At 40.8% G+C, this 69,250-nt stretch overlaps 7 protein-coding genes across 11 annotated transcripts in view; 2 read left to right on the top strand and 5 right to left on the bottom strand.

The window, feature by feature from the left end:
• Positions 1-426, top strand: part of LOC105930011 (lipoxygenase homology domain-containing protein 1) — a 39,842-nt gene extending 39,416 nt beyond the window's left edge. Inside the window, exon 42 of the mRNA XM_036140345.1 lies at positions 1-426. This exon is cut by the window's left edge and continues 431 nt beyond it. Within this exon, the coding sequence (XP_035996238.1) occupies positions 1-50 (50 nt within the window). The 3' untranslated portion in view covers positions 51-426.
• Positions 427-1,821: 1,395 nt separating this feature from the next.
• On the bottom strand, positions 1,822-23,525 carry rnf165a (ring finger protein 165a). Its single transcript, XM_036140344.1, is given in 9 exon segments — positions 1,822-7,279; positions 8,995-9,095; positions 9,213-9,308; positions 9,517-9,621; positions 11,800-11,926; positions 12,076-12,201; positions 12,281-12,584; positions 23,190-23,495; positions 23,498-23,525. Coding segments are annotated over 9 exon segments (1,311 nt in total). The 3' UTR covers positions 1,822-7,161.
• A 3,175-nt stretch (positions 23,526-26,700) lies between these two features.
• On the bottom strand, positions 26,701-39,605 carry c8h18orf25 (chromosome 8 C18orf25 homolog). 3 transcript variants are annotated; one of them, XM_012867958.3, is made up of 5 exons: positions 39,403-39,605; positions 37,454-38,345; positions 31,439-31,609; positions 30,848-30,959; positions 26,701-30,725 (listed from the first exon to the last, which is right to left on the bottom strand). In XM_012867958.3, exons 2-5 carry the CDS (start codon positions 38,268-38,270, stop codon positions 30,536-30,538), a joined length of 1,290 nt encoding a protein of 429 aa, XP_012723412.2. In that variant the 5' UTR covers positions 38,271-38,345; positions 39,403-39,605; the 3' UTR covers positions 26,701-30,535. The 3 variants fall into 3 exon arrangements, with proteins under 3 accessions (XP_012723412.2, XP_012723414.2, XP_035996236.1); XM_012867960.3 differs by lacking the exon at positions 31,439-31,609; XM_036140343.1 differs by lacking the exons at positions 26,701-30,725; positions 30,848-30,959; positions 31,439-31,609 and adding an exon at positions 31,857-35,447.
• A 1,251-nt stretch (positions 39,606-40,856) lies between these two features.
• On the bottom strand, positions 40,857-47,083 carry LOC105929996 (homeodomain-interacting protein kinase 2). 2 transcript variants are annotated; one of them, XM_012867956.3, is made up of 9 exons: positions 46,998-47,083; positions 46,692-46,904; positions 46,418-46,600; positions 46,115-46,293; positions 45,840-45,963; positions 43,472-43,582; positions 43,152-43,235; positions 42,748-43,067; positions 40,857-41,331 (listed from the first exon to the last, which is right to left on the bottom strand). In XM_012867956.3, exons 2-9 carry the CDS (start codon positions 46,881-46,883, stop codon positions 41,106-41,108), a joined length of 1,419 nt encoding a protein of 472 aa, XP_012723410.2. In that variant the 5' UTR covers positions 46,884-46,904; positions 46,998-47,083; the 3' UTR covers positions 40,857-41,105. The 2 variants fall into 2 exon arrangements, with proteins under 2 accessions (XP_012723410.2, XP_021174892.2); XM_021319217.2 differs by having other exon boundaries at positions 46,692-46,924; positions 46,998-47,054.
• Positions 47,084-48,499: 1,416 nt separating this feature from the next.
• atp5fa1 (ATP synthase F1 subunit alpha) lies at positions 48,500-53,648 on the top strand. Its single transcript, XM_012867995.3, has 11 exons — positions 48,500-48,637; positions 50,756-50,831; positions 50,930-51,099; positions 51,273-51,446; positions 51,569-51,735; positions 52,102-52,402; positions 52,501-52,725; positions 52,804-52,911; positions 52,983-53,127; positions 53,209-53,359; positions 53,447-53,648. The coding sequence occupies exons 1-11, from the start codon at positions 48,578-48,580 to the stop codon at positions 53,523-53,525; spliced, it is 1,656 nt and encodes a 551-aa protein (XP_012723449.2). The 5' UTR covers positions 48,500-48,577; the 3' UTR covers positions 53,526-53,648.
• Positions 53,649-55,891: 2,243 nt separating this feature from the next.
• Positions 55,892-60,533, bottom strand: hwa (huluwa). 2 transcript variants are annotated; one of them, XM_021319214.2, is made up of 3 exons: positions 59,600-60,533; positions 57,241-57,430; positions 55,892-57,064 (listed from the first exon to the last, which is right to left on the bottom strand). In XM_021319214.2, exons 1-3 carry the CDS (start codon positions 60,194-60,196, stop codon positions 56,898-56,900), a joined length of 954 nt encoding a protein of 317 aa, XP_021174889.2. In that variant the 5' UTR covers positions 60,197-60,533; the 3' UTR covers positions 55,892-56,897. The 2 variants fall into 2 exon arrangements, with proteins under 2 accessions (XP_021174889.2, XP_012723395.2); XM_012867941.3 differs by having other exon boundaries at positions 57,241-57,433; positions 59,600-60,531.
• Positions 60,534-62,939: 2,406 nt separating this feature from the next.
• On the bottom strand, positions 62,940-66,440 carry zgc:122979 (J domain-containing protein). The gene is made up of 4 exons (XM_012868015.3): positions 66,097-66,440; positions 65,335-65,593; positions 64,630-65,171; positions 62,940-63,858 (listed from the first exon to the last, which is right to left on the bottom strand). The coding sequence occupies exons 1-4, from the start codon at positions 66,202-66,204 to the stop codon at positions 63,625-63,627; spliced, it is 1,143 nt and encodes a 380-aa protein (XP_012723469.2). The 5' UTR covers positions 66,205-66,440; the 3' UTR covers positions 62,940-63,624.
• Between the last annotated feature and the right edge of the window lie 2,810 nt (positions 66,441-69,250).

Here is a 69,250-nt window from a genome sequence, read left to right as displayed (position 1 = left end):
CCAAGAGGGCGGACGGTCAGATTGCCAGGGTGCTCTACCCCAAATACTAACAATTAAACCATTTCTGGAAGGGCCAAAAGCAGAAGGACTTACCTTATATTTCAAATGACCAAATCTATTCATATTCGGGTAACATTTATATCTCAGGAACGGAGACTATTTGCATTTATAGATTTTATTAAATTGTAGCTTTGGGTAAGTAAAAGTAATGTTTTGTTTATTATCAGGGAAAATAGAAATGTGCCATTTTATAAATTACTGGTGTGAGGAATGTTTGTTTTTATAAATATATGTTTTATAAAACATTAAATTGTTTTGTAATCAACTTAAAGACTTGTTCCACTTTGTCCAGAGCTCTCGTGGATTCATAAGTCCCAGCTGCAGAAATGTTCTATTACTGCAAATCAATAAAGCCTGTTGTCATGAGATCCTCTCCTGGTGAAGAACAAATACTGGGCAGGAGTATTTTAGCACTTTATAGGCAAATTACTTTGATGGTTTTGTTTGTTTTGCTATGTATGATGTAATTCTTCAACCTGTTTGTAGGATGGATAGCCAGTCAATTTATAAAGCAGAAATCTAAACATTTACAGCAGATATTCTGTACTGGTCAGGCTTTGAACATGAACATTAAGTAGGGGATGGATGATTTTAAGGACTGATTAAAGAAACAGATGGACAGAAAAATGGATGGAAAAGGGGAAAAAAGTCTGAAAATTTTTTTGTGCAATCTATTTTCTATTTCTATACTTAAAAATATTTAATCTCTTAAAACCCAATAATCTCAGTTCACCATAGGCTTTTACACACCTAAACAAAGGCTGAAAGAGACCAGTTTCTCCTCAAACATATATGTTTTAGCAACCGTGAACCTCATTTACATATTATCTGTGAGGAGAAAGAAATGGATAATTTTCAGGTATAAAAAGCTTTTGTTTACACAAACATTCTTGAGTCTTAAGCGGTCAATGGCAGACGTTTCCATAATGTGTAGTAACCCCGTGTTTGAGTGAATCTGTCCAGATCACAGCTCTGTAGTCAACTTGCCTAGCACTGAATGGCACCAGGCAGCCACGGTTAGACACGAGCAGCTGGAACATTAAACTCCTGATGTAGTTAGATCTTCCATCAACACCTTAAAGCATTTAGGAGCACATTAAAGGTCAAGTAGCAGTTTCATCTTCAGCCACGTGGACACAGTGTTGAGAATGAGAATATTTACATGTCGATGCCAAATACATTACTGTAGAAATAAAAGTGACTCAAAATAGAAGCTGTTTTTTTATATTTCCTTTAACCCAACAAGATTCTGATATTTATTTTAGCTTTGGTGGTTCAAGAGGAATTCCAAGAGAAAGAACATCACACTAAACATACGTTTCAATTTAATCCAGTTTATTACAAAAAGAGCACATAAAAAAGGATAATATACAAGCCATGAAATGAAATTAGAAACAATATTTAAAAAAAAAACTAACAGTTTGGGCTTAGCAATGCAAACCTCAAAATCATAATGTCATTATTAGTACTAATAATAAATAAAGTACAAAAACATTTACCTCTAATATGCTCACTCATTTCATCACCAGCACACTCGTCACCGTTGATGCGCTATTGCTTTAATATTAATGATAAATACTTCTATTTTCAGATAAAATGTCCTATACCGGAAACACTGCGCAGTCACAGCTAAACAGCAGATTTTCACACGAGGATGGCGGCAGCCCTTTCACTGGCACATTTTGGCTTATTTTCTCTTCGCGTTTGTTCTTCAGATTCAAGCAGCAAAAAAATGAAAAAAAAAAAACAAAAGTCTACGTCTTTTTTTTTTTCCTTCATATTCTTTTTATATATTTCGACAATATGTTATTAAACCATTGCGACTGTACTGGAACCTGAGAAAACATGCATTTTTTAGAAAAAAGTTTGTGCTTTGTAATCCATGTCTTTTCGCTTAGGCTGTGAGAAGAAAGAGAGCCGACTGACGGAAAGTGAAAAGAAACGGGAATGAGAGGAGTAAAAACGGACAGAAATGGAAAGCATTCGCTAGAGAAGTAAAAAGAAAAAAAAACATCTACCAAACCCAAACGTGAAAAATACCCCTTCATGGTCCAAAGAGGGTTTTTTTTCCAAGTAACGCTTCATGACTTCAACTGTTTTATTCTAATTTTTTAAAGAAAGCATTTAGATTTATTTCCTATTCTTAGACGTGGAGTTCTTTGGAGAGGTTATGAGGGATCAAGCTATGGCAACGTTTTAAAAAGTTACCGTTTCAGGATCACTAGTCTTCTTAACGAGATATTAGAAAAGGTGCCTAAGTGTGCAGGTTTTTTTCCTGCTGCTGTTTCGAGCTTACAATAATGCAGAGATACTGCTTCCACTAGCTCCACACTGCCATGCAGCTGGCTGAAAGAAGAATTGCGCACCTTCCTCTGGCTTATGAAGATGTATCTGTGTCTTTTAAAATATTTCTGTCTGCGAAAAGTCTAGTTACTCATGATGCGCCAAATAATGGAGCGCTGCCTGTCACTCATTTATATTATGGTTTTGGTAGCAAACCGTGAACAGCATGCCTTTCCTCTCCGTAATTTAAATGGTCAAGTCATGAATCCAAGGCGTTACTGTCAAGTTTAAAGCAAAATTCAATTAAATTCAATACAGTGAACTAGATTTTGCCTTAAAGTTGAAAGTCACGCCTTGGACTCATGACTTAGCCATTTAAATTGCCGCAAACAGAGCATAACAGAACCAAGCAGATAGAAATAAGATGGCAAAAGCCAGCTATCAAATTCCAGGAGATGCCCTAACCCATGTGATATGACTTCATAATCTATATATTATTAAAGACTTTATCTTAAAACAAGCTTGAAAATTGAGAACTACTTCATTTTGGTACCGTGAATTTGTTCCAGAATGTTGAGTTGCTGGAAAATAAAGGTGAACAGGTACAATATTGACAAAGATGTTGCTGCTCAGAACCTCTCCATAGAACCCCGCGTCAATAACATTTGAACCATCTCTCTGTAAGTAGAAGGGCTTTCATACTTGTCAGCTTCATTCCTTCAAATATTCATGCAACTGATAAGGCAGGGTGGCTTCATGGGTTGATTGTTGTTAGTGGTTTCAGTGTCATGGAAATTATCTCAGAACACCTAAAGCGAGGCACTTGTTATGCTTGTGTCTTCAAGGTCCGTTGAAGACTGCTTAAATCAAAGACAGATATAAAAGTGGCAAAAAGGATCATGCTTCAATAAGATGTCAAGAGACTGCACTGCAAGAAGCAGAACATACTAAATAAAAGCCAGTTAATTCATAAAAGCGACTTTTTTTTTTTTTTTTTTGCCAGTGAGAGGGTTCCGAAATATCAAACGAGTGCAAAACCAACAAAAAACAAACTTAAAAAACTAAAATTATAAATCACAAACTAAAGATCACGTCATTGCAGTTCGTCCACATCACAGCATGGGAGATCAGAGAGATTGCATTGAATGGAATGTAACTAGGATCCACAGCACCACATGGGAGACAGACAGAGAGCAGGCTCAGTAGCTCAGTCTGGGACCGTAAACATCGCATAGCCAGCTTGTGGAGATCAAACAGCAGGGCTATTTTTTTTTTATTATTATTATTATTTCTTATTCTTTCATATATAGCTTTAGTGTTCAAAAAGTACCACTGCATGCAAAGCATTCCCATTTCAAACAATGCAAAAATGAGGTAATCGTTTTTTTTCATATTATTTTTTTGTTATTTCTAAATAAATAAATTATGATTCATCCACTCTCTCTCTCTCTCTCTCTCTCTCTCTCAAAAAGAAAAAAAAAAAACTCTATAAAATTAAATACATCCCCACAATATCTACAATTAGTAATAAATTATGATTGTTAAATACTTAAGGCATTTCAGCTGACAACACCCTGTGTAAACTATGAAAACTTCATCACGGATGTCTCCACTACAGCAGGAGGCAGTGTCACCGCTCGCAGTGCACAGGACGGGGAACTGAAAGGTCTGGTCCTCCGCTATCACAGTGCATAGGACGGTGCGGGTCCTGAAGGGGATCTTTAACACATGGCTCTGTGGGACTGAAGTGAAACCGGGATGCTGTTGCATCGCCTTCGTGTCTGTGTGCACTGCAAGAAGTGAGAGCTGCCTTCGTCGCCTCACGCCCCACATGTTCTAGGAGTACAGCATGGCAACCGGCAAAGCGACCACAAAGAGAGGCCTGTCACAGATAGACACGGGATCGGCGCGTGAAAAGAAAACTCCTCTCCCTCTCTGGACATGAATCTATATCTAATGCAACTCCAAGGAAAACAGCTTGTTGCTATAACTATGTGTGCTTGCTCTTCGTAGGCAATAAGGTAAACGTCGCGAGAATCCTGCTGTCAACATCGAAGGGGACAGGACGAACACAAGCTACGAGTCAGGGGAGCAGCCGCTGACTGGTTTTTTTAATTTATTTTTATTTTTTTTATTATTTCGTTGATGTTGAGAAGATAGTCGGAGCTCAGATTAACTAAGGCATGCGCAGGAATCTTCGCACCCCTTTTAGTTAAGGTAACACTGCCCAAGCTGACAGCTGAACTCAAAATGAAACATGCATTGTTTAGCACGCGCTGTTTCGCCGTTTGATCCGTTCCACCTGAAAATGCCGGTTGAAGAACAACCGAAGCCTTCCACCTACCTCTGCAGTGCATGATAGGCATGGGCCAGTTAAATAGTTTAGAAACTGCAAAAAAAAAAAAAAAAAAAAAAAAAGAAGTGATCCTACAGTCCAAAGTCCTTTAAATGAGAGACCCAGGAGGGAGTGATGATGAGCAGAACGAAGCGCTGCCCCCCTCCCCTATCATTCGCTGCACACTGCTGGTCAGCTGGCTGACAGAAGACAACCAGCTTTTCCCCACGCTTACAAGAAAGACAAACTAAGCTGAAATATTTCAGGTTACAGTCATGGCTTGGAAACGAAAGGAGTGCCATTGATCCCTCTGATAATATAACTCTGTTTATAAAACTACAGTTCTAAAGCTAAGAGTAGCATGGCTATGGCTGACAACCCCAGCAGGTAGCTTAATTAGGCAGGTAATAACAGTTTGTTATCCACTATGTTCCTGGCGCAGTTGCTGTAGGATTGGCTGTGACTGCAACTTCTGAGTAAATTGTTTTGGTAGCTAATTGTCTGCAGCAAGCTTTGCCTTTGAAGTTACTGGTTTTCAAGTCAGCTAAATGTACTTTTTTTTTTTTTGATAATCATACCCTGACATATCCATAAGTTTAGCTAATGGCTTCAGCAAGTGATTGGTAGTTCTGTTTTCACCTTCTACTAACAGACAAGGAATCAAAACGGTCCATCCAGGAACTCATTAGTGTACATACAGATTGCCTTTTTAAATAGCCAACTATACAAATACTACGCTCACATCAGATCTACAAGCTGTTTCTTTTATTTCCCTTTTCATCTTTAGCAATCGACAAAGCAGCTACGTAACGTAGGGTGCGTAATCATAGTGCATTTCTTTAAGTCGTTCATTCACTATTTGAAAGACGAAAGAGCTTGAATGATTAGACCATCCAATCAAGGGTGTAAAAGTTAATATTCCTACATGCTTTCGTTTTATTATATAAACTCGGCAGAAGAGTTTGTTTGCGCACAGGAATGCTGGTCGTGAAGTTGCACATATAATATGCAAACAATCAAGTATCTACACTATAACTATGGGCAAAGGCGGAGAGCGGTGTTAACCTGACAGAATGACAAAACAGGAAAGCGTTGTTTATCGATGAGCATTTGAAAACTACTGAATTTAGCATGCCTTTTGCATAAAGGCAAATCTATGTATCTAGGTTAAAACAACAATGAAATGTTATCCATAATAATATCATGTCTGTAATGTTAAATATGCTATAACATGTTAGCAGCAGTTGGAATATATTTTTCTTTTCTGTCTTAAGTTAAAGCAATCAGTTCCTTACATTTTATTTCAACGTTTTGCGTAATTGCCAGAAAATCAAAGTAATCATACCTTAAAAAAGTCGTACCGGCCCATGCCTAGTGCGCGCTAACCTCCCCTCATCGTTTTTTTTTTTTTTTTTTTTTTTTGGTTTTGCGTTGTGTAAGAGCTCAGGCAGCTGCAGTATTTAACCTACATGGTCTGAGTAAAGGTGTCGCCCCCAACTCTTAAAGCAAAGTCAAGATGCCACTGACACATATTAGTTTTGTTAAGCACACCAGGGCAGAGCACCCCCCCCACACACACACACACACACACACAGACAAACACACACACACACAACCTGTGTGCAGATTCAAGCTACAATGCAGTAAAATGCATTTTGGTAAAATTCAAATAAATTCAAATAAAAAAAACAAACAAACACTTCCCACATATTTTTAACAGTTTAAATACAAAACCACTCAGTCACTGGGGTTCTGGTTGCACAGGAGTGAAAGAGACCCAATACAACGACACCACCCAGGGTCAAAAGGACGACTGTATTGCAAAAAGTCAAAGCTTTATGATGCGATCAAAAACACTCAGCTAGCTAGTGCTTCGACCCAAAAAAAGGCGAGAGTCCACCGAAAAAAAATCACTTATTGGTTACTGCTACTCTACTACGACCACAAAGATCTTTAGGTAAACATGGCATCAGAGCGGTTAGTATCTGTTAAGCTTATGTTCGTGTCCGAATAAGAAAGAGACGGTGAAAAGAGAGAAAGTCAAGAGTTCAGTGTGTGGTTACGTGTTTTTCCACTCTTCAGACTTAAGGTCATGGCTTTGAGGACATGCTACACAGCCCGTGGCTACCTACAGTACAACAGCACAACTGCAACAACACCCCACTCACAACCAGCAAAGCTACAAGTAAACCCTGTGTACATGAGAACGCGCGTTGGTTTTGTGTTCCAGTGTCGTTTGCTTCCCAAGAGGATGTGCTTCTATGTAAAAGAGAGTCCGTCGCAGCCTCTCGTGCAGTCCTAGCTTGGCTCAATAAAGCGTAATTAGAGATTTTTTTTGTTATGGTGCGGGAAATCTGGAGACATTTTGTCAAAGCACCCACCGGGGGGGAGGAATCGTGGGGGGGGGGAAGGCCGGCAAGCCTGGATGGAAGAGAGTGAGGGATCACACAAGAGTGAGTGAATCACTAGGATGTTGAATCTCATCAGCTGTCAGGGTTCAGCTGTGTTTCGATGTCGACCCGACAGATTGGACACTTCCTGCTGGTAGCCAGCCACTGGTCCACGCAGCCCTGATGGAAGAGGTGCATGCAGGGCAGTCGCCTAGAGGACAGAGAGACAACAGTGTGGATTCATGCGGAGGGTCATTTGATTGTTAGAAACCTCTAAAACCAGGGGGTTAATAATAATTTACAAGCTGTATTCTTGCACAAATGCCCTCTGCACAATCAATTCTGCACATACAAATGGTTTTAAAAATACTCACCTGTACACTGTGACTTCTCCTGCATTGTCTACATTTCAATTGTTTACTTTTGAATCAATGCTGCACCCTACACTGTAACCCAATTTTACTGCAATTTACAAGCTGTATGCAACGGAATTTCATTCTGTACGCACTCTGTGCATACAGAATGACAATAAAGTTGTCTAAGTCTAAGTACGTGTGTTCATCCAGGCGTAAAGCTAATTTCTGCTGAGTCATCATTCCTCACTTACCTCTCAGACAGCTGATCCTCTATATGCAGTAAACCAACCCTCTTCACCCCAGGGCGCAGTTTTTATTCCCCATAAGATTCAGTTCCCTAATTTGCATGGAATATATGCGCATGTCCATGTGCATAATTCTTTATGGAACAAATCTGCACTCCGGTTTGTAAAATGCACAGCGGTAAGGGGGAAAAAACTGTAAAAAAAAGGCATCTAGGTTCCAAACGTAGATGCCAATTAAACACCAACATTTTGGTACACAAAGCAGCTCAAGTTGGGCTCGATGACTGCAAGGAGCCCAGGTCCTGTGACCACTAAACAAGCCCAAATCAGGAGCCTGCCATCGCAATGCCTGACAGAAGCAACTCAGCACAAGGGCTGGTTAATGCGCTTTGGCTGCTTCCCTTGATTTTTCAACAACAAACATGTGTGTAATGGCCAGATTGCTTCACATTGATCTTTGTCGGTGGTCCTTTAAAAATGTAACCGTTCTGAACTTCATTATGTAACGAGCAACCTGTTGTCTTAAGGAGACACCGCATGGTTTGAGCCCAGAGAAGGCTAAAATCTGATTTGAATGCTTCTACATGTGATTCATCTCTGTTGCATGTAATAACGAAACTCAACCAGGTTAAAAAAATATATTTTAACCTGATGAATGGAACCTACAATTTATTTTCTAAGAAAACTACTAATGCTGGCATTAGGATTAATAAGAAACTGAATGTTTCAGCGCAGCAAAGGGCCAAAACAGATTCTATAAAACTGCTTCGTGCATTAGCTTATAAACACATGCTTCTAATTTATGTCCCAGATGTGCATGGTAGTAATCTGGGCTCACTTTTATTTTTTTTATTCTTATTTTTCTAATTTTAATAATGCTGATGTAATCCTGTTGTTTATCTGTGGCTGTATTTACCTCGTTTTAAGGCATGGCGAGATCAACAGGATTTTGTTCCTGATATATCAAGCCCTAGATTTAAAAAAGAAAAAGCAATTGGTTTTTACTCTGACTGTAAATTGAGAGTTAAGAGTTGGATCATTTCTTGGTGATCATCGGCAACATCAATATCTACTACTGTAGTTGCTTAGCAACAAGCATCGTCCAGAGATAAGTGAGCAAACTGTCATCTTCACACCTACTGCATGCACCGTACAATCAGCACCATTGTTTCCATTTGGCTTGCAAGTTTAGATTCTAAGATTAATGAACGAGTTGCCAGCAGGAATTACAGTGAAAACATGAGTAATCCATTGATATCCTTGTTTAATTGAACAATATTCTAACAGTATTGCATCCGCTTCTGCAGCTACAGAGCACTATCTACCTGACATCCTCTCCATCCTCCAGCATGGACAAGCAGATGGTACACTTCTCATCCACATCTGTTTCCTCCTCTTCTCCAGTCTTCAGTTGCAGAGGCTTTCTCTGTTCGCAGATCAGATCACACAGAGACAAAAGCTTAAGTCAAACTAATCTGAAAACATAAAAACAAAAAAATCTTCAATGCACCCGTCTCTGTGCAGCTCTTGCTCTCTGCAGTACCTTCTTGTATTTGTGTGGAAAAGTGAATCTTTCTATGGTTGTTTGGACAGCGCCCCTGCTGACGCTTCCCAGCCGGTCTTCAAGCTGCAACAGCTCCTGAACAGACAGCAGAAAGTCACTAGAATGACAACACACTACAAAAAGAAACCGCTTAAAGGGACATTAAGGTGAGGATTGCTGTTACTTAAAGTGAAGACATTAGCTCATCAGTTGTTGATTGATTATTGATAGACATCTGCATAAGATGGCAAAGCAATTGTCACATGTCTATATTTGTATGTACAAGTCAACACAGATGATTTACCTCGTAGCTTTCTCTCACAGCAGTGGCGTGCCTTGAGGGATTTAAACTTTGCAGCGCTAACAGATGCAGCTGGGGATAGGGGTAATTTCTGATTTCGTGAACAACCTGGTGAAGACAAATGTTTACCGGTTTAGATGAGCTACAAATAACATTAACCAAAAATGAGGCACGTTGACAATTTTTTTTTATTTATTTATTTTTTTTATTAACAGTATGTATGCTGGTACAGTTATCAAAATAATTCATATCCCTGGAAAAGTCTAATTTATAATTCATTGTGTTCAACCAAGAGACAGACACGAGACAGACATCTCTCAAAATATAAAGATATTGTTAAAAAAAGGTTGTTTATACATATTTTTTATTCTATTTTAAAAATTAAACATAATGTACACTTATATACAAATTATATACACAATTTCTGTCTCTTGTCATGGAAAAATCTCTTTTCATAATTGCCGATAATGCTTAATTGTTTGTTTCCACTGGTATTGTAAGAATTTGGCTCTAGTGATAAGACCCAAGTATTTAAAAGTGGAAGGCCACATTGCCGTCGTACTAATGTATTTATTTTATTTTATATTTATTGTTATTTCACCAGATAAAGAGCCACTGAGATCAAGGCCTCTTTTAGGGGGATGACCTGGTCAGGAGACCAAGCGACACACATCATGATAGTTATGATATAGAAAAGTAAAATGATAAACAATAAATCAAAATAGTCAATATGTTATGGAATAATGTAAGAACTGCAGACAGCTTAGCATTTGCATTGCGGAAGTGGAGATCAAAGTAACAATTAAAACAACAGACACTGTCCAGTGGGTTCACATTTCCTACCTCTTAAGGTGGAACAATCTTTAGCTCCCTCCACAAATTCTCCAAGGGATTGAACTCAGAACTGTGGGCGGGGCACTTTGAAACATTAACGTTACTTCCAGTAAGAAGAAACACCGTCAAATAAAAGAGATTACTTATACCTAAATCTGCCAGGTGTATGACTAATCTTCATTTCACACGCCTGTGCAATTTCCCTTAATTTCACAGTTTCATACTGCTCAGGTTCTGTCAGGCATGGGATGTTCTGTGCTCTTTTGATAACTGATAAAAAGCTAATTTCAGGGTCTTCTGAAATAAAAATGTGTCCATGTAGCTTCAACAAATCATTTCTACCTGCAAGCGGTTGCTCATACCTATTTTGTGTCGGTTAAGGGTCCTGATCTGTCATATTTCCCTAGACGTATTTGAAGGTCTGGGCATACTTTGCAGGAGTACAGAAATTTCTTTGTTTAATCGGGGTGGTATGCACAAGAACAACATTTGTTCTTGACAGGACATTTCATATTTTCCAGGAAACCTGAGTGTAGAACTTCTCAGAAGTCCTCATAGGGTGCTCCCACTGTATTGTAGCATATAGCTTCCTTTAAAACACAAAAAATGTTTTGTACAAAAAAAACATGTAACAGCAAACGTGTGAGATTGTTCTTTACTCATTGTGTTGTAAAATGTTTCCTATTGCTGGTGTCCTTTTATTTTAGCATTACTCTATTGTTCAAGCCCAATCCCAAGGATCGACTCTGAATCCCAGTCAAGGTTTTCAAAAATGACCGGTAGTAGACTTCTTAATGAATAATTTAAATTATTTTATGGTTTCAAGAAATCTAGATTTTAAACAAAGTCTGAGTGGTTTGTAGCCGTTACAATAACATCTCTTTCATTGTGTCTGTCTGCTCAGCTTTAGCCAGCTGTTCCAGGCCAGAGGTGCAAAGAGAGCAGCGGAGCGGCTAGCCATTGCATTTTTGATGATCTAAACACGTTTTACAGTTTTTTATTTTTGCATTTTGGTCAGATGCTATGTTGCTAAGTGCTTTAGAAATAAATATGGTACGGAACAAAGTGTCCTATTTTAATGCTTATCCACACCTTTGATTTTAGTAAAATATCAGACTGGGCCGTGGTATCAGTAAATGCCTCATTTTAAATGACTTGGATCAGTAAGAACAAAAATAAATTGTCCTTCTCCGGTCTTTTTATTAGCTTATTTAAAATGTGTGTATATAATATGTATATAAAATTCTATTGTTTTTTTAGTTGTTTTATCAAACAGCTCCGTCTTGAAAAGGAGATCTTGGATCTTAATGAGAATGGCGGTATTAATAAAGTTTAAATGCATTTTTAAAAATGCTGTTGCGTTTAGGATCCCCTGGCTGTTGTACGTGCTTTGTATGCATGCAGAACCTGTAACAATTAAAAGAGAATAAGAGAGAGAATAACAAAATGTACCACTTGGGCAGACGACGTGTTCCTGGGGAAGTGGTGAAGGCGAGGGGAGGCCAGGTAATGCTGATAGTGCTGCGGAAGCTGCTGGAGTTGGTACTGATGAGGGAGGCCAGCATCTACGCTGAGATCCCTGTGAAGAGAGACAGGCGTGGGACCAAATCAGCATTGTTACTCCTGCCAGCCAACGTGACAGACCGACAGATGGGTACAGAGAGGAATAAACGGGATCCTTTCTCAACTCTGCAGGATTCCTGTTAGTCTCAGATGGGGGGGACTCACCAGTCGGTGCCTTCAGCCAGGTACCGTGGCTGCTGTGTTATTGGCTGAGGAACATGGATTGGAGGCGAGTATTCATAACCTGAACGCAGCCGATGCGAATTCAGAGGAATACGCTCCTGGGTTCTTCTGCAATGGATTCAAAAAGGGTTTGGGTTTTAATTTTCGGAGCGTGCGGTTGTGCATTTGCATGTAATGCCGTCACTACCTGGATGAGTGAGGAAGGATCCTGCGGTGCTGCGCTTCAAAGAGCTGCTGCTGGATGAGGTATTGCTGGTGTAAGGCCTGAGGTAGGAATGAAGGCCCTGGGACGTCCTGAAACTGGGGGGGCGCAGGCAGAGCGTTGAGCGTCGGGTGGTGCGCGGCGGGTAGGTGGGCGGCCAGGCCCGACGGCGGGGACTGGCCGGCGTGTCCGAGAGGAAACTCTGCCGGGATGGGAGCCTGGGGAGCGCCCAGGTGAAAGTGTCGGCAGGAGGTAGCATGGCTGTGCTGATGCCTGCTGAAGTGCGCTCCTGAGTGAAATAAAGGCAGTCGGTGAGAGGACATAGGTCTGTGATCTTTTCAACAGAGAGAGAGAGGGACCTCATGATAGAAATAAAGATGACTACAGAAAACCATCTGACTCAGGATCGGGATTCTGAAGACTAAAATCCAAACCCACTAGCACTCACGCTCACTCAGGACCAACGTATCATTTATTTCAAAGAAGAATTTTGGGAGCACGCTTATTTGCCGCCCAAGGCTAGTTACCAGGATGAATCTGAGCTCTATATTATGCCACCTATTTGAGGGAACATCAGACTCCTTCTATCTCATAATAACCTGATACCAGTGAGGCACCGCACAAGATACACGCATGCAGAAAAAAAATGATCCCCCTCCATTTCTACTTTCCCGCGGCTCTTAATAACAGAGACAGAAAAAAATAAAAATAAATAAATGCCGTTAGATTGCATCAAAGTCAATCAATAGAAATGACTCTCAGCACAGAGAATTTGGGACTGGGAGCTTAAAGCAGGAACAAAAAGAAATGTTAATTTGACTTCCACTTACAGCTCTCAAGCTTTCTGGAGTGGGATGTGGATGGTGGACCTGTTCACGATGGCGTGCTTTACCACCAAACGGATTTTCACCGCTTCACGCTCAATTAGCCCGTAATAATCTGCTAAACTGTAATATAGAGTGACACTGTGTGGCTAATGTGTCCAAAATGGAGGATTTGATTACGAGTTAGTTTTTTTTTTTCCCTATACACTTCATAACAGCGGGCAAATGAACAGCAGAAAGACACTAGAGTAAATGTTTTGACATATTTTGTTCAATATTTAAAACAAACGCCAGACCATTGTTTGGGACATGCCAATAGTCAAGATACAGGTGAGGCTGGTGATAAAAGAAGAACACAAATTTTGACCCTCCTTTCATACGTTTCCTCCTTTCATCCCTCCTTTCATTCGTTCTTACTTCAGCTGTGTGCCCTTCTCATGAATTTAAGCACCGCATATCAGTTTATTTCTCCTGGAAGTTGCATGGTTTTGACGAGCTGTGGGTTGGGCTTATGCAGATGACCGAACACAAAAATGCTCAAATTTCGACTTTAATTGTAAAGTATTATCAGAATATTTCATATTGCAGCTTATTTACATTGACTCTGGACCAGTTGACTCATGCATTGTAGAAAAATGTGATCACTGATCAAACAACAACAACTGAGCAACCTCCTGTTGTTAGTTGCTTATTGAAATCAAACGATCACATTTCCTAACTGCAGATTATGGAAAATCACTTTAAATCATCTGTTGGCCAAATACAGGTACATTCATGTAACCAAAAGTGAAATCTGCAATCCAAAGTGACAGGATTGAAGTCTATACAATGGTTTTTAAGAGCATTCAAGAACTGATCCCAAAAAAATCGGGCTAATTTTGGCTCTATTATTGCTATTTATATTAGTTAATTACATCATTATGTAAACTTTTAAGGTGGAAAAAATGTGCTTTAGATTGTATGTGCAAAATAAGAAATTGAAAACCAAAATGTGTATAAAGAAATAGAATTTGAAACAACCGATTGTGTTTGATAAAGCTCTAGAGACTAAAAGGTGATAAGATTTTGTAATGAACAAATTTAACTTAATTTGACATTTATTGCAATCAAGACAAACACGATGAAAAAGCCTGTTTGAAAAAAATGTTATTTATTTAGCCATTACTTATCCAAGAAAAATCTCTTTTTCAAGACTGTCCTGGAAAACAAATAGTAGCTTGTAAATTTTTTTTTTATTTCTTTCCCGAATCCCAAAGCAGGTTTGAAACGTCCCCTTGAAGGTATGTTTGATACGAAATGTCCAGGCTTCCTTTTCGTATCCAAAGGTACGAAGCAATAAAAACTGTACAATGAGAAAATAGTGGGGAGGAGAAATCACCAGCTCCAGCATAGAGAAACTTTATGGAAGCAAATTCTATTTATCTTGGACCTCCAAGTGTGTTACCAGTTAGATTTTTATTTATTCCTTCTATTTTCCATCTATTATTAGCTTTGGTTGTGGGGGTGGGGTTTAGTTGTGCTTTTTTACTTTTTCAGGATTGTGAAGTATCTTTATGTCTGTGTTTGTATTGAAATACGTGTTTCTTTGAATTTAATTGTGTTTTTGTTCTCCGACCATTAACTTAGCGTCACAATTATGAACTTATACAATTAACCAGTTTTAATGTTTATACAGTCTCACATAACCCCAAATGTAACAGATTATATTCAAAATTGCAACATTGTGAGTTCTTTTCCTGGTCTTTTCCTTTACCTTTTACATCTAACCATGTTTGCTTGATCTGTAAAACAAAATGGACCTTGTAAAACCATTCAGATCTCCAATGTCAGGTTACATTATTAATTAGTGACTTCTTTTCTCAAACTACCAAAGACAGAAACATTTTAGCCAAAGTACTTTTAAGGCATATTTGATCGCCTTTAATCATATTTTTTTGCTAAGCTACGCTAATTAGCTACTGGATGTTAATTCTTACCAAACAGACATAATAAAAGAGTGGTAGAAATCAGCTAAGGAGCAACCGATACGCACGTATTTTAAAAGAAATGCCAAACTTTCACTTTTATCAATGCTGACATATTTGCAGGCTTTCACTTCACTTGCATTTGGCCTCGGGATGGGAGAAGCCAGTGAACCCAGAGAGGCAAAGCAAAAACATTTTGGCAGAGGAAGTAGAGCAGAAATAGCACACTGATATTTTGGATTGGTTACCGCCTGATGTACATCAGGGTTGTTATTTTTTTTTTGTGTGGGGTCTGTGACCTTGTAAGAATGGACTCCGGTCTGAAGCTTATTATATAAACGCCTTTTCACACGCTGACCTGCTGATAACTGAATCTGACATAATGCAGAGAGCTAGGAGGACTGACTGCCCTGATGTGACATTTCTGCTTTGACTTACAGACATAAAACCCCTGGCTGGCAAAGAGCAAACCATCCACCCAGAAAGCCCAGCCTCAGAAAATCAGCTTGTCCTCCCAGAGCAGTTGCACATTTGGCTCCCTGTGTGTGTGCGTGAGCCACAGCTGATAAGCCCCGCCCACTTGCGACTGCAGCAGGCTGCCATGAAACCAGCCTCCGTCACTCTGCCGCTCACCGGATCCCCACCTCCTCTTTTAACCCAGTCTTCTCCCGTATGACTTCCATCCATCATGGGACACAGTTAGATCACCTCACCCGATGATCAGCATAGGGCTGTGTCGTACAGCCGGACTGACAACCTGCAGCGCTGGTTAAATAAGGACGCCGTGTAGTTTTGGAGCGCAGCCACTGCAGAGGAGCACACGCGTTACAGCTGCTGGGTTATTTAAAGCGCCGTCGCTGGAGATGGTGCAGAAAATGTGCCGAGCTTGCAAGGCTGCACCTCAAGTGCTCCTTTTTGCGCATAAGTAATACATGAAAAGCTGGGCTAACTGCTGCTGACACGCTTCACATTTGTGGCTGGATATTTAGAGTGTGCGTCTTAATGCTCCTTATTATTATATGTGTAATAATAAAACTGGGATATATAATTATATATCTCCGTTTAGATGCACTCAAAACACTTAAGAGACCTAACTTTTTTTTTTTTTTTTTCTGCCACACAGCTGTAGCCAAATTGTGACTACAGGGCAATAAATTACTGTGGACGCTTCTGTGGCTTCAATTAGGTTACTTAAAAGTTTATTCAAAGCCTCAACAAAGGGTCCAATTTGAAGGCAATGGGTTTCGCCATTGTAGATTTCAAATACGCACAGCGTGCGTCACTTACTCGTTTTCATCTTCTCAAACTGCAAGCAAGCAAGCTGCATCCGGCTGGAGATTTTATTTAGAAACGTGACCTGGTCTGGTCTGATCATTTTAAAAGGAGAGTCGGGTGAGATGGATGTGCTTATTTTAAACACCTACACAAAATCTGAAGTTTCACACGCATTAAACACTCTGTTGACACAAATCTGTCTGCTCGGTGACCTTGTATTAAAATGTACATTTCTATACAGATGAAACGAACCAGGACTTCATAAAGGCTTTTACTTTTTCTGGATTCCTTTTTAGATACAATTGGCTTTTTTAATCAGCGCTCACCTAAAATGTCATTGAACTTTTCCACATTTTGTCAGATTTGACCCATAAAACCGAATGTTTTTATGCAACAGACCAACAAATCGAAAACGGATGAGGCTGCAGGATGAGATCAAACCTGCAAATCATGCACCGGTGGCGGCGGTGGCAGCGTCATGCTTTGGGATGCACTTCTTCAGCAGGGACAGAGGGGGTCGGTTCGGCTTGATAGGAAGATGGATGGAGCTGAAAATGCAGGGTAATCCTGAAAACTAACACCTGTCCGAGGCCGCAGAGGACATAAGACCGGGGCGGATGCTCACCTTCCAGCAGGGCCGCAACCCCGCAGCCCGAGGTACGATGAAATGCCTTCGATCAAAGTTTCAAAACGGTCCAGTCCAAGTCCAGACTTTAAGAATCTATAGCGGGACTTGAAAACTGATGTTGACAGATGTTCTCCATCCGATGTGACGGAGCTTTACAAATTGCAGTGAGAACATTGAAAAATAAGAAACCATGTATCACAGCTACGCACCCTTACACTGTGTTGGTTTAGCTAGCGCAGAATATCCCGCGAAAATAGACGTGGAAGCATGTGGTTGGAACAAAATGGTGACAAAATGGGAAAAAGCTCAAGGAGTGTGAATACTTTTGCAAGGCGTTGTGTTCATTTCCTCTATTAGCCCTTCAAATTTAACCTCCTGTGACAAAGACAAGTGGGATATTGTCTGATTAACCAAAGACAAACCGCTTCTATTCACGGTCAAACTTGTTGGATCTTTTAAAAAAAAAAAAAAAATCGACACACTGCCGATCAGACACCCTGCACTGACACATTCATTGCAGATTACTGCGATAATCCGTTTCTTATTGAAATATTGTCAAGAAGGGAAATATAGTCAATACATCTTATTGAGACCGCTTTAGAGGTAAAGTTAGGTTGAAACCAGACACCATTCAGGCTGCAAATCATCGACATAATTACTGAATCAAAACTTTGATCTCACCATCCCAGAACCATAAGAAAACTTTGAAAGGTTTGACTCATATTCCTATTTTTTTTATCTACTATTACCTGCATTTTTCAGAAATTATAGACAGAATTGCTGGAGAAAAGAGAATCCAAGGTAGAGCGATCTGACAGAGCTGAAACCTCACTTGTCTGACTGCATGTCGGGACAAAGAATGAATGAATCCATGTATTAAAACACCGTAGAGGATCATTTCCCTCCCGTTAGGTTGGATGCGCTCAGCCTTGAAGCATTAGCACCTCAGTTCATGACATCGGATCGTTTGATTGCAGGAACAGGCGTACGGCGCACCAGCAAACCCCAACGGCCTAAAAGCCAATACGGCCTTTTATAGGTTTAGAAGTAGCACAGAAAAAAAAAAAAAACTCAGAGGTTTTAGACACAAAGTAGCCATACAGTTAAAAGAACGTTTCAAAACTTCAGCTCATTCTTTTGGATGTTGAATTGCACATATCGGCAATTCTACAGTATTAAAGAGGATAAGAAACATCAATAGGGTATAATATTGGAAAGTTGCCAGTGATGTTTTTTGCCAATTAAGGTTACATTTTTATTTGCGTTATTTGTGCAGTTCAAGGGAGCACCTGAATGCATCTGCAAATAGAAGTACAGCACCTACCACAGTTAATGGACGTGTGGTAAAAATATTAATATCTACTTTAATACATACCAGATTACTACATACTTTTAAGCAATTTGCTGGCACCGCCATTATTAGCTGCCGCAAATACATGTAACTGTAGCATTTATGCCTCATCTGGGCGCCCAGGAACGTTTTAGTTTCCTCGGGAGACTAAAACGGAGACAATTTCTTATGGGCAAGAGAATATTCCATTCATGTTTTGATCTTTGAGTGAAGAAACAGCTCCTGGCCCCCCCAGCTGCTTAAATTCACAGCGACAGGAGTCAATAAGAAGTATAAGGCAACTGAAAATGTGATTAGCAATTCAGGAGGAAGTCCCAAGTTTATTTTACCACGATGTGCTTTAAGGGTGGCAAACAAAAACTACAGCCTAGAGTTGGGGTCATGAGGTCTTTGTGGCGCTGCCTGAATGCCGACTGGTTGATTGGGAGGCGGGTCGGATCAGAAAAGTTATTTGCACGGGTAAAGTTTTCTAAACACTAAACAGAACTTTTACAGGTACCATGTGCTCTGCTTAAATAAGTCAATTCTTTTTTTTTTCCCCTCCTTCTGCCAACCATCACTAAAGCTACGTTCACACTGCAGCCTGAAGTGACCCAATTCTGATTTTTTTGCCCATATGCGACCTGTATCTGATCTTTTTATGACAGTCTGAACAACACAGATCGGATTTTTTCAAATGCGACCCAGGCCGCTTGGATATGTGGTCCTGAATCCGATACGTATCTGATCTTTTCAAATGCGACCTGTGTCTGTACGGCCGGGTCGCATTTATCAGACCTGTACGTCACCGATACTCGACAAACGTCACTATTCTGCATCCTGCTATGCAGAAGCGGGAAGAAAGACGACACCCATAGCGGACTACAAAGAGAAGAGCAGTCAATGGACGGAAAGCTCCGGTTAGAAAATAAATTAATGACCGCAAAATGCGCGCCAGCATTATAATCCATGTTTACTTCCGCAAACACTGAGGACGCTTGCTACGTGTGACGTCATCGCGTCCTCAAGTGCGCATGCGGGACACTTAGGTTGAACGCATTCAGTTCACACAGGAGATCACATACAAGTCGCATATATTTGGAAATGTGAACGACCACGCAAAAAAATCAGATTTCACAAAAAAAAAAAAAATCGGAATTGAGCATCAAGGCCTGCAGTGTGAACGTAGCCTAAGTGAGTTTGATGTAAAAACAAACTTGAATGAATTGATAAAACGTTTTAGCACGGTGGCGGAGGTATGATGGCGTGGGCCGGCTTCTCTTCCAAAAGGCTTGAGCAATCACGATGGACGCTGGAAGACACCAGGACCCTCCACTACGGTGGACGGTCTCGAGAGAATCGAGGCGCACGCTCAAACACGACTCCCTCTGTATGCTCCAGCTTTGCGAGATGTTGTGACGGACAACAGTAGTTTTTTTTTATATTTAAAGTATTAAGAGGGTGAACGTCATCAAATGTGTCACGCATCACTCAAAAATATGTATTTTTTTTAAGCGATATTTTCCCCTGCTAATGCAACAAAGACTAATGGAATCTTTTTCAACCAGTAACTGTGGAGGGTGCTGCATGCAGTAAACAAAAATAAAAACGTCAAGTTTTCCCTTTACGGTAACGCTAATATAAAAAACACCAATGAGCCAATGAGCCGATGTGAGGGAGGCAGGGCTTTCTTCTACAGTTGATGTTGATGATGTAGTTAAGTTGATGATGTAAAAGAAAAGGAAATATCATTAGTTGTTTTTTTTTTTTGTTTTTTTTTTTTGTTTTTTTTGCTAAAAGGGGTAAGAGGTTGCCCTGGCTCCAAAAAAATAAATAAAAAAAGCCAGGTCAGCAACTTGAGGAGACTGTCAAAGAAGGCTGAAAAATGAGAGCACATACAGAGAGTGAGGGGACCGTCTCAGTGACAGCACAGAGGGCGAGGGAGGAGGGAGGGAACACATGGAAATCAGCAAAAAGCACACTGAAGGTTAAGAAGAGAACTACAGTCTTTATTGGGAAATATTAGTATGAGTGGCACTGTGTGATAATAGTAATAATAATAATAATATAGAACCTACAAAACTATCATAATACCATGCAAGTAAGACCAAAGACACGGCCCGACCATGCTCTCTGTAGGGTTAACAGAAGAGAAGCGGCATCCAATGAGTAGATGTGTATGCTTACAGCACATTTCAGTACAGCAGGGACATCTCTACACAAAAACGTTACATTAGAATCTGCTGTTCAATGTGGAAATAAAAAAAAAAAAACAACAGCAAAAAGTATAAAAATGAACATGCATTAGGTTCTAATACAAAGAAACAAAAAAAAAGAAACAACATAAGGCAGAAAACCACAAACCAAAGAATAAAAAAAGACATTTTGATTCTAAAAAAGGAGTTCTACAGCAGTGCAGGATATACACATCCCTGTAAAATGGATAGCATTCTGGAGGCGCTGGAGGTTTTGAAAAAGGAGGAGGAGGAAGAGGAGGGGGCTGTGCATGATAGCGGGTTGTTTCCAAAAACATAAACGGGAGGGGGGGGGGAATGGCACAATGAGTTAGAGCCGCACCTCACCAATTTACCGCGAGATCAATTCGGGCCGGCGGGAACACGGGTCCGTTTGCACTGCAAAAACGGAACTAAAAATAAGTAAATTTTTCTTAAAATGAGTGCATCTGTCCTTGATTTGAGCGGGTAAATAAGATTATCTGACAATGGAATAGGATTTTTGCACTTAAAATAGGAACAATCCATCTCCATCATCTTATTTTAAGTGCAGGATGTCTAATTAGCTCATTTTAGGGGTCAGAACACTCATTCCATTGGCAGATGATCCTATTTACCTGCTCAAATCATGGACAAAAACACTAATTTTAAGAACATTTTACTTATTTTTAGGTCCATTTTTGCAGTGATGGACGGCCCTTTTAACAGGTGCAGTGGACCATCAGGTATGAAGGTGAACCTCGCTCAAATCGTGACGTCAGCATTATGGGACGCTGTCCAATTTAGCCATTGGGTTTGCAGACAACTGCATGGACCCCGCTCCTCGTTTCGAGCGTTTAAAAAAAAAAAAAAAAGAAGAAAAAAGGCTGGTACAATGCACCTTTTTGCAAATACGGAGATGGCAATCAGACAAGTTCGATCAAGCTTGGCTGTAATCGAATCCAGGAGGATCAAAATGTATCCACTTTACAGAAATTTACAGCAGAATGTAGTCTATCCACACTGAATGGGAGAATCACAATGACAGGCCTGCAGTAAACTCTACAATGGGTTATTCACTAAAGAGCAACATGACAGTTTCAATAAAGACAAACTGTTTTCCTACAGAAAAGAGTGTTATTCTTTAGTCTGTTACACAGAAGGATACGGTATGAGTGGGAACTTGCTTTGTGTGTGTGTTTTTATTTTTAACTGTTTTAATGCCAATGTCTTCTTCAGATGGAAAGAGGAAATGAGGAAGAAGGGGGTTCACAATACAGCTAGATGCAGAGAACAGGCAGAGGCTACGGCAGACAGCAGCAGATGATCGTTAGCTACACAATGGAGGGGGACAAAGGTCTGAGAAATGCGGAATGTAGAGCCAGCCTCGATACTATGGAACAGGAAAAAAGAACACAAATAAAAGCACAATGAAATCATTGGTGCTACTGCATGTGGTTTTAACAATCAGAGTAAACTACGACTATTATTATTACATAATCAACACAGATAGCCTGCTGCATTCAAGAGGCACGTCTCTCTGTTTTGACGGCCAGACCAAAAACATTCAAGTTTCATATTCCAGCTATTGCTCAAATGACCAATTTTTCTTTTTATGGTCAAATCAACACATTTGAAAAGGCATATCTCTGTTGCTACCGATTGTAGACGTTGAAAAGCAAAAACTATTTTTTTTTTCTGGCCAAATCACCACAATTTATAGCCATATTTCTGTATATTTGTGGACAATTCAACAACAACAACAAAAATGTATCAAGTGGTATATTTTTTTTGATTATTTTTAGTTTTTTGGGGGGAGGGGCACTGAAACTTTCTCCCCCTTAAATGGTAATTTCAAACCGATTGAGATACATATTTCTGTGTTGCTGGATTTTATTTATTTATTTTTAATGGCCCCACTTCTTACATTTGATGCTATATTTTCATTCCTCCACTGAAATATCGTGGTTTAGGAGAGGAGGGAAAACAAACATTTTACAGTATGCCTATACACTCGACAGATATTAGTCAGAAACATGGAGGCTTGTTATTGAATCTAAAACGGACATTCAAACGAGCGCAGAAAAATGAACGCATTCACAAAGGAGCAAATCGCCCCCACGTCACACTGATTTTTTTTTCTATTTATTTTTTATTTATTTATTTTTTTAGGTAAAAAAAAAAACCTGGTCAACCTGGACCCTGTTAAAACGACGCCAGACTGCTGTTAATCCGTGGTTTAGCTAAGCTACTGTAAATGCGACAGAGGCACGAAATCACGCCGGCAAACATCGCGCAGATAAAGCGGACAGCGCGAGGACGAAACAAAAGCGAGCCTGGAAATCTGACAGCTGCGACTTCCAGGCCTGAGAGCGCCGCAAAAACAACGCCTCCCCCCCGGCTCCTCTCGCTTCAGCTGCCCTCGTTCGGATCACACATCACGGCGGATTCCGTCGGGGCTTTATTTTCAAATCGGTTCTGCAGCTAGCAGGACGGCTAATGTTTGCCTCCATCGCTTTTTTTTTTTTAAGCTAGCAGGTGTCAGCTCTGTTTACGTTATCTTTAGCGAGAATAACGGTAGGAAAATGCCGAGGAAATGTACCGGGGGAGGGTAGAATAAAAGCAAAAAAATAAACATACAAACGTATATCTAGTCATACCTCTATTTCTAACTGAGCCGAAGACGGGGAGAACCAGATATCCGACTTGGACTAACACCATCCTGGGTCCTTCTTTGTTGTGAGCGCAGCCAGCGAGACAGATGGTCCATGGAAATGATCCCCTGTAGCCCCCTCCCCTCCTCCTCCGCTCTTCTTCTCCCGCACAGTCAAACGGACAGGCTCAGCTGGGAGCGCGCGCATGCAGAACACGGCGACCAATCACAGCACCCCGTTCAGAATGCCCCCCTTCTGTTTTGGAACTCGACCCACCAATGGGATGAGAGTCTGGGCGGAGACGTCTGATTGTGACAGCCCACCCCTGCATGACAGGACCATTCAGTACCATAGCCTAATACTAATTACAGATAGAGGGTGTATATATATATATATATATATATATATATATATATATATATATATATATATACAAAAAACTGTACTTCACAGGTTAAATGCCTAAAATTGGGATTGCATGGCATTTTCTGCGTTGGTTTCAGGAGTGTAAACAGCCTTGTGTTTAGTTTACAAGAGGAATATGAGTATGGGCATTACAATGAACAGCGTAAGAGGCATCTGTGTGAAGCACGTTTTTAATTATGCTACATGAATAAAATTGACTTCGACGTCTGTTTGAACAAATATTTGGTCAAGCACAAACTTGGAGGTCCTATTTTCAATGCATGAAAAAAACATAATACCGGCATTTGTTGGAAAACTAAACGCAAAACTCTGAATACACAATCATAACCCTAAAAGATGTTGGTGGTAGCATCATGTGGACGGAATGATTTTCTCGAGGGAAGCTGCCATGGATGGAAAAACAAATGCTGGAATAATCTTCCAGCTTGGCAACAGCCTTTAACAGATATATATATATATATATATATATATATATATATATATATATATATATATATATATATATATATATATATATATATATATTGCAATTTAAACATATTGTAGTTACAATGGAATGGTTTTGGTTAAAGCACAGCCATGTGTTATTATGGCCCAAAGTCCAGGTCTACATCTAAAATCAGACGAGAGTTAAAAAGTGATGTTGTTTGCATCCAATCTGGCAAAACCTTTCAAAGACGAGTTTCAAACGACTTGCAGCTGCAATGGTAAATTACAACACAAAATTAAAAATTTTGACATTTTCATCTCTACATCACTTCTTAGCTTGTGTCTTAAGAGACATTTGGACTATTTTATTTTTCCTATGGAGCAGAAAGATGTCCTGAAAAACTCCCTGCCTGGAGTGTTAACCCCGAAGGATGGAGGAACAGATGGGCATGAGGAGGCTGAGAGGGCCACAAAACTTTCAGCACCATATGTCTGCATCTCATCTCCCACAGTTCTCACCACATATATAAGGATTCAAGCCTGAGGTGAAATACAACGGGTTCTTTCATGAAGCTTTATATCTGCAAGTTAAAGTTCCTGTTCCTGAACAAACAAAATAACAAAATTATTTCATCAACTCCAAAGGTTTATCTGTAAAAGGTACTTTTCATGGATTTGGTCTATTCAGTAAATCTTTGTGTTTTCATACTGTGTAGAATATAATGAGTGTGCTCATAATGTAACATGTAAGAAGTTAATAAATAAAAGTACAAGTCTTTTTTTCTTTCTTTCTAGATAGCCTGATGGTTGCAGAACAGTTCCAAACAAATGAGCTCTTACTTTGAATAATTCTGGAGATCACTTGCAGGAGAAAAGGTGCAGAGCAGTACTTGGAGTGGCGTCACTCAGCCATCTGCAAGAGGAAGGAAGACAATTTCTTGCAAGGAGCCATTCATTGCAAGTCCGCTGCTTCCTTGAAATGAATTAGCATACAGCTGATGTTCTGCCCCGGGGTTGAAAAGAACCAGCTAAGGGGCTTTAGTTTAAAGGAAAGGGCCCCGCAGGCTGCGTTGCATTGCTCCACTGCCTCATTGTACTCTTCATGTGAACTCCATATGTCCCCCTAGTGGCAGGTGTTGCAGTATGACCTCTGACCCAGCAGGCCATGTTGGTGGGTGAGACTGAAGTTGAATTGCTCCCAGTTGTCTAGACGGTTCAGGGGACAAAAGGAAAGCATTGGGACATCTCGTCAAGTTGAACGGTGGAAATACTTTCACTCGTACAGAGGCTCTTAGAAGTTTTCACACCCTCTGGTGATTCCGGATTTTTGAGACATCCAGAATAAATAATTTAATCCCCCCCCCCCCCCCCCCCCCACACACACACCTTTAATGTGAACTATGCTCCAAATGAATAACATTTTGCTGAAGCATATTTCCATTCAAATTTGAATATCAGGAAAAACCTTGATATTTTTTGTCACTCATTTCAGAAAATGAAACTAAGTACTTATTACACGCCCAATTTCTTCTTGTATTTTTTTAATATGGCTTACAGGTAATGGACATCCAAAGTTCTCAGACAATCTGAATATTACTTTAGATCCATTAAAAAAAAGGATATCACAAAGGATGTTCATTTCCTTGCACATAACTGGTTGGGCCTCCTTTCGCACAACTTAATGTATCAATGCAGTGTAGCATGGAGGCAATCAGCATGTGGCGCTGCTGAGGTGTAACATGCATTCAGCCCATGTGTAGGATTCGTCTGTGTGTCAGGACACTGGATGCACTCCTTCTGAAGAGCCCCTAAAGTTTTCAATGGAAGACCCTCTCAAAGCTATGGTTTCCCCTGTCTCTAATTGGCTATAAAAGCATTTATACTTGCTATGTACTGACTATATTTGGCTGGAAATCAGTTTCTCTAGTGAACAACCAGAAAACCTGTATATAAAGTTAATTAAAGCCCCGCCCACAGAAGTGTAGAGAATCTACTCTGTAAAAAGGTGATTTGAAAGAAGGCAATTCATAAAACTGCTTCAAAAAAAAAAAAAAAAACTGAAAAAAAAAAAAAAAATCACCAAACTGCAAAAAATGTAGGATGTACTTGCAAATATGCGTTGTTGACTACTCTCAAAACATTTTTAAAATGTTTTTTGAAGTATGATTTTTCGCAATTTTTTTTTTTGAAAGTTTCATTTTTGAAACATGTTCTTTGTTTCAACTAGTATTGAAACTAATTTCACTCTATTGACAGACTTATGCATGGACAGGTGCAACATTTAGACAATGGGATCAAAAATATAAGCGGAACAAATATATTTCAACACCAGACCCCTGAAATAAGGCCACACCTTTCCAGAAATAATTTTGAATTTTAAACATCCGCGCCCAAACCCTTGTAGAACATGATCTTGAATGAATGAAAAGCAAATCCTGAACGTCAGTCATCAGTTTCCAGGTAATGCTTCAGTCCCAAAATAAGTAATAATGCAAAAGGAAATGTGTTCAAACTACAAATAATACCCACACAACACCAGCTTGCCTTCAGGCTTGACGTTGTTTTCTTACGTTCATGCTGATCCATTAAATAAAGTACAAAACATCTCTTGAGAAAAAAAAAAAAACAGTTCTGTTAAAGGAAACAAAGCCTGTACACGAGATCATTAAATAATACTATTTATTTACTCTTAAAATAGTTTCTTTTTGTTCTACATACAGGATTTCAAGGAACTCAGGGTCTTGCAGAAGCAACAAGGACAAAAAAAAATGTCTTGATAGTTAAAAATACTGAGAGTCAAACTGAATAAAAACAAAGAGAAAAGCAGAGTCAGCTGTAAAAAGCAAAATTTCTGACCTCGGTTTTAAAAACAATATTAACCATGCAATGTAAAACCATAGTCAGGCATCCCTGCCATGTTGCCTGCTGATACGGGTAATAAATGACATGCAATGTCTCACTAACTAGCTAAAAGAGCAGATTTCGCAAGCAGAAATGGTAGACAATTAATAAAAGGTGAAAGCTGCAAATTGTGGAAATAACTGCCCCAAAAAAGAGTTTTTAAAACATAATTTGCATCATATTCTTCCAAAACAAGAGTGCAATTCAAAATTTACAAAAAGCATGACAGGGAGCGAAGATTAAACGATTAAAACGGAAACAAGCAGGGAACACACATTCCATTCAGACTTTGGTTTAGGTTGCTAAAAATGTTAAAAATTTTCCCTTTCTGTCATCTGCGGAAGTTCCTATATAATAAATTCTCAAATATGGCGTAGGAAAGTAAATATTCAACGTATTACAATGAGGGAGGAAAAAAAAAACAGCTTGCAAAGGGTGTCTACTGGTACGAATTCACCAGCTTGGTTGCAGTGCGGCGTGAAGACAAGGTATGATTGCAGGGAAGAAGCAAGAAGGCCCTGAGGAAAAAAAAACAACAAAAAAAACATCAACTGTCCCACAACGGTTCACACACAAGCACAGACTCATCACCCCTTTTTATTTTATAGATATTTATATATGTGCTTAATTCACAACCATTATTAAAATATATTTGTGGTTGAGGCTGCAAAATCTACTGCTCTGGAAAGTTAAAATAACAAGCTTTGTACATTTTTTTTTTAAAGAAAATAGTGCACATTTCAAGGCATTCAGATCATCTTTCTTTGCAGTATTCAAGGGAAGAAACATTTCCTGTTTTTAAAAAGGGATTCCCAGAGTTTCGTTTTTTTTTTTTTTAAAGGAGTATGCACCTATTCAAGAAAAGCACGCAAGACAGTACAAACTGAGCCAGCACTGCAAGGTCATACATTCACCGATAACGAGTCTTTCAAATGAAAACGTGGCGTCCAAACACAACTCAAACTCAAAACTAAACTAGAACAATGAATTCTTCACCGAATTGCCTCCCATTTATATGTGGAAACGAGCCACATGTTTTAGTGTTGGAATTTAAACCAGTGCTGCTCTCTTCCTTTGTGGTCCAGATGCAAGATGCAGAAACTCAACCTGTAAACGGGATTTAAAAAGGAACGTCTGGGATGCGTTTGACCCCATTCACATCTGGTAGCGGCGTCCGTCCTGAGCGAGCCGATCGACCGGATTATACGCAAACTCATAAAAAGCTCCTGCTGTATTCTCCCTCTGTAGACTAAACGACGATTTGTTTTTTAGGCTGCGCTGTGTGTGGGATACTGTGAGCTGACTGGTGAGGAAGTCGGGCGTTTTACTGGCGGGTCAAAATCAGCGATGCGTCGACCAAAGCTCTTCCTGGAAGACGCACACGGTAGATTTTCAGTTAGGTTAGGCCTTCTGGTTCAGAGTTTGATCTGTTGTGACTTTTTCCTCCTAAAAAAAATAGATATAGAAGGTATAGAATGGTGGTCCCCAACCCCAGGGCCGCACTGAAAGACAACTTACATTACTTTCGCTTTATCTTCTCTGAACAATTTTTTTTATTTGGAAAAATAGCTGGATTCTGCCCGTTACATCCGTTTAAGAGTCACATTAATAAAAGCACAGATAAGCGCCATACTTGGTGACTAACAGTATTGCTGAGGCTAAGAGACCATTCACCATTGAACAATTGCTTCTGCCCACCACAAAACATTTTCTGTGAACTTCTAGGAGAGGCTGCGCAATGACGGGGGCCTTGAATGTAGGTAAAAGTTAAATTACAGTATAGGCTCGACAAAAGAAAAACAAAAAAAAAGCAAAACAAAACCTTCAGGTTTCATGGTCTCCCGTTACTCCGCTGTGGGACCGACTCATTGCAGAGAAACGAGCTGAGGGCTCCCACTGATTCAGGGTTATGGTGGGTGGAATTGTTCATGCATATTCACCATATTGTTGAATATTTAGATTTTGAAAAGACATCTTCTTTGATGTGGGTCATATTTTATCTATCGTGTTGTATTTATACGCGTAAAAATATTGTCCGACGTTAAATCAGCCTGTGGCACAAAAAAAAAGGTTGGAGACCACTGGTTCAGAACCCAACAGAAAACAACGGAGATACAGAATACACGGCATTTATGTATCAAAGTATTTGTCCTTAACTTTTGGCTGATCTGCATTAAACTACAACCATACAGTGCTTCAACGTACATGTTGATGGTTGATGCATTTCAGGTCTTATTTTTAATGGATTCAATAATTAGGGGGAAAAAAAAAAAGTTTCTTGCATTTGACCTGCAAATCACCAAACTAAGACAACCAGAGGAAACCTGGCTGATCTCGATCTCTGGATGATTAAATTGGTGCATAGCTAAAATGCCAAGCTTTGCAGACTCCCACTTTTACTCCCTTCTACTTCTCTCATATTTAAGCTACAGAACTAAGCCCAGCAAGAGTTTCACAGGTTGATTAACTTAAAAGTTAGACTCAGGTCAATTTTAAGCGTGGTGAATTTAAATGTATGCGTTACAGAGATCGCTCAGGGCGGATGCTGACGCCGGATGTGAACGGTATTTGTCAACCGTCTCTACGTAGATCTGGATCAGCTGGAACAGATGCTTGCATCAGGCCTAAACAGGGATTTTATCATTGTACACAAATGGAGAGTTCACAACAGGTAATCGCTACCATTTAAAACTGGTTCCAAAAGCTAAGCTGAAAAACTGAACAGTCGTGTGTCAGACTATTCAATAACAACTCACTCTTTTTTTTTTTTAAATGAAGTCAAGAAACCGTAAGGTCCTGTGTGCAAGATACCAGCGTTGTTCTCAAGACAACGCGTGGATGTAAATCCGAGCCGAGACAGATTAATGACTGGTGTCATTAATCTTCTCCTTTGAACTCCAACAAATTTTGTAACATTTCCCCTCGATAAGACTGGAACCCTCCCTGAAGGAATCGGAGCAGGCGGCGCCTCTTTTGGACACTGCGCGAAGCAAACTATGAATGCCGACTGATTTGAACGCGCATCCAGTGTTGAGACCTCTAAAAAGGAAAAAACTCCCCCCCCCCCCCCCGTTTGATCAGTTACTGTTGCCATATATTTCCGTTGCGCTATTTAAAAAAAAACTGATTCAGCTTGATCTTTCCGTTGACAGATAAAAGAAATCAGGTCCAAAACATCCCACTCAAAGTGTGTAGTGATGCAAATCAACAGCTGTGCTGTGAACCTGATCAAATCTAAAGCAGCAGGGCAACATTCGTCACTTGCGAGCGCAGAATATCCGGCCAACTCCGGTACGGAAGAGTGACCGAGGTAATAAATGAAGGGAGGATATTGCTATCGTGAACAGATTACCCACTTGTAAGTTTCAATGTGCACTTACAGCACTGTGCCATTTCATTACAGTTGGATCCTAGTTGATTAGCAGATTGTAAGGGGGGGGGGGGGGGGGGTGTCACATCAGTAGAATGGCTTTGATAAACAGAAAGTTAAACACAGGAGTCCGAGAATAACAAGGAGTCTATGAGCAGGCAAGGGATAGGCTGCAATCTAATGATTCCAGCCTAAGTCAGACTAGGCAGGGTGTGTGTGAACGGTTTTAAAGTAGATATTTGTGCCCAGCGTCCTCGTCCAACGTCAGGTCCACCACTTCGGGAGGGGAGACCCAGTTGGGGCGAGGGGAGACATTAGTCCAGAGCTGTGATTGATTTGTGCTGTTTAACTGCTCCACTGAACCCTCCTTCCAGGAAGACAGACTTTTTATCACCCCTCCGCACGGATGGGCGCATCTGTTTATGACAAGGGGGGGAAAAAAAAAATAAAAACATTTAAAAATTCAAAACTGCTTCAAGTGAGTGGTCGGCTTAAAAAAAAAAAAAAAAAAAACCCCCCCGAAACAACTCGTCTTTACCGTGCGTTCTCTTGCACTCCGACTATTTCCACCTCACTGTCTGAGGACGCAAGGTTAATCTGGCCTTTGTGATGAGAGCTCTCTCTGTGCGACAGCTCTGCCTCCGCGTGGCCTGAAATAAATAAGAGGGACAGTCACACATCAGGAGGAGGATCAAAGCAGAACTCAGCCTCAGGCCTTTGCCGACACATGAAGACTGCAGCTGCTTTGACAGAGACAGAAACAAAGCAACCAAGCGACAGCTACATTTCACAAACAGAGTGGACAGGAGGACACTCATCCGCAGAGACTTAATTCTTATGGTGCTAATTCATTTAAAAAAAAAAAAGGTCAATTCTGTCTTATTGCTTTGAGGAAGCAGCACAGCCTTTTTTTTCTTCTTATTAGCAACACCAAACCAGGGTTGCGCGTGTGTGTGTGTGGGATGAAGTGTACTTCAAAGGCCTCTTGCTGTGATTAAAAAGCCCGACTCCCCACCGCTGCTTACGGAAGACACCAAAGCCCCCCCCCCCCCTTTTTTATTTTTTCAAAGTCACCGCACTTCACTGAGAAGGAAATGATGAGTTGGGATACACCGGGTTTGTAACTGACCTGAGATAGAGCCCAGAGCTCTTATACACCCAGAGTGTGCTGCCATATCCTGGCCTCTGTGTGTTTTTAGCTCATGCCTTATCACCGTAGGCCGCACTGTCTCCACACTCACACTCTCCTGGTTAGAATCAGTGCCTGAAATATCATAGTGACCCACTACTGGAGGCCCGTCTGCAGGAGACAAAGAAAACACTTCATTATTCAAACCATGGCTTTAGGAGATTAGTCGGCTCCTGCTCGACGCAGACTGGACGCGGCATCTTCGAGCGGCATTAAATAGACCATAAAAAATAAATAAAATCATCCTTATTGGCTTGAAAGCAGTCGTTATGGTGTAAAAGAAAAAGTTCAACTTAAGACGCATCGGTTACTTGCTGTGTATTTATGTCGGGACAAGAATAAACGGTCTGAAGCAGCCGGTTTTTGATTTATTTATTGGTTTTTAAAATAACAGCCATCCACATAAAAACTACACTACAGGATTTTTTTTTCTTCTTCTTCTTCTTCTTCTTCTTCTACAAAACACTTAAAAATAACCTTGCTCTGTGAATGAAACACAGTTCAGATGATAAATAACCAAAGAACAGAAGAGTTAAGCGTGGCAGAGCGGGAGCACGTGTCTTTAATCTACCCTGTAACGAGAGTCCCGCCGCGCCATCCAGACGTTGGTGTAGGTGTTTCAGCAGGTCTGTCTGGACGGCATGTACAATGAGAGAACTTATGAATAGCTGATAGAGCCAGGATGTTATTCCTATCGTGGTAACCGGGGAAACGAGAGCTCCTCCAAATATAAAGGTGGCGTTTTAATGATAGAAAAAGGGACTAATGTAAACCAGGAGAGTCTCTTTGGTAAACAACGGACTGTCCCCTTGGTCTGTTCGGCGCACGTTTTGATTGTATGCACCAGGTTTTCGTCACTGTGTCGGTGAAACAGATTTTTTTCTTCTTCTTTTATTTATAAAGGTAACTTTTTTTTAGAAATTCAAAAAAAAAAGAAAAAAAAAAAAAGGGAAAATGCTAGATCCATGTCAACCCTAGACAGCTAAAGGACATGGACGCAGTGTTACCTGAAACACCACATTCACTAAAACCTGAACCTGACCCCCCGGGGCGAGGACAAACCATCTGCCACCCTTCATATCAGCGTTAAAGCACAGATATACCTTGCACACATGCTTCTGATGAGAACTAGTTTGGCCTTGCACTACACAGTTATATAGTCACATGCAAACAGGTGGCGGAACAATGTGTTCGGCTTTTTCAGAACATTTCCTCCAATCCCAGCTATTAAAAAACCGATGAGCCGAGGACCCCCATTCACATCTGGCTGATATTTTATGTTAGCGGCGCTGCGTGTTGCTGATGTTACTCTGATGGCCGGATACCGTAACTCGCAAAAGTTTTCATATTCCTTCAACCTCTTCAAGGTTTAGGTAGACTACAGACGTTGGCGTACGATACTGGAGGTGTATGGGATCCATGAACACAAAGCAGCGCGTACTTCTGAAACGGCAGGGAAATTTAAAAACGATGTTAAGGGACAGAAAAGGATCTCTATTTGAAAGAAAAAAGTGACATGACGGTGGCAGCATCATGCTGTGGGAGTGCTTTACTTCAGCAGGACGCAGAAACATGGCGGGCTTCTTAGAGAGAAGAAGATTTTAATTTTGCAAAGTGTTATGTGTCAGAAAATGAACCCCAGAACAATATTGCCATCTTGGAACATGGCATTGGCACGATGCGATGTTTATCTTCTCAGGGAGGAAAAGGGAATCTGGTTAGAGTTGATGGGAACAAAACCCTTAAGAGGGCTCATTTCACTGTTAGGGATCCTAACCCAGATGGAGTTAAAGGTTACTCCCAGAAGAAAACCTGCTGGAAGCTACCAAAGGCTCGGGGCTGGGGGGTTCACTGGCCGACGGGACCACTGCCACCAACAATCAGCCATGGCTGGACTGGAATGGATTCAAAGCATGTTATTCTGATAGAATGGCCTAGCCAAAGCCCAGAGCTGAATCTAATTGAAAATCTATTGAAAGCTTGAAGTTATATCAAAGACACATTTCAGTTCCTGGATGTGTGAAGCTGTTGGAGATATAGCCCTAAAACCTTCCAGCTGTAATTGCTCCACTGTCTCCACTGTCTCAGGGGAGCTCAATAATAATGCAGACAACAAACTTCCTATTGTAATTTGGGCTAAGGCTTTTAAACCACACATCGTATACCTGCTCCTTCACAGTTTTTGCACCACCTTGTGCTGGCGCATCACATAAAATCCCAAACAAAACCACATCAAGGCCTGCAGTCTTTAGAAAAATGTGAAATCCAAGGGTTTTGAACACTTTTGCAAGGCACCGCATGTTATTCAGTGTAGTGTAAGAAGTTTGAGGGGTTCGGGTGGTCCACAGAGCACAGAATACGAACCAGAGCGGGCGCCACTGTAAGTCAGATCAGTCTGTTGTTCCTCCCCCTTTTCTTTTTTTTTAAGTATAACTTGTAAACATTTTCATGCTCCACATCACAGCTCCATCGCTTCAGTTGATCCTTCAGTCTAAACTACTAAAACACCGTCTCAAGGAGCTCAAGGCCAGGCTGGGAGGCAAAGCCAGTGCAAACCAAAACACAACAAGGCAAATAAATCAATGATTTGACACTCTTGACCTTGCAGCTAACCGCCACACTAATATATCTGGCACTTTTTCTGAAGTCTGTAAAGGCTGAGCAAAAAAGAAATCCCAGGGGACAAAGTTTCTTTCCCCCTCAGTCGCCTCATGTTGCTACAAAAAAAAAAAAAAAGAAATCAGCAATTGAAACAAATGTAACAGAATGTCCAACATTAGGAACCATGTAAGAGCTTGAAAACAGCAAACTTTTTTTATGGTAAGTATATTGCATTTATATCTATAGGCAAATTTATGATAAATGTTCTGCTGTTAGTAAAGCTATGCCACCAAGATTAAAAAAAAAAAAAAAAGCTGTTGCAGGAGTTTCCTGAACCATCTGCAGCTTGGTGCAGATAGCTAAAGAAACCATGAAGGACGCAGGGCGTTAAAACCTGACTGCTACAGAAAGAGCACTGAAATGCTTCCCAATGGCAAGGCACATGCTTTGACCCGGCAGCACCCCACCCAGCACTGGAATCATTTCGGCCCAGGTGTCGTAATGCGCACGCTGCAGTGACAATTATTAGATACTCTGTCTGGGTTTCAACGGCGGATAAATGAGAAACAAACAAGCCAAACGACCCATATCAGAATAAACAGCCCTGAAGGATGTGTCCGTGTTGTAAAAGAGTCAGTGTCCGTGTCACGGAAGCAGCAGAAATCAAACAGCTGAGCTGGGTAACTCTGAATGTCAAATCTCACAGTGATTCAGTGCCAACAGAAACACTGAGCTCAGGGCCTGCGCCGAGGCAGGTTGCGACGAGCCGCTCGGGGGTCTGGCTGCGGTTAGTGGTGTGTCTGCGCAGAGACCCTCGCATCGCTTAACTATTTTAACTGGCTGCGGTGCGCTCAGCATCAACTAGGTCTAGGTTCTGTGAACAAAACTACAGGAAACTGAAGCAGACTCTAAACATTCAGGAGACCAGGGTCGGGTGCACCCAGGTTGCCGTTCTGGGCGACGGCTTCAGGAAGGATGTTGTTGTTGTTCATGGGAGCGGCGGCGGCGGCGGCGAGACTGTTGGTCTCTCGTGCCAGCATGTAGGCGGCCATAGTCTCTGCAGACTCTGACGACGGCAAAAAAGAGCTCGGGGGGGACAGCTGGGCCACCTGCTGCCCCTCGGGCGCGTCACTCGAGCGCTTGGACGAGTCGTTGTCCGAGTCGAGGTGTGCCAGCTTTTCCATCCAGATGCGGAAGCGCTCCTCGGTCTGGCGCTGCATCACGGCAAAGCGCGTCATGGCCTCCTCCAGGACGCTGCCGATGCCGTTCCTGTCCCACGAACTGGTGTCCAGCAGCCCATGAATCTGGGCTCCCACTCTGGATCTCTCCGACGCACGTCTGAAGCCAGCTTTAAAGACATTGAGGCCAAGCCATAAGACAATACAGTAGCACTGTCATGCTTCTGAGGTGGACTTGTGCATTAAAGAGAAAATGACGTTCTGTTTCGGGTTACGTGCAGATCGACTCTTTCATGCTGATGGACTACATCATGCAGTTGATGCGCTCAAATTGTATCCGGGATGTAAAAATGGCTGAAAAGATATCATGTGCTAAGGAGATACCTAGAGGAAGAAGCGTGGATGTGTCGGTGACCGGGGAATTAACTGGGGAGTCTTTGAAGTACACTCATCCATCTAAAAAGGAATTACTGGTAAATCTTTGGAGCTAGAAAAGTTCTTGAACACTAGCCAACAAGCGGTTCTGGACATTTCCGACTCACACAGGAGCTTTGATTAAAAAACAGACACCCTGCCAGTGTTAGTGTTTACTAGAGATGCGCCAAGTAATCAGCTGGTGAACAGAAGCGGCTGATTTTCAGCTCGTCTTACCCCGACTGGTTTTTGGCCTATCGTTAACTCAAATATCCAATCGTCTTCTGACCAGTGAAGGCACCACGCTATAAGCATAAGCATGCAGTGCAGACGACACAAAGAGAGGTTTGAATCTAATTTAAAGGAGACTGTGTTTTCTGCAAAGTCTGCCGTTTAGTGAAATTGCTAGAGAGAGCAGGAGACTTCTAACAGATAACAGGAAGGCTGCGTGTGATAGAAACCTTTCTGAGCTTTAAACCGCTGACTGCTATGGAGTACGTTGGACTGGGGATAGTTGGCAGTCTTTTGGAAATCTCAGATTTGTGATAATGATCTACGTCTTCCGTGATATCCACAGAAACGGTTTTAGTAACGCCAACCAAACTAGTGTCCCCAACTCCACAGTAGAAGACTATTAAACACAGTAGAAACTATTTAAAAACTATTTAAAACAGCGTCCCCAAACCATATTCTCTGCTCAGTTTTACAGCAACTGCCCGTACACAGCAGTGTGACGTGCCCCCTGCTCCGAATACGAATAATTATTGGGTGCTCATAACAGGGAGGCTAGATATTTTTTTATTCCCTACTTATATAGCACTTATTTAATAGAATTTGGAATCCGTGCAAAATTGCTATCGGCAAGCAAAGCTTTAGTAAATCTAAAGTACAAAAACTTGAGATCGGAACTGAGCCACAAAATTCTGATGGGAGCACTTCCACTGATCACACTCCTACCTAACCCTCTGATTAGTGCAGGCTCTTTCTTACTTACTTTAGCTCAACATCTTCGGCAGCGGGTTTGCAGCAATTAACATCTAATAGAAATAAAAAGGCAATGTGGCTTTTTGAGAGTTACGCATATCCCTATTTTGACTGATATGGACATTCGTTGACTCTTACATCTAAATAAAAATATTACAAATTGCATTTTAAGGCAACACCTAATAAAATAGAAGTGACTGGCTCAAGCTAATGCAGTAGGTTTTTCAATAGTCAGTTTAGAACAGAGGGTGAAAGTATCTATGGCTCATTTGTTAAAATGCAGAAAGGAACTACGTTTTTTAATTCAGTATCACTCACTGAGTTGAACAATGCCGACTATACTCCCAGCATGCATTGATGAGACAGAACAGAGAAAACATGAAAAGTAAAAAAGACGCTGGACGTAGGCCTTCGGAATACACTATGCATTTAAAGACAATGCAAATGACTTTAGATGATGAATGGCAAAAAAACAAAAACAAAAAGAAAACAGTGACTGATAAAACAAGCACAAAAATCAAGGTCTGCATTACTGTCAGTATAAATAATGTGTAAAACTTTGCTAAATATTCGGCCTAAAACCTTACAGTCATGCATGGAACTCCTCATTGTTAACCTGTATGACTGATAAACAGTAATTACTCATTCTTATATGCTCTGATAGTGCTAGACTGTGTATTTTATTGCACTATTTCACACTAAAATGTAAAAAGCAGCTGCTGTTAACCAACTGTGTAGTGCTGTGCTTTACGGATGTGGTAGGGTCATTGAAGGTTACCTGGAATATCTGTCTTGATTGTCTTGCTTCCTCCCGAAGTGTCGTCATCGTCCGAGGAGCTGGTGCTGGAGTCACACGTGAGCTCACTGTCACTGGTGCTGCTGTCCTGCAGCAGGTTGTACTTCTTCCGTGCCGCCGCCTCTCGTTTCTGCCTCAGCAGACGCATCCGCTCCTTGTGTTTCTGACTCCGGTGACCTTTCACTTTTCCCAACTTGCCATTGGTTTGCTTTTCCTGCCCCGGTGCCGTCACCGTTGGCTGGCAGCGGTTCTTCTTCGCCGCCATGGCGTTGTGAGGCATTTCGCTCTCCGAATGCGATCGGCGAGACTTCCTGCCCCCTGAGCCTGTGGCGGATCCCTCTTTTCTCCCTAACTGACCGGGGTCATTCGCAGCTTCCATGCCGCCCTCTTCTCCGACAGGAGGGGCCGCGCCTTCCTCCCCCGAGGAGAGTGTGTCCGAGTCAGCCAGGTGCCCGCTGGAAGACGGAGACAACATACAGGGATTCGAGGAGTCGCTCTCGTAGACGTGACGCGACACAGGCTTGTCGCTCCCTGTGGAGGCGTGTTGAGACTCTGGGGAGTCCCGACGAAGCTCCTTCATTAGACATGGCATGGAGAGGAGACTTTGCTCTCCCTCAGTGTTTAAGGGACTGTCTAGCTCCTTCTCCCTGGGGGGTGAGCTCGTACTGGTAGTCGTCTCTGTTTTTAGATGCTCATCCTGTTCTCCTTGAGCAGAGGCTGTAGCCGTCTGTGTCTCTTCGAGACACTCGGGGGGGCATTCAGCGTCCAAAAATTCCTCTGCCTTTTCTGAATCAGCCATTTCTTGAGAAAGTTAAGCCCAGAGCCCAAAGGTCCAGGAAATATGGACCAATGTGCCTGGACAGGAACTTACCAGCTGGAATTGAAAACAAAGAAGAAGACAAAAAAAAAAAAAACGAAGATTATTTAGATATATCTAAACAAATAAAATAATTCCATGGTTGTGTCAGACAATTTATTTAAACATTCATGGCAGCACATCAAACAGACCCTTACATTTGATTGATTAAGCTGCACAGCAAATCAACATCTGACCAATAATATTGGAAAAGCAGACGCCAATGGAATCTTGTTTTATTGTGTTATTTTTTACACCTTATTAGTAAACCGGTCTAAAAGGAAATGTTCACATATACAATTTAACACACAAATCAATGTTTTGTGCATCTTTAACTGCTATTCTCTTCTAACAGTTTATTTTACAAATTGCATTATGTAATTACATATATTATAGCATGCATATGGATTTTCTAAGACTAAATGTGCAGATTTGAATAAAGCATCTACTACTGAGCATACCGACTTGTGATTGTAAGTAGAAACAGATGAAAGGTCGTTTTAAGTTTGCTTCAAAAGGTAAAAATAGAAGTTGTGGACCAAACTTATAAAAAACACCCTTAATTTTCATATATAAAGCTCTTAATGCAATTTATCACCATAATTTTGATTTTTGTACATACAGTGTTACAGTGGCCAAAAGTCTACTTTTACATATTCATACCTACAATTAAACAAAACACACAATAGTCACCCTACACTGAAGCGCACGCTAACGCGCGTATTAACTTTTCTGTACCAGTCTACCTTGAAATAAAAATGCATTTGCGCCTGAAGAATGACTTTGACCAGTTTAGTCTTTGACTACGAGGCTAACGCAATCTTTCAGCTGCGCATCGAAGCTAACACTTAACCCAGTCAACACCTTAACCTCCGCAAACTTGACTGGAAAAGCACAAGTCGTTAAAAAAATCAAGTTGCAGGACAGCTGCACTGCAAGATCCTATAAATGGAAACGGTATCTACCCAGCCAGAGTGGGACAGGGCAGGTTGCAGGGTCAAGCCAGCAGCTAACAGTTTATGCTAACACTTTATGCTAATAGCCTGCTCATAGCAATCTGTTGGTTTAGACTTACCGCGGCGTTAGTTATTCGTACATCGACGTCTGACTTTTTGACATTTTCGGAAATTTTCGTTTTTTCTTATTTGCACCGCAAACAGAGCCAACAACTGTATTCGGCTTTTTTCTTGATAAACGGAAGATATTTCTGTGTTTTGACGCAGTGCGCTCGCAGCTCCGTTAGCGGGTAGCTGTTTATTTTAAAATGTCTCCAGCGCTGTGCGCTCCACTTCCGGTGCATTCTTCGGAGCTTGCGCCTCCTGTAGGATAGAATTATGTACTACAGGAGGTGTGCAGAACTGCGCTTCGAGGTTTTCCTTGTTATCAAAAGTTAAAATATTGATTTCTATGATAAAAACGTACACGGGAAGTTCAAAAACAGTTTAATCTGTTGGCTAACGATATCTTGTAATCTCATACCATCTCTGATATACCATTAGATTTCCCAATTACTTTGCAAATCTGTTTTGATATTTATTTTTATTTATTTATTTATTTATTTATTTATTTATTTATTCATTTATTTTTTGACCAAAATATTCTTTCGGACTCGATAAAGCTAAAAAAAGGAAAAAGATAAGTGAACTTTTGAACTTTGTCTGTATGCAGTAAAGTATACAATGAGGTCAACATGGCCTCTTATGGGATGTATAAATCTAGAACTTCCAAAACTTCAATTAATATACTTTAGAACAACAGGAAGCTTCTGAAAGCTTTAATAAGTTTAGTAAATTCTGATATTTGGATATCTTGTACAGTTTTTACGGAACATAATCAATGATGGCTAAATATTCTGGGCTTGTATCAGTTAAAACTATGTCTTGTGGTGTTTAAAAAGCCACAAGATTATAACCCAGAATTACAGGCTCTCTATTGGCCATCACAGTGGGCATGAGGTACCTTTCCTAATTAGTCCAGCCTTTGTTTCACGCTCTGGTGTGAAACAAAAAGTGTTTACATTTTTTATTTATTTTTGTTTTACTTTCCTTGATGTATGACTCAGTTTTCTTGATGGCAAGAGAAATATGGATCCTGGTCCAGGCCAGTGGCTGCAATCGGCCAAAAAATCTATATCATATCACACTGATACCCCAGGGAAACAGGCAGTAATGTGTGACTCATTAGAAGAGCTTAGAAACCGATCAGCTCATAAATGTAATGTCCAAATGTCTTATTTAGCTTAAATTAACTCCATTAATTTAGCTACCAATGATTTTGTTTAGAGTAATTGCTCATTCTTCCCCATTGGATAAATGTATTGAAATTAGCAGATGGATTTTCGGTGTGTGTTTTACTTCAGTAACTGCAAATCCATTTCTTTTAAAGGTTTGTAAACATTTTCACTAAGGGTGCAAGCATATGTGGACAGGGATGTGTTTACTAAGTCATCTCAAAGAAAAAAAAAATGCTACAAATGGTAGATGATTATTAGCTCTCCAGCTCTGTACATTTATTTGAAATGCCTGAAAAGTCACAATGTATTGACATTGGATTATATTATCAGTTCAGCAAATAGACTGGGGATTTCTCCGTATTTATCAGTTCTGTTTTAGATGCATGATGTTAAATTACCCGGTTTAATAAATCTGAACCTGTGTGTTTTGCAGTTAGGCTTTTTAATACACCACACCAACTTTAGACAGCAACCGATGTTAGTTTTTAGCCCCGCCCCTAACAAAGACATTCTTTCTGCTTTGGCTTGCTGCAATCGTTGTTGGCCTATCTGTCGGTTTCCTCAATTGGGGCAAGTACAACAACAGCAGTAGGGACCCTCTCCTCCTGGTTGATGCTGGATTTTGAACTTGTCTCTGATGTGGATCTTCCACCATGTTTATTCCTTAGGAGCAATCCATTTTCCGTCAGATCAGGCTGGCCCAAATGTTCACAGGGAGGCTGGTGTATCTTGGGTAGTGGAAGCAAGTTCTTGTCCTTTGGTTGTTCTGCACTGTTGAATGAAAACATGTGCAATCACGCACTATAATAAGCAAGTGCAAAGGTAAAGCTGTGTACAACCATGCCACTCTGTACTTTCCCTATAAAGTGAAGTTATTATATTTTTAACAGAGAAAACGATGAACAACCAGTAATATTTATAAAGTATGATTTAAACTAACTAACCAGTTCAGTAGGTACATCTTCCTGGTTAGATCACTATTTGGCTTCAAAACTGCTTTAATGTTTAATTGCCTGGACAACAATGTGTCTGAAACATGCTTCAGGGATTTCTTTCCCCCATGCTGACATAATAGCATCACACAGTTGCTGCATGTTTGTGGGCTGCACATCCATGCTGCAAGTTTCCCATTCCGCAACATCCCAAGGGCTCTCTGTAACGTCAGGTTCAAGAGACCGGTTTGAGACCCTTTGTGACATGGTGCAATACCCAGATGGAAGACGATGCCTGGGAATAGTCATTAGGGATGCTGGTGAAGATTCTCAGTTATCCAGGTCATGGTCATTTCAAAAAAAGTAAAAAACAAAGCAACTGGACTTGTTTTCCGTAGTTTCAACTTTGTTTTTTACTTTTTTTGGAAAGTCATTAGGGATGGCCATGGTGAGCATCAATACTCAGCTGCGGTGCAGAATTTGAATGATGCTCATTTAGTATTAAAGAGGAAAAATGTGTGCCAACAGTATCAGTATCTCCCACACCAACCAATCAAAACCACCAGACTGCAAATCTATTACAAGGAAGGGCAGATCTATATTTTTATGTTGTTTGGGCTAAATTCAGATCCTACCAGTTGAATGTAGCAGCTGAAATCAAGACAAGGCAACATTTATCCAAAATTGTTCAAATTTGGCGAGCTTGTGCGAACTGCACCTCCACCTCATTGCTATCAAGTGGGGCAGCTGGCGGGATCTGCTGCTGTAGCCCATTGGCTTCAAGACTTGATGTGTTGCTCCCTGGTATTCCAAATAAATTGCCTGTAATACGTACGACCAAGGGACGGTTACCATTCTATCAGCTCAAACATCTGCAAGTTATTTATGTCCCCACAACTGCTGCTCATTGGATATTCTCTCTTTCTGGGACCCTTCTGTGAACCTGAGAGCTGTTTTTGTGGGAAAATCTCAGTAGATGAGCAGTTTCTGAAATGCTTGGACCCGTTTTTGGCATCAACAACCGTCCCACGATCAAAAGCACTTAACTTGTCTTTGCTCCCCATTCATTCTAATGCTCAGCTTGAACTTTATTTAGCAAGTGTCTTCACAATATCTGGGTGCCTAGTGTTGCTGCCATGTTATTGACAGATTTAAAAAATATATATTATTTGGGTTACCAACCAAAAGAACTGGTGTATCTAATACAATTTCTAGTAAGTGCAAATAATCTCACCAAGCTTGCAGTAGCACTTACATGTCAAACGTATGTCTCTTTCCTTGATTTGGATTGTCCACAAAGTTGGCAACTTTCATTTCCTGGCTTGTGCCTGTGGAACTTGCCATGGTTGCAGAAGAAGCAGATTCCTTGCCAGTGTTGGGTTCCTGTCCAAGTGCAGTGGTCGATTCATGGAGAGAGCTGCTCGGGTTGCCGCTGTTCCAGACAATGAAGGCATGGTTCAGGATGCCTTTGGGAGTGATCCTCTTCTCTGCATCCCACTGAAGCATTGCGTTCACTAGCGCTATGCATTCCCTCCTCTCTTCTGTGGCAGCCAGCTGTTCAAACTTCAGATGACTCTAATTTAGAAAAACAGCAGGATTTCAGCGGAGAGGTCCTGAAGACACTCCTCGATGCCAGCCGATGCCGCAATGAAGGCTTACCATTTTTGCCCGATGCAAAAAGCGATAGCTGTAGGGCTTTTTGTGTGTCAGTAGGTGTTCCCATCCCCAGTATTCTACAGGTCTCTGCAAAAACAGGGTTATGTCTTTAAAAATGTAACTAATAGGGCAAAGGTAAGAATGTTAAATGTATCACTGTTCATACATTTTAAAAATATCTAATATAATTTGAACTGCTTCAACACAAGGCATTTAGGCTTTCTTTTTTTTAGCATTATCCTATTGTTCAAATGAAGCTTTCAAGAACTAAGAAAAGAAACCCTTTTGCCTTCTCAACACATGAAGAACATTGTCAGCTGCACCTTCAGTATCCACTGGTTGGAGACTGTCCTTATGAAAAACTGTGCTGACTTGCTGCCAGCATTAATAAGATGGTCTGGTGGCGGCCCCATAAGATCAACCATGTAGCGCAGCTGAAAACAAGAACCAAAAATAAGTTTCTGGTTTTATTAATTACAATAAAAGAACATCTGTCATTTCAAATTCAGTACTGGAGTTCTGATAAAGTTGGGAATGGGCTGGTATGGGATTCTTCGCATTTCAGAAACATGAGTGAAAATACTAGGGTGTAACAACACATCATCCACATCGATTAATCGAATCAGTGATTTAACAATCCAATGCAAAATGAAAATATTGTGTGACATACTGTCATTTTCAGGAAACACCTTTAATTTGAAATTCAGGCATGAGACTAAAGCGAACAGGTGATCTGTTATCATTTTAAACTTAGAAGAATTCTGTTTATGACTTAAATCCCTGACACCTGTAAGAGCTGAGAAATAAAATGGTCAAATTATATTTTTTTGTTTTGCTGTTATTTATTTTTGTGAATAATAGTGTTAGATGGGCTGATGATATTGCATCATATCAATCACATCCATTGGAAATCATAACAATATGCGATATCACCAAACAACATATCATCATCCAAACAAATTGATATAACATCATATTGTGACAAAGCTTGTGATTTACACCCTTAGAAAATGCCAAGGTTGAATCGTAACATGGTATTTACGCAAACACTTAAAATTTAAATCTAGCATACTATCTAATTTAATTTATCTAAAATAGAAAAGCAGGTGTCTAAGAATAACATATTTGTTGAGGAAAACTTAAAATGGTTGACTGGATTTTATTTTTTGAAGAAATTACTTATTATTTATTTTAATTAAAACCATCTTTTACTGATAATCGGAAAGTTAACACATTTAAACATTGTTAACATTCTGACAGGGAAACTTCTCTCGTTTAGTAGTGTAGTTCTGCATTCAAAATACCTTGAATGTAGAAACCATTGCTTAAAAGGGAAACTTCTATTGGTTAAGATGAAATGCTGTGGCTGCTGTGGATCAGTGATCAGATGTTTGTTTTGCATCTTCTGCCCTGAAAAGGTATCTATTTTAAGTCAAGCTCTGCTACATATTTTGTGTTAAATGTTTTGGATGTGTGTTTGAGCCTTTAGTAATGAGTGAAGTGAATTAAGTAAAGATCCTCCAGATGCAAACCTGGAGCAAAATAAACCACCCGTGCTGTCCTATCTTAAAGTGATCTTGGCATCAAGAGAAGCAGAACAGTTTTCTGTCTGCAAAGCTGCAGGGATTCAGCCAGGCCCATGAGGAACAAATCCTAAAGTGCGTGTCTGACCCAAAAATGCATTTTCCTCATTGCTTGGGCAGATTAAGGATAGGAAATTGTTGTCCTGTTTGTCGTTATCGAAATTTTCTATTACGGTGATAGGAATTGAAATGTACTGTGTTAAAGTTAAAATCTACGATCTTAACGATATTTGGAAACTCTCACTATTTGATTCCGCCGGTGTCCTGGGGCAGTTTAACAGATAATGGTATGTTTTTAAGAACATTGTGTGTGTTTTGGGGCTTTGATTGCTGGAAAATATCTTTAAAACCCTTTTAAAATATTTTTATTATGACTTTTATTGTTATTGTAATAAATATAAAAAAATGCTGTAATCAAATTTACAGACCATATTCCCCATCGCTACAGTAACTCCTGATGCGAATTTTGCCAAATTTGCTGGCCGTCTCTTTAATTTTTCTACTCCAATTTCCCTGACCCTAACTTCTAGGAATAAAAACACACGATAAACTCCTAATTAGAATTTCCAAACAGTGTTCATCTTGATACCTGAGAGTCAAACAAACTCTGGATAAACATTTAACTCTGTAGCATGTTTAACTTTTTTTTTTTTTTTTACTTAAATTTTACTTTGCTCATGAAATAGTGAGTAGCTAAGTAATTTGTCTTATAGATTATAATTTATGTATATCTTAAATCTTTGTATTCTCTACAATTATGGGTGAATTGTGTTTTTCTCATGGATTATTTCAGTTTAGGGAGGCACTCTATACTCAAAAAATGTTCTTCTAATAAAAAAATAACAATAAAATTTAGGAATGATAAAAAACAATAACTAAGCCATTAGAATCAGCAACCAACTACTTAGGATTTATTGCAACTACCAAACTTTACTAATGCTAACACATTAAGCCCTAAAAAGGCAAATTAATCAAAGCTATAAGTACGCTGTATAAAAATGATACATGTGGTGGCATCTCTAAACAACAGTTTGATAGAGTGATTATTTATACTTTGTGAAATTAATTTAACGTAAAAAAAACTGTAAAAGTACAGTAAGTTACTCACATTTTCATATTCACTCTCCCCTGGGAAAAGAACACAGTTTAAAAGCATCCTTGCCATTACACAACCCAGTGACCAGATGTCCACAGCTGCAGAATATGGGAGCCCCAAAATGAGTTCAGGTGCCCTAAAACAAGAACAGGTGTTATCATTTAGGCTGGCTGTAAGACTTTTATGACACTGCAACACTATGATGCCTGTATTCCCTGAATTGCAGCAAAATTTCAGATTGTACAGTGGACAGTTTAGAGCAAACAGATCATTTCTGCAGATCTTACCTATAAAAAAGACATTGATTGATGTTGCGGTTAACTTTTTGGTAGAAGAAGGCCAAGCCAAAGTCAATGAGCTTGACTTCCAGTGGTTTTCTCGTTTTATCCACCAACATGATGTTGTCTGTTTTCAGGTCACTGTGGATGATGCCGAAATCCCTCAGTGCGTCCAAAGCTGTGGCCAACTGGAAACATGATCACAAATACAAAAAAAACACAGTCTACAAACTGAAATTAAAATGGAATCAAGTTCTACATTGAATTGTAAGTTTTCAGATTGGTTGTTGTTTTTCTTAGTTGATACCGTACTTGCTGGATAACTGTTCTAATGTCTTGCAAATCCATTGGTTGGGTTCTTTCCTTAATGTAGTCATTTAGAGTAATGTCACACGTTTCAAACACCAGACAGGAGTTTGAGCTGAAGCTGTGGTAAAACTTGATGATGTTCCGCTGATCCAAGCCGTGCTCCATGAGAAATTTCATCATGGCTGCCTACAGCAACATAAGTAACCACACATGTTTGATGACTTGATCCTTATTTTTTTTCAGCTTTTTACAGTAAAACTTATCGCTCGCATCCTACCTCGTAGTTAAACTTCTTTTCCCCTTTGGCAAACTTCAAGGCTACATTTTTGTTTGTCTGGCTGTCAAAGCATTTGAATACCACTGCCGAGCCGCCTTGCCCCAGAATTTTTTGGATTTTGTATTGGTGGGGCAGTGGACTTGAAGCTTCCTGGGTTGGAACAGATGAAGGTGCGGAGGATTTGTTCCCCATTGTGGATGGTGTTTCGGAGAGCTAGAAAAGGTAACCAGATACTGAACCATAAAAAACACACATCTTTAAAAATATTAATGATAATAAAAGTAAACAAATAAATTAATTAATTACCAGTCAGCTGCAGCTTGATCATCACAGGTTGGGCGCTTGGATCAGTTGATGTGGTGGTTGGTTACCACCAGATGTTATGGAATGTTATGGAAACATTCAGGGAAGATTTCAAAATGCATTTTCAAAAGATGCACAATGCCAAAGAAGTTCTCACTTCCATAGAATTTTGAAAGCTGATGGGTTTGGCAACACAGTCAACACAATATCAGTACAATTGAGCCAGATCTGGTTAACACTGCTGTATTTGACCAACTTTATTGTTTTCATGGTTTTCATGGCTTGTTTCAGTTACAGATTTCCTTTCAACTTATACAATAACATTGATAATGATATGTGTGTTAATTTGCTACAGTGATAGTGGCTGGTGTTTTTTTTTCTTCAAAAACACAATGATCTTGCAAGAACAGGATAATGTAAAGCTGGCAATAAGAACTTTTAAACTAAGTATATAAATGATTCAAGTGACAGCATTGTTCGTCATGCAAATCTATCTGAGTACGTCATGTCAACTTTGAACGCGTATTAAAAACAGTTCAGTAATTTTATATATAGATAGTGAAAAAGCAAAGTTCTTCTGCGTAGCTTTGATTTTTACCATTTTGCCTTATGTTGATGCTGGCAGCTTATGGACACCAATGTTCATTTTATTCTGTTACATTTTTACAACTTGAGACATTGGTGCAGATCTTTCATGAAAAATAAAACAATGTGAAAAAAGACCTCATTATTTGATGTAATATTTACCACATTTGATCCGGCATGAATATTTTGTGGAATAGAGGATTATGAAACCTGTGTTGTGCTATCAGAAAGGAGGATTTTTATTGTTTGCTATGCTTTTGAGTGAAGAGAATATATTTTGTCAAATTATGTTAGATTGTAATATAATAAACCCCACACATTCATCAGGTTTACTTTAATTGTACAAGGCATCCAGATCTCTCAGGTCTTTAGGAAAAGGATTGTACCACATATCTCAAAAGAAAACCCTTTTTGAGGCATACTTTTCTTATCACAGCTCCTTTCTGAAGCCCGAGGGCAATGTTTTTAAAATAAGCCCTGATTTTCCTAGTTTCACATTCAGCTTGCTTTAAACAATTTAAAGTATGTTTTTGTACATTTATGCCTATGTTGATTTCAGCTATGTAGCTGTCTATTCTTTTTTATTGTTGGAATTAATATAATTTTGTACCTGTTTTTAGAATAATATAGCATTTTATTTAAAGCCATTTATGTTAGTCTTTTATGAGAAGTGATCTATAGATAAATATTGACACACTGATTAAAAGAAACTGAGTTTAATAAATATGCAACACAAAAGGCTATTTCATTCATAAAACTTTTTTATATGACAGTTTATTTATTACAGCGACGTGTAGGTTCTAGATGTCTTCAATTGTCACAAGCAAGGGAATTTTGTAATTAGTCATGTAATAAAAATAATTTTCCCAGAGAAAAATACTGGGTGTTGTTTATTTTGAAGTACTTCCGGGTCGCTGTGACCTACACAGGAAGTGCCGCCCTGTCCGCCATCCTTCTCTCTCGCCCCCGGGAGCAGGACAGATCCTCTGGTCTCAAACATGCTGTCAGTTCGGCTCGCAGCGGCTCTTGTCCGCAACCTACCACGCAGAGCTGGATTTGTAAGCACTTCTAACTTATTTATTCTTTACTTTTCTTTCACCTTGACGCAATGAGAGCATTTTTTCCCCACATGAACCCGCTGCTGTTCCGTCGTCTTTGCACTGGAGGACACTGAGCCCTTCACATTCCCTGTTTCCCTCAGTTGACAGCTGACAGACCTTTAGCATATATAGCAATATATTACCGACCGTGTTTAAATAAAATGTTTTGTCCCCTCTTCTGGACTGTTTAAGCTTTTAGCAGAAGGCTGTAAGCGGTTCTGTTGCGATGACGGCAGAATAATTATAGGAAATAAAAGGTTAGGCTCGTCTCTGCTTTTAGCTATAGCTACCGCAGCAGCGGATTTAAGAGCCTAGATAGTAGAACATGTAGCTTTTTAGGTAGAAGCAACAAGAATCCTGTGGCTTTTCGTCCCTTTAGATTAAACCGTAAACATTTTTGCTTGAGTTGCGCTGCCAAATAAATCACGGTCACTGAGGGCCTTGAACATGTTTCGGGGGGGGGGAAATCCGATTGGTAGTTTTTTTAAACTCTTATTTATTGATTTTCGGGCTTATGTCCAAGTGATCAACACATTTTAATTAAGTTTATACTTTCTAGTTTTTGCTACCTTCGTAATATTTCACAAGCTTATCATTGATTAGATTTGTATCAGCCACATTTAAGCTTACACTGAATACAAGCTTAAATCTTATGTGCTTAAGTTAAATCAAGTTACATACAAACTTGCACATAGACTTAGTTTATCCCTCCATTTATAGAAAAAAAAACTATGCATAGGGGAGTTGAGTGTATATATACTTATATTACAAGTAAAAATTTTCTCCCCCTGTCCTTCCACCAAATATTAGAGTGGACTGGCCGACTGTACAGTAGGGGAAATATAGACATTACCCCTGATTAACCTTTATTTATATATATATATATATATATATATATATATATATATATATATGCCATCTTATGGTTTAGGCAGAAAGTTATCAGCCCAAAAACGCTGATTAAAAATACAAAGATGGGGTGAGGGGAAACGGTGAAATGTGGATCGCAATGACAGCAGCAATAGTAATAATAATGATGGCAGTACTTTTAACATCCAGCAGCTTGACGTGGGCCTTTAGTTTATTTATTTATTTCATTCAAAAATAACTTTAAAATTCATACATACAACACTAGCAAATCAATGCATCTTGAATGAAAAGGAGCAGAGAGAAGATCAATCTTATATCTGCCTCTTAACTTATCTTACAATAATTGTGCATCAGTTCTGTTACCTGAACTTTTTTTTTTACAGTACCTACATCCATCTTGTCTCAGTTATCCATATTTGCTGTAATTACATTTTACAGTATTCAAAAATATTATAAAGCATCATTCAAACTTAACTCAAAGTGTTTTACACAGAAACAAAAGAAAACATGTTAAACACAAAAACATTTCTGCTTCAAAGAGCATTGTATAGAAAAGAAACAAACACTAGAATGCTAAATTTCTCTTAATATATTATTATTATCATTATTGATGATCAACTTGGTCACAAACCAATGAATTAATGAGATCCATAATGAGATTTTCATGGTATGATTGAGTAGAAATTTTATGATTTCACATTGACATAGAAATTTAGTTGGTTGATGTTTAAAACAAACAAGCAATAGTTGTCTCTACTGCTGCTGAAACGATAGTAAATTGGTTATTTTAGTTTATATTAATGTTACCTGTAACGTTCATTGAGTGTCTGTGTTTTATGTAACCAGAAACATTTCCAAACAGCCAAACTTTAGTAGCCTTTTTTGAGCTGCATTGGGATTGCCCAGCAGCAGGTTGTGGTATTTCAGTGTTATTGTTTTTTACAGCTAGAGAATCTTGTTTTTTGTTTTGTTTATGCAAAGGAAAATTGTACCCTGGAGCGCAGCGTCACTCAAATACATCCAGAGAAAGAGACTTAGTGTACATTTTCTGGCTTCTTATTAAAAGGACTTTAAATCAAAGAAACAATATGTTTTGCAGTTTTAAAAATGTAACATTTTTTAACCTTGGTACAGTTTAAAGCAGCTAACCAGAATATGCTGGCGGACTGCATAATCTATTTCTTTAACTTTTTCTCTTTTCTAAAGGTGTCTAAGAATGCTGCTGCAGCATGTGTCGCAGCCAAGAATCTGCACACCGCTCAGCCACGGCTCCAGAAAACAGGTCGGTGTGTCACAAAGATCGTCCCGGTCTTGGCAAATTTTCGTCTTTACCTCCTGGCAAGCGTCCGGTAACGTCCTTGTGTTGCTTGCACCGTGAAGGCACGGCTGAAGTGTCATCCATTCTGGAGGAGAAGATCTTGGGAGCCGACACCAGCGCTGATTTAGAGGAGACCGGCCGCGTGCTGTCCATCGGTGATGGGATTGCCAGAGTGTACGGCCTTAGGAACGTGCAGGCTGAGGAGATGGTGGAGTTCTCCTCCGGTCTGAAGGTGATGGTGGAAACCTTACACGCAGTTCTCAACCTGGAGGAATTGTGTCCATATTTACTTCATATTCAAAGTTGATCCCTTAATAAGTGTCAATCTTTTTATTTATTTTTTTTACACAAATGAGGTTTGTGTTTTGGGTGAAAGCCTCTTAAATGGAATATTCTCTTTTGCAGGGCATGTCCCTGAACTTGGAGCCTGACAACGTTGGCGTTGTGGTGTTTGGTAACGACAAGCTGATCAAAGAGGGCGACATCGTCAAAAGAACCGGTGCCATCGTCGACGTGCCTGTTGGGGAAGAGCTCCTAGGCCGAGTCGTTGATGCTCTGGGAAATGCGATAGACGGAAAGGTATCAATTTTAATTTATTGCTTACATTAGTCATCTTTTAGGAGGTATTTTAATAATAGCTTTACAAATTATCAGAAGTTAAAAGCAACAGATTGACTGTCGATTCTCTGTCCGTTGCCAAGGGGCCTCTTGGCTCCAAGATCCGCAGGCGTGTGGGTCTGAAGGCCCCAGGTATCATCCCCCGTATCTCTGTGAGGGAGCCCATGCAGACTGGCATCAAAGCCGTGGACAGTTTGGTCCCCATCGGCCGTGGCCAGCGTGAGCTCATCATCGGAGACAGGCAGACGGGGTAAGGATGCTGCTCAGAGAGAATATTTTGGCACACAGCACGCTGTGATGCTGTTTGCTTTGTTTTAGAAATTGCAGCAGTTGGATTTTGGCTCCACGTATCTTTAAATTGTATTAATAAGTATGAATAAGTCAAGGCAGCCTCCCGGAGCATTTTTCAATCCATCATGGGAAAATGCAAAGGAGCAACTGCAACCCTGTCAACACATGACTACCACTCTTAAGTTGATGGGCTGAGCAAGGAGAGCATTACGTGCTCTGTAAATGTAAATCCAGCTGGTTTAGTGAGCAGAACATCAACAAAAATGCAAACCCAAGAAGACCCATGCCCTTGCTGTCACATGAGGCATCCACGTTTGTGTTGCAGCAAAACCGCCATCGCCATCGACACGATCATCAACCAGAAGCGCTTCAACGACGGAACCGACGAGAAGAAAAAGCTGTATTGCATCTACGTTGCTATCGGCCAGAAGAGATCCACCGTGGCTCAGCTGGTGAAGAGGCTAACGGACGCTGATGCCATGAAATACACCATCGTGGTCTCTGCCACCGCCTCGGACGCTGCCCCCCTGCAGTACCTGGCTCCCTACTCCGGCTGCTCCATGGGGGAGTACTTCAGAGACAACGGCAAGCATGCCCTGATCATCTACGACGATCTCTCCAAGCAGGTGAAACTTCCATCTAAAGCCGAATGTGTTTTTAAAAAGGATAGCTTTCTGCTCCTGAAGGTGTACAAAAAAAACAATAAATGTCATCGTCTCTGCAGGCTGTCGCCTACCGTCAGATGTCCCTGCTCCTCCGCCGCCCCCCCGGCCGCGAGGCATACCCCGGAGATGTCTTCTACTTGCATTCCCGTCTGCTGGAGAGAGCTGCCAAGATGAACGACAACTTCGGCGGCGGCTCCCTCACCGCGCTTCCTGTTATCGAGACGCAGGCTGGAGACGTGTCGGCCTACATTCCAACCAACGTCATCTCCATCACAGATGGACAGGCGAGCGGCTGATTTGTCCCGCTGGTTGCTGGTACAACCCGCGTTGAGCCACTTGTTAAATGCAGTTTCCTCACACAGATCTTCTTAGAGACCGAGCTGTTCTACAAAGGCATCCGTCCGGCCATCAACGTCGGTCTGTCGGTGTCGCGCGTCGGCTCTGCTGCCCAGACCAGGGCCATGAAGCAGGTCAGTCCATGCCGACATCTCCTGACTTCAGGCGAATGTCTCACTTTAGCTAAGCCGCCGCCTCTCATCAGGTGGCCGGTACCATGAAGCTCGAGCTGGCCCAGTACCGCGAGGTGGCCGCCTTCGCTCAGTTCGGCTCCGATCTGGACGCCGCCACGCAGCAGCTGCTGAACCGCGGCGTTCGTCTGACCGAACTCCTGAAACAGGGCCAGTACTGTGAGTATTAGCTGCTTGTTCTGTTGTCTTTCATGCAAACCTGTTCATTTTCATCTCGAACCGGGTGTTTTTGTTTTTCAGCCCCAATGGCCATTGAAGAACAGGTAGCGGTCATTTATGCTGGTGTGAGAGGACACCTGGACAAGATGGAACCGAGCAAGATCACCAAGTTTGAAAAGGCGTTCCTGCAGCACATATTGAGCCAGCAACAAGACCTGCTGGCTGCCATCAGGTAAGTTAAAAATACTGCATGCTCTATTTTCTTCTTTTTTTTTTTCCTAGTACGGAGATGTTGTAACAGATTAGCTCTTCTTTGCAGGGCCGATGGGAAAATATCTGAAGCTTCTGATGCTAAACTCAAGCAGATCGTCTTGAATTTCCTCTCCAGCTTCGAGTAAAGCGACGCTTATTTGGTTTAGCTGCAGTAATACTATCAATTAACTTGATGTTCCATTTCAAGCCACTTGATTTTCAATGTATAGATATCAACTAAAGCAGAATAAAGTGTTCCAACTAAGTGACGTCAGTCTTTTTTTTTTTTGCCCCAGTACATTTTTAAATGGTATTTTTCTCTTATTGATTCTGCTGTACACAATCATGTTAGTGCCACTGAAAGCAGCGGTAGAAAAAATACTTCTACCAACAATGAGCTTTAGTCTTTATTTGGTTAATACAAAATCTAGTTTGATGCTTTTAGGTTTATCTGAATAAAGGTTATGAAGGTTCCATGTGTAAAGCGTGAACCTGACAGTAATTACACTGCGCCCTCTGCTGGTAAAGCCCACACTAAATACACATTGCTTTGTAAAATTATTTATATTCATTACACCTCTGAACATTCAGTCTACTAAATTCAATGTTTTATTGTGATTTTATGATGGATGAACACAGATTTGTTTTTTGTTTTTTTACAAATCTACAAAGTGTGTCAAGCTTTTGTATTCATTCCCTTTTATTCTAACACCCATGTATAAAATGCAAAGCAACTAATTACCTAATTAGTGAATTCTAAATACTCTCCCAGGCTTTGGACACCTCAATTTATCATAAAACAAATGGAGGTACAGAAGCAGATGAGCCATATTGGATACATGGGAAACATGGAAGATGGTATTCCTGTCAGATTAAACCAAAATGTAACTTTTTGGCCTAAGAGTTGTGAAAAACTCTGAACACATAATTGCAACCCTTAAACATGGCCACCGCAGCGTCATGCCGTGGGGATCCCGCAGGGACAGGGAAGCTGCCGAGTAGATAGGAGGATGGGTGGACGATGCAATCTTAAAAGAAAATTTGGCTGCAAAACACTTGAGACTGGAACAAATCCTAATTTTCCTAAAGAATAAGGACCTCAGGGCAAAAACTATTAGGATCTAATGTTTAGATAAACACAGAGCAACCCTGAAAATAAATGGAAATCTGGCTAAATTTAAAAATTGCCATCTAGATCTGCAAAAGGCTTGCAGTTGTAAGTGCAGTGTTGACTCTGGATGTCTTAAATTGTGAAAAAATTAAATATTTGTCACTTATTTCAGAATGTGAAACTCGGATCCATTACACAGTGAAACATTTAAAGCCTTTATTTCTCATAACTTGATTATAGCTCACAGATCATAACAAAAAAAAAAATCAGTGTCTCTGAAAATTTTAATATTGCATCCATAAAATAGAGGATATTTTTGTCATAACATTTTTCAGGCTTCTGAAAAGGATATTTATTTCTACGCACTCGAAGCTTGCATGCGTTACTGCATCAATGGAGGCGGTCAGCCTGTGGCGCTGCGGTGGTCCAGTGGAAGCCCAGATTGCTCTGATAGCTGCTTTCAGGTCTTCTGCACTGTTGGGTCTGGTGTCTCATATCTTGCTCTTCACAATACCCCATGTAGTCTCCATGGAGGTCAGGTGAGTTTGCTGACCAATCAAGCACAGTAACACCATGGTCATTGAACCAGCTCTTGGTACCTTAGGCAGTGCAGGCAGTTGTCAAGTCCTGTTTTAAAATAAATTAACCTCCATCAAGCTTAGAAGGAAGCATGAAGTGCTCTAGAATTTGCTGGTAGATGGCTGCGTTGCCCAACCAGTATCAGTGGACCAACCAGCCCATGACACGACACCCCAAATCATGAATGTGGAAACGTCACACTGGACTTCACGCAACATGGATTCTGTGGCTCTCCTCCTGAATTTGGAACTTAATTTCCAAATGAAACACAAACGTTACTTTCATCATTAAAGAGGACTTTAGACCACATAACCCTCTTTTTCTCTGTAGCCCAGGTGTGTGATTCATTTGTAGATAGAGGCTCTTGATGCGCTGACTCCAACCTCAGTCCACTTCTTCTGAAGCTCCCCACAGATTCTCTACTGGATTTTGCTTGAAAATACTCTCTAGGCTGCTAGTGCACCTTTTTTCTACCACTCTTTTTCCTTCCACTGAACTTTCTACAGCTGTGCTTGTATACAGCATTCTGAACAACCAGCTTATTAAACAACCACCTTGTGTGGCTTACCCTCCTTGTTGGACGGGTCAGTGACTGTCTTCTGGAGGTTTTCCTTCCCGCTAATAGGTGTTTTTTCTTTCCACTGTCGCTTCATGCTTGCTCAGTATGAGGGATTGCTGCAAAGCCATGGACAATGCAGACGACTCTCCCTGTGGCTCTACGCTTCTCCAGGAGTGAATCCTGCTTGTCGGGACTTTGAAGCAATCAACTGGTTCCCTTAATAGGACATTTTTGACCAGTCTGTATATTATGATTGAATTTGACTTTGTAAAGTGCCTCGAGATGACATGTTTCATGAATTTGCGCTATATAAACAAAATGGAATTGAATTGAATCTTTCCAGTCGGCAGTCTTCCCCACGATTATAGCCTGCTGACCCTTACATGTGTTTTGAGTTAAGTAGCTGATTAGGGTGTTTCCAAAATTAAACCGTTTTACATTCTTATTTTCTGAGATACTGAATTTTGGTGATTTCATTATCTGTAAGCATTAGTCATCAAATTTACAAGAAATAAAAGTCTTGAAATGTTTTATTTTGTGTAATGAATCCATGTAATATGGGGTTTACCCTCTGATTAAATACTGAAATATGTTTTAGAATTTTCAGTTTTTTTGTGTTTACATGTTGAAATCCACGTACAATTATCCTTCCACTTTACAAGTATGCATCGCTTTGTTTTGGTCTTTTGAATAAAAAAAAATCCTCATTGAAGCTTTTGGTTGAGACGTGACAAAGTTCAAGTGATGTGAATACTTTTGAACTGCTCCTGAATGGTTTTTGAATCTTTTCCAACAACTGCATAGAATAACCAAAAATGTATCATCTGCAGTCGCGCGTTTTGAACAGGTCTGTTTTTTTTTTAACAAAATGTTAAAGACTATCAATTTATTAAAATAAAGTCTTTATTACATTCTTAAGCCTTTATTAATTGGGTGAATAACAACCTCTTACACAGTGAAACATTTCATGAAAGTGGAAAAGTGTTAAACTTAAAGCTAACTCAACAACTATAAGTAGAGTGAAAACATTGAAAATAGTGAAAACCATTTTAAACATTGAGTGACGGATGCTGATTGAACCTTTAGCAGTAAATTCAGTGAATGATCAGTGTTAATGCAACACATTATGAACAGAGTGCCGTCTACAACAAAAATATTGAACAGTGTATTTTTAAAGTGGTTACGTTTAAGACACAAACTCAATAAAACACGCATACCGGTATGCTCTTTTGATTAAACATGTAAAACGTACATTAATAAAACCGTTAACTACACCCAGTACTGTTTTGCGTGCATCAGAGGCCTGTGGCGGTTATGTTTGGGTATATTATTCTGTCTGACGTAACAGGGGTCATAATAATCCCACTCCAGCGCTGAGGACAGCAGTCCGTTGGACAGGCCGTCGCTATCTCCTGACAAAATGCGCAGGGAGACACCTGGAAGACACAATGTCCACACCTCCGCATCATTAATGTTGTAATCAAATGCTGTCATTTTTCCTCGTGTATATAATTTCCATAACAGCTGCCGCGTTATGTAAACTAAATCATAAGTAGTGTCTGTATTGTGACAGTTGAGCCGAGTACAGTCTGTGTGCTGGAGACTCTTGTACCTGCACTTGCTCCGAAGTCGCTGTCCAGTCCAGGACCCACAGCGGACGTGTTCAGACTGGATGTCTCAGGCGTCGGGTGCTCACACTCCAAGACCAGCTTGTCGTACGGAAGCCCTGGAGCCACCGTGTTCACTTCCATCAGTTTCTTGTACGAGCTGCTCCAACGAATGTCACCCACTCGCTCTGTTTCCTGCTGTGAATCAAGGAGAACGAGAAGGAGAAGCTGACAGATAAGCTAAAAATGCCCCCCCCCCCCAGCTGCAGAATCCCAACTTTGATTTTTTTTTCTCAGTTTCAAGTCAGAATCAAGTTCAATATTGGTAAAGGTATTGACTCAAATGTTCTCTCCGAAAGGGGAAAGCAACAGACCCTTTATCTATACGGCTCTATGGCTGCTGTATCAACATATGCTGACTGACACTGCCGTTTAAACATACTTGAAAAACACAAGTGTGGAAGTTCTGCGACTTGCAGAATCCAAACGAATTAGATTAACAGCGTCAGCCTATATAAACTCATCCGTACGGCCAACACAGTCATTTCAGGCTTTAAATGATGAGCTTGAACCCAGCTTTTGTCACAGGTGGTTGCAAAAGTTTAAAATTCCTTTTCTCTAGTGACTGGGTGTAAATCATGCAATCAGACATACATGTACACAGCTGCTAGATCTGGTTAAGGTTGTGTTAGAAAGCTGTGGAGAAGCCCAATACTGTTGCAGCAATCAACAACGAGATCTAGAGAAGCTCATCCATGCATTTACCTTTAGTGCCACTGATTGCTGCAACGGCATTTTCACAGGTGTACCCAAAATAAATAAATAAATAAATAAAATAAATCGGACAACTGCAACTGACTCAGAATGCTGCTCATCGTGTTCTCACTAATATCAGGAAGATGGAGCACATCGCCCCAATTCTGGCTCCCTGTAGCTCAAAGAATAGACTTTAAAATATGTTTATAAATCACTGAACGGCACAGCACCAAAATACATTAAAGACCACTCAGATCTTCTGGTTCTGGTCTACTCTGCATACCCAGAACCAGAACCAAGCACAGAGAAGCAGCATTTAGTTCCTATTCTCCACAAATCTGGAGCAAACTTCCAGAAAACTGCAAATCAGCTGAAACAGTTCCTTTAAATCCAGACTGAAACCCCACCTGTTCAGAGATGATTTCAACCCATAATAACAGGAACACTAACTGACATATTTGACGTGCATTGATGTTTTAATGTTAATATTACTGGTCTCACAACCGTTAACCGTTTTGATGTGTTTATGATGTTTTCATGATGTAAAGCACTTTGAACCACCTTGTTGCTTAAATGTGCTACACAAGTAAACTTTACAGGCTTCCGGCAGAATTGTTGCTGGATATTTGGCCATTCTTTTTTTGCCAGGACTGGGTGGGGATAAGCAAATTGGATGGGTTTCCAGGCACAAAATAAGCTTTCAAGGCACAGTTACAGAAGCCTATCTGGCCACAATGACTAAAAGAAAATCAATTCTAGACGTCAACGTGGAGCTCTCAGGCAGAAGAACATCAACTATCAAGCATAGCAGTGGTAGCATCATTCTGAGGGTCTGCTTTTCTACTAGTGGTACAGGTATATTGCACAGACTGTGTGGAATATTAAAGATGGCGCAAACGTTTTCTGAGAAATGATCCCAAACACACATCGAGAGGCAAGAGAAGATGACCCTGATGATGGGCAGATAAGATGTCTCACTAAAGTTTGTATGTGGAAGCACTATTGGCCATGCGGACAAAGTAAACTACATCAAATAAGATGCACAAAGATCCTGTTCTGAAAACTTAGTGAAATATGAATTCAGTCAATTCTGTCAGTGTCTATACACCTGACTCTAAACGCTTGATCACTGGCGGTTCTAGACTAAATGTATCATGGGGGCCAAGGTGGGGCCAGTGTTTTTTTCCCCCCATAGGAGCACATAACAAAAGAATGAAATACTAATAAAGGGCAATATTTAATATTTTAATAATATTAACTGGGCCACTAGTGGCTCTGGAACTGCAGGTTTCAGACCCCTGATCTAGCAGATGAAAACTGATCTCATCTCAATACACCTGAAGCTAAAAGTGAAACACCTTAATTTTAAAATCCTTGTTATTTTAGAGTGAAACTGTAAAGGTTAGAAAATAAAATTGGCCAACGTGACCAATCAGTTTTGGTTTCTTCGCCAGTGCGTATAATTGTAAGAAATGCATTTAATTGTCTTTAGTACAGGGGCCAGGGCCAGTTCTACAAGGGCACGGTACATGGTCCCTGTCCAGAACCGTCCCCATGCGCTTCATCTAAAATATTTACGCAGTGGTCATCCTCTCAGGACTCACTCACCATTGGAGAGTTTGGCGGAACCAGGTTGACTCTGGTTTCAGCGTCCGAATCACTGGACCGCAGTAAAACCGGCGCACTCCGACACCAGCCCGGCTTACTGACGCTGTAAGTCCGAGAACCGGGAGGAAGGCGGAGCCTCGGGGAGAAGCCCTGCGCGGAGGACCCGGCCTGGATGGTGCTGGGGGCCCTCAGGGACCCCGAGCCCGTGGCACCGTCGGGCCTCAGCAGCCGGATCCTGTGAGTCAACCCGGCCCCGTCCCTGTCCCTGGACGACGCTCTTGAAGAAGTGACCGGGTGGGAGAGGACGGGCTCCGACAGAGACACGCAGGCTGTCCTCCCGTCCCGCAGCGGGGAGTAGGCCACGTCGGACACCGTGAGTCTGGGCAGGGCGGACCGCAGCAGCATCTCCTCCGTGTCCTCTCGCCTCTGTCTGCCGGTCCTCTTTGACAGGACCAGGAGCTTGTAGCCCAGGAAGAAGCAGTTCAGCAGGAGGAGGATGACCACGCAGGGGATGAGCAGGAGGACAACTAAGGTCAGGTTTGTCACCGGGTATCCTTCAGTCAGATTTTGCGGGGTGGTCTGACGTACTTGCGACATTTCATTCCCGAGCGCATTGCGGGTGGATTTACAGAAACGCAGATCTGACCCGTTGGCTCTTCGCCCGGCCTCCGTCCACGCAGGTGATCTGATGTCCCCAATCAGGGAGGATCAGGTCTGATCCTGGAAATTCACGCAAACGTCGCTTTTGTCAGACTTCCTTCCCATCGCCGTGAGTGGAAAACGTTGCTTTCATAAAAGTGACCAAAGTGAGGACGCAGCCATTTAATTACACGGGTCCAAAACAACAGTTCAACAGGTGTGACCGGTTGTTTGCAAGATTCTTACTGGCGTTACCATCACCGGCCGCTAGATGGCAGCAAGTGGTTCCCAATTTTCCTTTCAGCAACGCCTTGGCTCCGACTTAGTTGATTCAGACGGCAAGTTAAGCAGAGGCCAGGATGTGAGCCAGTTTTTATTCAGATGTCTGGAATCAAGGCGTCACCTAAAATATGCAGGACGCATGCTCGTGAGGAATTGACTGTGGACACAAAATATATAATCATCTTTAGCTCTGGCTGTATATTCAGTTTTATTGTTTTATTGTACTGCTGGATGTTTATCCTCCATCCCAGCCACATTACATGCGCCCCCCCCCCCCCCCCTAAAAAAGTATTTTTCTGTGTTTAGCATCATCCATCTTCCTTTCCTCTCCATCAGGCTTTCCTATCCCTGCATGATTTATTCTGATACTGCCACCTTTTTGCAAATGTTTTTTTGTGTCCCCTACATGATTTATGAGCTAATGTTCATGAAGCTTTCTTTCAGCAATTTTTTTTCCTGCCTCTCCCCCATAAATTTGTGCGATACATGACCAATATTTTTTGTTTCAACAGATTCTGCGGCTCAAGCTGTAGATCTCTGCGACTCCTCCAAAGTTATCATGAGCAGCCAGATGTTGTTGTTCAAATGCACGACTGATTTATCATCAGTAGGTTTGATCACCTCTATAAAAGTATTTATAGCATTCCACTGCAATGCAATGGAAGACCATGCAAATTTATAAATATATAAGCAATGGCCTCAGTGAAACAATGTTGCTGCCCATCAATTTAGGAATGTTTAAAGGTGCATAGTGCAAGTTTTGAAGTCTAATATTCTGGTATTCAGAAATTATTTGAGTTAAGGGAAAATAAATATAATTTGCGAGGTTTGTTTATATTTGAATGTGCAAACGACAAGAGCCAGATAAAGTCTAGATGTGTTTCAGTTATTGGTGTGAAACTGTGGAACGGATTGAATGATGATTTTAAGTTATGTCCTTTCTTGGTAAACTTTAAACGAGCTTTAAAATCTAAAATGATAAAACCCTTTGTTTTTATCTAGATTTGAAGATTTATACACATACTGTGAAGAACCTGGTAGGTTGTAAAGGTTGTAAGTATAAAACAGGCTAGGCAAGAATAAGCTTTGCTTCAACCTATTCCTTTTTTTATGGTAAATTGTGGATTTGTTTGTTTATTGTTGTTTCTTTTACTGTTTCCTGTGTTTAATGTTGGATAATTTACCAAAAAATAAAGTAATTGTTTGTTGTTTGAAATATTATTTCTTTTCTTTCTCAGAACTTCCCGTACAATTGCCCGACGTGTAAAATAAGTGTTCCTCTATTTACTGCATTTGCTCCTGTAGGCTGGATTAGACAGTTCATGAGAGAGGAATCCATGCCTTTCACCTGGCTACTTTGTTGAGTCTCCGCCATAGTCGATGCATTAGCAAGAGAACACGGGCAAACTTCAATATTTATAGCTTTCTTACCTCAGAAAACATTAGACCTCTAAATAAAAGATCTGTGCAGAGGCAGATGCTTTCCCTCTTCTCCCATGTAGGTGCACAACACTGGTGTCATTTCAACCTTTCGCCAGAGGGGGCAGACGTCTGCAAAAATCCTGGAACTTACGCTATGCTCCTTTAACAGGCCATAGCCACACAATTTAAAATCGTAATTCTAAAGTGAGAACGATTATTTACAAGTGAAAAATATTTGATACTGTTGCCAGATTAAAAAAAAAAACAAACAAAAAAAAAACAAAAAAAAAAAAAAACAAGAGTCACTAAAAATGAGATTTAACCCAGAATATACTGCAGAGATTCAAACACTTCTGGCACAACTTCACCACCTTTCAGGGTGTATGAAGAGCATAAATGAACTGGTCGATGAAAACTTCAACACCACTTGAAAGGTTCTGAAGCAGACTTTATTGACAGACCAACGCGTTTCTTCTTGTGGCCTTCAGGCACAAGCAAAAGCATTTTTGGAGTTATTAATAAATCAATAAGAAAATGACGACTGAAGGCAGCTGCAAAAGAGGCAAGCAAGAGCAATAAAATCCTGTGTTGATGTCTCTGGGTTTTGGATTTAAACCAGTTTTTGTGTCAAATAATTTGTGATAAAGTGCTTTTACATCTTTATAGGTTTATTTATTAAGCATTTGTGCAAATGCACTGGAGCTTTAGAAAAAGAGCCCTCTGCATTTGTTTTATTGTTGTAACCTTTAATCATTGGCTCTGCTTTATATGTTAAAGCCGTGGAATGAATTCTAGATATTTGTACTTTAGGTCAATGTCAACTGATAATATTGACTTGATTGTGTTTTGGTGATCAAAGAAAAAAATTGCCCATGCTCCTTTGCTTATATACCCAACGATCTGTGGGAACATGAAGGAGCTTTACAAGTCTGGGCCTATGTAGGCAATACAGGTTCTTGTACTTGGATAAGAAGAGAAAACAACAGCCAAGTTTATGTTTTTCTTGTCTTTTTATTTTTCATGCCGTAGAATAAAGTAAGAACACATCAGCATATCTTATTGCAGAATATATACAAACTTTTCTAGTCATTCAATAGAACATTTGACAAGTGAATCTCTTTTAGAGACAACATTTTTTCATTTTGCACACAAAGTAGACCTTTGCACACAAGTAGTTTTTGCTATTGTAATAAATCAATGCAAAAGATCAGTCATATGAGCTCCATATAACCATGAGAATAATAATAGGAAGAAGAAAAAGAAGAGAGGTGTTGTTTTTTTTTTCCTTCACTTGTTTCTACCGTTAAGGTTTAAGTAAGTCTATACAGACTTAAATAGCACACTGATATCCTGCCACAAGCTTGCAAGTATAACAGTACATGTACACCTTTTCATAGGAGAAGGCTGTTGAGTGAATGCACGCCTCAGACAGCTAAGAAACCTTTCATTAATCCTGCAACTACCACCCAAGTGGCGCCGGCAGCTGTTGTGCGTTGTGCTAGGAGTACAGAACGTTTCCTCTCTAGAGTCCAGTTTGACTATCAACTCAGCTCCGCTTGCCTTTCCCCCAAACACAATAAGAGGTTGTGATTGGTTGTGGTATATTAGCACCGTAGGCAAAGGTGTGTTTCACAATCGAGAAAGACACATGGTGAGGTTGTGTCGAGTAGACGCGGAGAAGGCTAGCACTGCCCCAGGCTGTGCTTGATGATTTCGCGGGACTGTGGCGGGATCCTGTCGGGGAAGAGCACCTGGAACTCCACCACCAAGTCGCCCCGCTGGGACGGGCTCTTGGGCAGCGGGAGGCCCTCGCCCCGCAGCCGCCGCACCTCGCCCGGCTTGATGATGTCGCTGCACGGTAGAGGCATCATGCGGTTGTCTAGCGTTGGGACGTTGACTGTGCATCCGCAGAGAGCCTGGAGAGAAAACAAGAGGGACGTGAAGTTAGTTCTGGAGGCCTGTTGTCAATATTAGCTTCAGAATTAATCAAGTGAAGCGGCGCATGCACAGTTGTGTAACTCAAATATTATGGATGTGTACTTGTGAAAAGATCTATGTTATGCAACAATGGCACAGATGTTATAGTCGGTGTTCTATTTCGCTCCTGTGTGTGGGAGTCGAGTGTTTCAGTGACTGATGGAGAGCCAAAAGAGGACGGAGGAGCTATTTGAAATGTCAGTCTCTGTGACTGGTGCTCTGCTAATCTGTGCGTGGGTCGGTGGAACTGAGAGGCTGTGAAGGAATGAGCTGTATAACTGTCTCTCTCTCTCTCTCTGCCTGGTTTGTTGAGGCTACAACAACCGTAGTGACTGAGAGGGAGGCTGGAGTGCGATTCGTGGGTGCAATCCGCAAGCAAGGCTAAATATAGCCATTTTTCTCTCTCTCTCTCTCTCTCACTCTGCTGGAGCTGCTGAGGTAACTGAGGTGTCGGCAGACTGATGCCACTTGGTTTGTGTGGGTCTGTCAGGCGACTTTGAGGGGTGGGCTCAGATGCCCAGAATGGAACACAGTGTTCTGTCTCCAGACTGCATTAAGAATTTGTGAGGTTTGTCTGGCATATTAAAGATCATTGTATTTGTTTTACTTTGGCATTTCTAGAACAAAAATCAGTCGATTGTAGCTTTGCCCTGAGTTGGTGAGTGCTTCTGAATATGGTTCACGTGGATCCTGACTATCAGAAAACTCACCTCTTTGAGGGTGATCTGGGCTGTGTAGACAATGTTGGACCCATCTCTCTTGTACTGTGGGTGCTCTTGATCTGTGAGAACGAAGGTGATGTCTGCGGGGGGGCTGTTGGAGGTCTCATCGCCCTCCCTGGGAAAAGTGATCCTTGTCCCGGCCCTCCAGCCTTTCTTCACCACAACGTTCAGCACTTTCTCCTCCGTTCGCAGGCTCCGGCCATCGGGGTTGAGGCGGCTGCGTGTGATCTTCATCTGCTTCGTGCAGCCATGCATCACCTCATCCAGGGTCACCGGCAGGTCGTGCACCACGGCCTCGCCGGACAGGTGCTGTGCGCCCTTCCGCAGGCCAGCCTCATAGCCGGCGAAGCCACCTAGGTTAGTGAAGGTGGATCGCCGGAAAGGGTTGAAGAGGTCGTCATCGGCATCGGGGTCATTGCCGAAGAAGATGTCAAAGTGGTCGGAGTTGTGGAAGAAGGAGGAGAAGGTGGCGTGGGGGTCATTGTGGCGGAAATTGTTGCCTTGGCCTGCTGAAATTCCATTCTTAAGGCCTAAAAGAAAAAGCAGAGAGAAGGAGATAAGACAAATTGTTCAAGAAGGCATTTCCTGATAGAGACGAGTTATCTGTCAATAAAACTCAGTCTCACAGCTCTCATTATGCACATACAAACAAGAGTGGACTCTAAGAATACACATGAAGTCCCATCTGCTCACCTTCTTCTCCAAACTGGTCGTAAATGCTCCTCTTCTGGGGGTCGGTCAGGATCTCGTAAGCCTCTGCGATCTCTTTGAACTTCTCTTCCGCATCAGGGTCACTGTTCTTGTCTGGATGGAACTTGAGGGCCATCTTCCTGTAGGCCTTCTTGATGTCATCTTCGTTGGATTCAGGCAAGACGCCCAGGACCTTGTAGAAGTCCTTGCCTGTCGGTTTGATGGACAGGCAGGGCGTGTCCTGCTCAGGCTTGGTGCTCTCCTTTAGGAACAGAAAGGTTTGAGTATTTAGACCACTTTCTCATCCATACTGCATGACACACGTGAAGTCATTAATTTTATTCATTTATAAGACGGTGGTTGATGATAAATATCCGTAAAATACAATCTGAAACTAAATGACTGATGCACACTGCAGTGTATGATCTAAAAATATCCACAAAATCTGCTCCACCATTAACAGTCTGAGAGGAAACACCCTCTTCTGTGCTGCTGAGGAGATGCCTAAATTTTATAGGCTGATGCTCTACCCAACGTGAGCGAGAGGGGGGCTGACCATGTGAAGGGATGGTGAGAAGTAAAAGACTTCACCCCCTCCCCAACAACTGAGAATCTTTACAGCTACTGGCTGATAGGGAATCCACGTTTCTAGCATGTGAGTGAATAAAATGACAGCATCCTAAAGATGCCGGTGCAGCACAGACCGAGAACAGAGAATGACATTACACTTTAAAATACAAGAAACTTAGTATAAACTGTGCTTACCGCTGACGATGAAGATCCGGAGCTGTCCCCCCTGTGCATAACTCGCACTTTGCACTTGACATTTCCGTTCTTTTGCTTCACACCGAACTGGGTCCAGATGAGAACCATGATGGGAAGGTTTTTGTTTCTGTTGCTGTTCTAAGCGCCGATAAGTCTAGCTGTCCACTGGATGTGTGGTGCTGAAATGGCTTCGCTTTGCTCTGGGCTCTCTAAGCTCCGTCCTGTCTGAGATCTCCGATCGACTCTCCCTTAAATACCGCCGCCGCGGCTCCTTTCTGCCCTCCCTTCGGCCGCCCACGCAGCCCGGTCGAGCTTTCCCGGGTCCGCCCATTTCCTCACGGGATGCCGGTGTGCTCACCGCGCTCGGTGACAGGCCATTGGTGCGCGCGCGATGATCACGCGGATGTTGCAGCCTCCGTTGCCATCTGTAGACATGTTTCCGGAGTTCTTGAATGCAGACCGGAGCAGACAGTCACGACTCGGTACACCGAGTCCTCTTCTTTAGATAGAACAGACTGGAGGGGAAAAAAAAGGAAGAAAAAAAAAAAACTGTCTGCACAGACAAATCCTGAGTAATAAAAACTCGAGGATGGAGTCCCACTGTAGAAATTATAATAAAAAAATATTTGCCAAGCAAGCAATTTCATCGCAGCTCCAAAAGGGTCTTTAGTTTGCAAAACAGTTCTCACCCGTTAAACTTTTTCATGTTTTGTCATATTACAACCTCAACTAAATACGGCATTATTTTAAAGTATAAAGGCAACAACACTTACATGTTTCTCATAATCCTTTGAACAAATGAATATCTTAAATGGGTATTGTGTATTTATATGCAAGACGGTTTTCTTTGATATCCCTAAAGAAAGCCCAGTGCATTCAGCTGCCTTTGGAAGTCCCCTAATTAGTCAATAGAGTTCTCTTGTAAATAATTTCATTTTAGTACTCACATGCACTATTAGCCAAAGCCTCAGAGGCTTTTCAGGAAATAGTGGTGAACGAAAAGCATTATGAAGACAGAGGAAGGAACACGGCAGACAGGTCAGGGATAAAGTCGTGGAAATATGTAAAGCAGGGTTAGGTTCTAAAACACTGTTCCGGACTTCTTTGAATGTCTTGGGAACAAATATAGAACAAGCACAAACCTACTAAGATATGGCCACCACAACTTTGACAGACCAGGAGAGGGGAGCATGCACATCATCCCTGCAGCATGATTCTGCCATTATTGCAAAAATAATTTGTCTTTGCATGTATAAAGCTGGTAGAAACAAACCCTAAAGAAGGATATGAATACTAACCCAGCGAGTCACCAAAATCACATGCACTATTAGCCAAGAGTGGCACCAAATCATCCATTCTTTTAAGAGCCCAGTGCACATCCAGAATTTGCAATATTCTTAAAAATATATCTTTTGCTGTCATCCAGACTCTGATAGGTGAAAGTGTTCCCAATCCTTTGCAAACCTCTACAGTATGTATAGGAGTAGCTTCCCTCACTGAACTGGTGTCTGCTGACTTTGTGTTGATTAGCCACATACAATATTTATGAATTAAAACTGATTCAAGAATAATGATTCAAGTTTGTTGAAATGTAGATGTTTTAAATTTTGTTGATGTTCACACATTATTATTGTTTGAACCTTACAATCTCAAATAAAAAAATTAAGCAATAATTTACATATTTCTTTCCTTTTTATCTGAATGGTGATAAAAGCTGATGCTAGAAAATCCAATATGTGCTGCTGACGACTAAAGTTTGGAAAATTTTCTCTGCTGCTGTAAAAGATTTCAGGTTAAAACTGACTTGTGAAACTAAACTCTGACTCTAAACGATTGTTCTATGAGGTATAACAAGGTACTTCCAAGCAGACATGAAAAGTGTTTTGAAGCTAACATCACATAAAACTAGAACCACTAAACATATTTGTTATAAAACATAGCAACATAAGGACATAACATTAATTTTAAACCCAGAAAGGCAGTGTTCAGCAGTAGAGGTAAACACAGTGGAAGAGCCCCATGACAATCCTTAAGGATTTAAAAATTGCATCTTATGAAATGTATCAGAAAAGACTAGAATTTCCTAGATTACATTGGATTTAATATTATTTCTAGGAATTCATGACACAAAGAGAGAGAAAAAAAGAAAGCCCAACTGAATTAGCATATCAGACTGTTCCAGTGACCAACAATTAATGTCTATTTTCAGCAGCTGAAATGGCCTATTGAAGTTTTCAGGTAAGTGCAGAGAACAATGGATCAAGCTGGTGTTTATATAAATGCACCCGCCTACGAGAGCCAGCAGAACATGGTGCTGCTGGATGAAAAGGAAGGCAAAGCAATGTACCCTGGGCACTTGACAACAGGCAGCTGTAGGAGTATAAAGCCCGCCTCATGTTATGTAACACAATGTGTTAAAAAAAAAAAAAAAGGTTTTTGATGTTAATGTGGACATTTTGTGATGTGTGAAATTCTGAGATGCTGACAGGCTTGGTGCTAACTGATTTAAATTTGTTCCAGACATGATAAAGCTGAGTGAATGAAAATTAAGAACAGTGAGAAAAAAAGTGTTATATTTTTATTTTATGTTAAAAACATGTACCAGAAACAGACCTTAAATGTTCCAGCTGCTGGTGGAGGGGCTAACATGAGCCAATATTAACACTGTCAGAATGGAAGAGGAGCAGACAGGCATGTCAGAGCAATTAATACAATCTCATCAATCACAGGACCGGGCGGAACATGCAATATGTTGTGTAATAGCTTCCACTGATGCACTTAACTCCATATTAGTTGTTTTATTGCATATTCAAGTGGGGCCTTACAAGTGAAGAAAGCTTTACACGGAGCACATACAGCTGTACATACACCTGTTAAAATTGGAAGTTTCTGTGGGGTAAATGGGTAAATAGATGACACAATGATACAATATTTAAAACCCCTTTTTCATCTTTAATATGACATTTATTCTGTTTATTCTGTAAAATCCATTGAAAAACATACAAATCCGTTAAGGGGGAAATTTTAAATGTGATAGCATAAGTTTTCATACCTGTAATCTAAAAGTTGGTCTTAGCACCTTTGATTCAGTCTTCAGCAGTCTGGGTTCATTTTGTAGGAGCCTGTCAAGATGCCACATCTAGACTTGCCAATA

Source organism: Fundulus heteroclitus, chromosome 8 (assembly GCF_011125445.2).
Source record: "Fundulus heteroclitus isolate FHET01 chromosome 8, MU-UCD_Fhet_4.1, whole genome shotgun sequence".
Classification (NCBI taxonomy): Eukaryota; Metazoa; Chordata; class Actinopteri; order Cyprinodontiformes; family Fundulidae; genus Fundulus; species Fundulus heteroclitus.
The sequence above is the reverse complement of the archived record's forward strand: the minus strand, read 5'-3'. Positions and strand labels throughout refer to the sequence as shown.

What these genes read in the sequence shown, in the direction of transcription:
- c8h18orf25 (XM_012867958.3), bottom strand. Translation starts at nt 38,270, where the DNA reads ATGGCTGATTCAGAAAAGGCAGAGGAATTTTTGGACGCTGAATGCCCC. An exon ending in AATCAAGACAGATATTCCAG is followed by an intron (nt 31,610 to 37,453) that starts GTAACCTTCAAT and finishes TGTCTCCTGCAG; the next exon opens with ACGGGCCTCCAGTAGTGGGT. An exon ending in GGAGTGCAAGAGAACGCACG is followed by an intron (nt 30,726 to 30,847) that starts GTAAAGACGAGT and finishes TGTCATAAACAG; the next exon opens with ATGCGCCCATCCGTGCGGAG.
- LOC105929996 (XM_012867956.3), bottom strand. Translation starts at nt 46,883, where the DNA reads ATGGGGAACAAATCCTCCGCACCTTCATCTGTTCCAACCCAGGAAGCT. An exon ending in TTAGAACAGTTATCCAGCAA is followed by an intron (nt 46,294 to 46,417) that starts GTACGGTATCAA and finishes TCATGTTTCCAG; the next exon opens with TTGGCCACAGCTTTGGACGC. An exon ending in AATCAATGTCTTTTTTATAG is followed by an intron (nt 45,964 to 46,114) that starts GTAAGATCTGCA and finishes TTCTTGTTTTAG; the next exon opens with GGCACCTGAACTCATTTTGG.
- atp5fa1 (XM_012867995.3), top strand. Translation starts at nt 48,578, where the DNA reads ATGCTGTCAGTTCGGCTCGCAGCGGCTCTTGTCCGCAACCTACCACGC. An exon ending in TACCACGCAGAGCTGGATTT is followed by an intron (nt 48,638 to 50,755) that starts GTAAGCACTTCT and finishes TCTTTTCTAAAG; the next exon opens with GTGTCTAAGAATGCTGCTGC. An exon ending in AGTTCTCCTCCGGTCTGAAG is followed by an intron (nt 51,100 to 51,272) that starts GTGATGGTGGAA and finishes TCTCTTTTGCAG; the next exon opens with GGCATGTCCCTGAACTTGGA.
- hwa (XM_012867941.3), bottom strand. Translation starts at nt 60,196, where the DNA reads ATGTCGCAAGTACGTCAGACCACCCCGCAAAATCTGACTGAAGGATAC. An exon ending in TTCCGCCAAACTCTCCAATG is followed by an intron (nt 57,434 to 59,599) that starts GTGAGTGAGTCC and finishes CTTGATTCACAG; the next exon opens with CAGGAAACAGAGCGAGTGGG. An exon ending in CGACTTCGGAGCAAGTGCAG is followed by an intron (nt 57,065 to 57,240) that starts GTACAAGAGTCT and finishes TGTGTCTTCCAG; the next exon opens with GTGTCTCCCTGCGCATTTTG.
- zgc:122979 (XM_012868015.3), bottom strand. Translation starts at nt 66,204, where the DNA reads ATGGTTCTCATCTGGACCCAGTTCGGTGTGAAGCAAAAGAACGGAAAT. An exon ending in CGACCAGTTTGGAGAAGAAG is followed by an intron (nt 65,172 to 65,334) that starts GTGAGCAGATGG and finishes TTTTTCTTTTAG; the next exon opens with GCCTTAAGAATGGAATTTCA. An exon ending in CCCAGATCACCCTCAAAGAG is followed by an intron (nt 63,859 to 64,629) that starts GTGAGTTTTCTG and finishes TTTTCTCTCCAG; the next exon opens with GCTCTCTGCGGATGCACAGT.